Genomic DNA, 72089 nt, shown 5'->3' with positions numbered 1-72089 from the left:
ATTGTACCTCTCTCAGTTGGACGGTGATGTGGCTGGGGCGGGGGATGTTGCAGAGGTGTGCGGATGCACCCTGGATGTGGATAAGTCCTCCTGCATGTTTGCTGTTGTCCTGTGTAGAGGCCGGTGCTGTATTTGAGCCGGCTGGTGTCCTGGACCAGGGGGTCGGTCTGTCTTGCCTTGGAGTGGATCTATCTGGGGGTCATCAGCAGCATGTGGCGGGTGTTGCAGCATGAGGTACAGATGTTGGGGAGTTGCATGTTAATTGTGAGCGATGGGTCCATGATGAACACCAGCTTGCCTGCGTGGCCACTGGGTGCTGGTGGTGCGGTGCACAGACCAGTGGGACGCAAGGAGTTGACCCAGCCATAAGGGGACAATCCTCAGATGATGACCTCTGTCCTGTCCAAGTCCTGCCTCAGATGGCTGATGTTCAGCCATTCATCAACGGATCTCAAGCCTTCTTGAAGTTTGGATCTGGCAATGGCTGGCTCTTTGGTGAGTTAGTGGAGCAGCTGGGTGTCAATGGCATACCAGATGATGATGAGGTTGTGTGCGCATGTGATGGGGGAGAGGGGGGTCATGGAGACATTGAAGATCGTCACGCTGAGAGAAGTGCCCTGGGGCATGGGCCAGATGACCCCAGTGTACTACATCTTGCAGGGTGGAGGCAGACTCCCTGGGCCTTGCTGGTGAGCTACTTCCTGATGGAGTCCTGGGCCCTCCTCTGGATACCAGTGTTGGAGATGTGTGAGCTTACAGTGTGGTAGCACATGGTGTAGAATGCCGTTGAGAGGTCAAGGGTGGTGGCCTCAACATTGTTGAGCAGGGCTAAGTAGTTGTTGGTGGTGGCAATGATGATGGTTGCAGTGGTGGGATTACTGTGTAAAACGGTCTGGTGCCGGTTGGCTGGAGCTGGTTGCATGTAGGAAATTGGTCAGTTGCTTGTTGAGTGTCTTCCTGGTGACATTTTCTGGGTAGGGAAGTAGGGTGATGTACCAGGAGATCCTGCGGTACTGCCGTCCGTTGTTTAAGAAGGACCTGGGGCTCTGCATGCCTCCTGCAGCCATGAAATGTGGCTAACTCAAAGGAGACATTCATGACGCGCAGGACGTGGGCTTCAAGGATGGCGAATGATGTGGTTGAGATGTTGTGTGAGAAGGGGCCTGATGGACAGCCACAGTGGATGGTGCACATGATCCCGGTTGTGTACTTGCTGCTGACGGGAGTCCATGACCTGAGGGGGGTTTGTCCAGCGGATAATAGTGCTGTCTGCCTCTGTGTGCCAAGGCTGTTGTGTATGGCCATGAGCTTGCAGTGGTACAAAGTTGCAAGGGATGGGATCTGCCTTGCAAGGGTGGGGTGTCTTGAATGGAGATCTGCTGTCAGTTCACTCACAATGCTGATGAGCTCCTTGATGTCGTGTGTTTGGAAGTATCTCCACTTGTCCCTGCTGATGATATGGTGATGGCTGTGTGTGGTGTTTTTGCAGGGCTGTAAGGAAAATGATGTCTCTTTGTGTTGCAAGGTTTGCACAAGAGTCCTTCTAGGTCTGTAGGAGTCCAGTAGGTCTGCCTTGCCCCAGGGGCCTTAACTGTTGTTGTGCTTCACAGGAAAGTCTGTCAATGTGGCAAGATTGTTGGATCAGTTGCTGATCCAGTGTGTGAGTTTGCAGGGTGTGACGGTGGTGTTGTTTTTAGTGTCCCACACAGCTTGTCTGTGGCGACTTACATCAAGCATCTTTGAGGGATCTGTAGCGGGGTGTGTGGCACTCTGTTGCTTGTTGGAGACGTGGATTCAAATGTTGATGGACCAATGATGGATGGTGGTGTGTGTCCCCTCCAGTAAGAAGTTACTGGCCCCCAGCCACATGTAGCCTGTGGAGGTGAGGGCCTGCATGCAGATGTACGTGTTGATGGCTTAGCAGAATTGTGGATGTAGGCCTGCAGATCTGTAGATGAGTGTTACTCCAAGGGTTGCTAGGGATTTGCTGCGAACCCAGACTTGTGACTCTGAGGGTGTACTTGTGAATAATTAGCAATTCAGCCCCCGGGATTGGTGTTGGCGTCCCTGCGGGGGATCTTGGCTCCATCTGAGACGGCAATGAAGACTTCATGTGCTGAGGATGCTTTTGTCCAGGTTGCTGTCATGAAGGTGATGTGTGGGGCTGTAGTGTTGAGGAGGTAACAGAGTGGTGGATGGAGCGGGTGTGGAGTAGGAGGCACATAACCAGGTTGCACTGACAGGGTCTGGTAGGCTGGGCAGCGCTGTGTAGGCAGTTGGAGTAGCACACTCAGCATGCGAAGGTGTCGTGTGTGTGCTTAGGGGTTGCCTGATGGCAGGAGGATGATTGTCACGAGGACATTGCTTGGAAAGTGGCTGCAGCATGAGCCTGTTGTGTGATGTGGGTCATGCAAAGACTAGAGGGTCGTGCACTGTGCATGTTGCAGGGGCAGACGGTCCGGCCTTTGGCACGGCGCTGGGGCTACACTGGCACAGAAAAGCTGCTGGCTGCATTTCAAATGGGTGGAGGGGGAAGGGCTGAGCATTTTTGAGGCGTGGGGGTTGCAGAATCAGGGCACTCGGAGTGGCGGGGCCGCAGGTGAGGCAGCAGCAGGCGGAAGGGATTAGAAATCATGCAAAAATCAACACACAAAGACAAGGAGGTCTGCAAGGCACAGTGCAACAGGTGTATGTCAAGGAAGGAGTGTCAGCTCACTCATGGGTCACTCCCAGAAAGTGTATGATCAATCACCATAAATTACAGCCACTGTATCAGGCAACAAAATGCGGAGATGCGCAAAGGAGACACACCATCAGCAGGCATTCACGTCCCGTTGTGGGCAGCAACCTGCACAAATACATACACAATCAGGTACTTCATGCACAATAGAGATAATTAGCCATGAAGCACTGCATGCATGTTGCCAAAGTACACATACACTCGTATGCTCAATCTTTGTCAATTATGCCATAGATGACGCATGCAAACTGGTAAAAGATCTGCAGTGACCGAGAAGAGGCACTTTGGATTGTGCTGAACACCTTTATTCCACATACACACACAAAGGGATATGCCTCCATATTAACAGACTCACAGGTCAGTTGACAGAACATGTGGGACATACCCTGGACCCCCCCTTCACAACACGGATGATGTCAATCCCAATGAACTGGCACACAAGGTAAGGGGATGAGCAAAAGACATCCTGCTGCACACGGAGAGGATGCAATTCCCCATAGAGCATGTTGTTGTGATGTCCCCCACTATGTCCACCCGTAGCATCTGCAATGTTTCAGTGCCAAGGTACACACACATTGATGCCTTCATCAGACGCCATATTCCAGTACAGATGACTGTCAAGAAGGCTGACTATCATGTCATGGGAGTGATGCTACATGTCATATGCTCCATGGTGAGAAGACTTCTATGCATGGTACCACAACATGCACAGAAGCAGTCACCACACATTCCCAACCTGTACCACCACCAAAAAGGCTTGCTGCAATCCTTACCCAAACTGACATTTCCACATGTCCGTGCATGGAACGCTGATTCAGTACACGTTGCAATCCACAGGAGGAATAGCAGGAGGACAAAGATGACACGACCAGATGCAAAATACCTGAGAATGACAGACACACGAGAAGTCACCTAAAAAAATTCTCAACGCACACATGGAAGTGTACAAAACATGAACAATGTTGGACACATTTAAATTGCCAATCAAGTCTCTCCGCAAAACTGTGTTGCATGACATCATCACTCGAGTGACACATCAGAACACGCATCCAAGTCACTTTGCATTCAGTCAGCTGGACACACACATTGCAACATATGACAATCAATGCTACAAGCTTGCACACTCATAGCCAGTGACTCACCATTATAAGAAGAAGTTGCGTATGAGCTGACTCCGGATATCATCCCCCTCCTCCTCATCATCACTAGCCTCATGACCAAGCCCTTGATCCTCCACGGGTGGATGCTCCTGCTCATCTGGATCCAGGATGGGTGGCACTGCCTTCTCAACTGCCATGTTGTGCAGCATGCAGCACACAATGAAGATTTTGCAGACCTTCTCCGGGGCATAAGGGAGGGACTCGCCTGTCTTGTCCAGGCACCGGAATCGGCTCTTCAGGAGTCCAAACGTCCTCTCAATCACTCGCCTGGTCTGGCCGTCTGCATCGTTGTACCGGTGATCTACAGCTGTTCTTGGGTTGCGGAGAGATGTCAGCAGCCATGACATGTTGGGATAGCCAAAGTCCCCTACATGGAAACATCATGTAAATAAGTGGGTCACAAGATGCCGTAAGAGACAAAGATACCGCAACACATAGGACAAAAAGACTATACCCACCAACAAGACATGCTCGTTCGTTGTGCAGCCGCAGCATCATTTGTGGCACCCTGCTACGCCTCATGATGTAGGCATCGTGTGCTCATCCTGGAAAACGTGCACAGACATGGGAAATCAGCATGTTAGCAAGACACACCACAAGGGCATTTATCGAGTGGTAATGTTTGCGGTTGCGATAGGCTTGTACCTGTGCCTGTGGTGGTACAAAAGCAACATGTGTACCATCAATGGACCCAATTACATGGGGCATCTCACCCAGGGCATAGAAATCCCCCTTGACATCCCTCAACCCCTATGTGTAGGCACTGGTGGTACACGTACGTGTACTACCAGTGCCTACACATACGTGTACAAGTGCGTGTAGGCACTGGTAGTACACGTACGTGTACTACCAGTGCCTACACGTACATGTACAACTAGTGCGTAGACGTACTTATACACGTACGTGTACAACTAGTGCATACACGTACTTGTACACGTACGTGTACTACCAGTGCCTACACGTACGTGTACAAGTACGTGTACGCTCTAGTTGTACACGTTCATGTACGCACTGGTAGTACATGTACGTGTACTACCAGTGTCTACACGTACGTGTACAACTAGTGCATACACGTACTTGTACACGTACGTGTACACACTGGTAGTACACGTACGTGTACTACCAGTGCGTACACGTGTCAAACGCACTGTGCAACTGGTGCCGCAGGGGTACGTGTCAAACGCACCGTACCTGTGTGTGGCTTTCAAAATTACATAGGGGACACATAAGGGACAAGTATTAGGCCCTAAATGCATGCTGGTTGTCATGGATACCGAGTTTTCTCTTCAAATGTTTCCATCAGGTGTCCTGGAAAAGTCAGTTGGCCACAAAATATAATGTTGCAAAGTGGTTGTTGACTTGACATGATGCTCTAAATTTGAACGATGCAAATGCTGTCACTGGTGTATGTTTAAAGGGATTGGAGTAAACGTAAGATGCAAATGATTCTGACCAATCACTATGTACTCCTCAAAATGAATGCCCCTCAGCAAGACAGATATAAGGCAGCCAGAAGCCATGAGAGGGCACTTGCCTGCATAACTTTCCTGTCAACAACATTGCTGCTGTGTCTGCTTCCCTGGGCCATGTCTCGTGCTGTGGAGAGGGCCCAGCCATTCACCCTGGAGGAGAATCAGGCCCTGCTGGATGTCCTCCTCCCACAGTACACCAGCCTGTATGGGAGACCAGGGGAGCAGGTGAGTGCTGAGTCCACTACCTTTGCCTATGCACCTGTTGTGTGACTGTCAATATTGTGTCCAGGTGGGACTGACATGCAATGTTGTTCAGAGTGTGTAGCGGGGGGTGCATGCTTATGTCTCTCATGCAGTGCATCATGTAGTTCCTGTGTGCACTCCTCACTTGCATGGTGCTTACAGTGACTTTCACTGCATAGTGCATGAGACATTCAGCCTGGCTAATCCTTGGGGGCTTTTATTCCTGTTGTCCTGAGGTGATTCAGTGGTCCCCCCGGTGTGACAGGTGACTGTACCCACAGATGTGTATGAGTTGGGTGGACCTGTGGTGAGAGTGTCCAAATGACGTGTACGACCTCATGGACATTGATGTGTGTGAATGTACCTTGTCATGTGGGTGAGTGTCTATGTGAAGTGTTGCACCACAGCTGCATGTTGGAGGCTACTGATCTAACCATCTGATGTGAAAAGTGAGCCGTGCTTTGTGTCTGACTTGCAGAGCTAGCACGACACCTGTGACTCCCCCCTGGCAAATGGCACATGTGCAGAGTGAGCGTTGTATCCGCTGTTGTCAATGACAGGCCAGTGATCTGTGGCTGGGTGTGTCTGTCTAGTCTGCTGAGGGTGCGTCAGTGGAGTGGGACATGTGACTACATGGCACGTGCTGCCCATCAGCCTGCTGTTGCATGTGCTGCACAGTGTGTGGCATGTTCATTGAGTGTTTTGCACCCCTCATGCCACCTGTAGACTTTCAATGCCATGTACTGCATTGGCGCTTGCACACAGGCCAATTTCATGTTGTGAATGAGGCTATTCATGTCAGCATCCTATGCCCTGTTCAACATTTCAAAGATGTTCTAATGTGTGTCTCTGGGACATAGAGCAGGTGTATTGATGTTGTGTCACTTTGTCATCCTGACAGGTAACTGCCTACGAGAAGGGGTGATCTGGACCAACGTCGTCAGGGCTGTGAGGACTGCGGGGGGGCGTGATCGGCAGCTGGCCCAGGTTCGCAAGAGGTGGCAGGACATCCGGTGCTGGACCCGGCAGATTGCCCGGGTCCAGCTCAAGCTCTCTCCACCTCGCCCCCACGGCGGCCGCCGACACCTGACCCACCACATGAAACGTGTCCTGGCGGTGGTCTTCCCTGACCTCGATAGGCAGTTAGAGGAGGGGGTAGGTACATGGCTTTTTGTTGTGTTATGTGTCGCCAGCTTTAGGAAGTGCTATTTTGCATGAATACACTCCCAGAGTTCATATGTGCAGTGCATTTTCTGTTCCCAAATGTCACCTGGGGATCTTTTTCATCCCTTCCTCTCCTTGACATGTGTCCCCTGGTGTGTGTGTAATCACATTTGCACATGGTCATCTAGGGTGCCAGTACATCTAAGTGCACATTGCTTTCTGCATCATGTGGGAGGGTGGTCTGTGACTTGTGTTGGTACATTGCCTGTGCCATGACCTGTTCACTATGTAGGGGGTCCATAGTTGTTGTCACTGATGCTGATTCTCAACATAGGAGTGTGAGCTTTCAACTGGACACCCTTGCAGCATGCATGAGCAATGTTGTGGCCTCAGACATGATGTGCATGAGTGTGAGATATGCATAGTGCCATGACGGTTGAACATGGTAGAGTCAGCTCATTCCAGGACCATGGAGCAGTGTGCCCACTACAGTCTCCTGAGACACCCTGGCCTCCTAATCATGTGTGTCATCCAACACTGTGCACATTCTCTGTGCGTGCTGCATAGGTCTGCCTCTGTGGCATTGTTCCCTGGCCTAGTTTGGATTTTGTTAATGTGTGCCACATGTGTCCACTGGACAGGGATACACCATTTTGCTGGTGCATACTCACACTGGGCAGTGCTTGTGTGGCTATTCACGACAATCTGTTGATGGTTGTTTGTCACAAATATGTGTTGTCAGCCCCACGAGGTGATGTGGTGTCAATGAAGCAATTTTTCTAGCACAGTTGTTCTAACCCTGAATAAGAGGTGTCACTTCTTGATCTGTATAAATCACATTGACTCAGGTATTGGTGGGGGGGGGGGGGTGCGGGAGAGGCATAAATGTGCAACCCTGATTTTTCATTGTCCGGTCTGACTTGTGTGTGAGAATTGCCTGGACTAAAATACACTGGGCAGTGCCCTTGTGATGCTGGCCAGTGCTTAATGTACGTGCTTTGCAGCCTGTGTCATTTTTTTACCAACAAGAATCCTGCTCATACATTTTTGGCACGTGTGTGGTTCAGATGCAATGCAGTTTGGACTTTGTGTGCTGACATCTGTGTGTACATTCTGGCTTGAATGAGGGTGTCCCCACAGTACAGCTGGTCTTTTTTACCACCCAATTGCAGGCCCATTAGCTTCTGCATTGTCCTGGGTGTGGACATGTGTGCCACTCCAGATGACAGGCAGTAGGTCATATGTGTAGCCAACTGTGTAATCAGGTGACGGATGGCCTGGTGACAACTGACATGATTCAAGTTGTTACTCTTCATGAATTGTACCTTGGCACTCACAGCACTTGTCAACAGTTGTTCATGTTTAACATGTGGAAATTAGATGATTTGTGTTAAGAACACTAATATGCCTGCATGCAATATGTCACGCAAGGCAGTGCACCCAAAAGTACATTGACACTGTCATTGAATAAGCTGGCACCTTTTCAAAGAAGCCACTGTTATAAATAAATGGTGTTGCAGATTCTCCATATACATGTTCCCACGGTGGTTTTGATTTTGTAAGACTCATTAGTTGTCGGTGATACAAACTAACAAGTGTCAAGACGTCAAGACCTCCGTGGGCCCATGTATATGTACTTTCTGCAACAACATCTATTTCTTTTTTTTGATTTCAAAAGAATTTATTATTTTAAAGGAGCAGATGAAAACAAAAAATACAAGCAAAAGTGATACAATTGATATCAGCTAGAACACACAATATGGTAGAATGAGAATAAAAAATATCACCTTAAAATTCAATAAGCTGTAAATATCAGAGAAATAAGTTAATTGGAGAAAAAGCAATTGATAACCGGGAGAAGTGAATATCAAAAGTATCACAATCAGATATTAATTTAGGGATGAAAGGAAAGAAAGGAAGAAAGCAAAGACGGAAAAAGTAGGGTAAAGCTGAAGAAAGACAAGACGAAGTGAAAGAAGAGAAAAGGATTTCCAAAGGATTCACCCAACACCCAAGACAACATTAACCAGACAAATCAAAAGGATATTGTTCCACCAACCCCTCTGAGGCCATTTCCATGTACGTATCTAGAGCCTTCCACACACCATTAGATATAGAAGGAGAGAGATGAGCGTGATCAACTGAAGTATGAGCACTTCGTAAAAAGGAAACCCATGCCCACCAAGTATGGTAAGAAACTGAAGAAAAAGATTTCCACTCCATAAGAATTACTTTGACTGCAATAGTTAGTAAAAGATCCAACAGTTGTAATTCCATGGAATCTAAAGGCAAAGGGACCGAGGCCGCCAACGGGCCTAAAAGAATTAATGAGAAAGAGAGTTGAAACTTGATATTAAAGATAATCATGAGGTGTTTGTGAATTAAACCCCAAAAGGGTTGGAGAAGAGAGCAATCAAAAAACATATGCTGAAAATCGCCTGGTGCAAGACCACAGCTCCAACATCGATTGTCTTCTTTGAGATTTAACGAATATAAACGAGTGGGAGTCCAGTGAAGAAGATTAATAGAGAAAAACTTAGATTGCATTAATGAGGGGGCGATTTTATTACGAAGAGAAAGCTTACCAATATCTTGCCAAGTGTCTGAAGAAATATGATCGGTAACACCATGATCAAAATGATGCAGCCATTTTTGCTGTGCAACAGTCTGGGAAGGAAGTGTAGAAGACGACAAAAATTTATAAATCCTAGAGGCTACATGACCAGACCTAATCCATAGTTGAAAAAGCGTAATCATAGAGGAAGAAGGATGAAGGTGTACTTTAGCAAGTGCTACCTTTATCTTAAGAAAGGTATAAAAGTCTAAATTAGATAAAGAAAATTGTTGAGCCAAGGTAGAGAAAGGGAGAGGATCATTGTTGGAATCATAAAAATGTTTGACAAGTGAGATACCTTTCCCAGCCCAGTAAGACATCAACTCTGGATCAATATTAATTTTAATTTTGGAATTCCGCCAAATAGATGACCATCTATTTTTATGCAGTGGAATCGCCACTCTCTTATCAACCTTGCGAACCGCAGCAATAGTGTCTAAAATAATAGATCTAGAGAATGGAATAGAAAGGGTATTCGTGGTTAAAAAAGAGGCAGTCGGAAGAGGGGAGGCCAATTCCTGTTCTATTAGCAACCAAGCTGGAACATGAATAGAGGGAGAGGAAAACCAGAGCACACTCTGAGAAGCCAGAAAAGCAGATTGATATTTCCCCCAATCAGGAAGATTACAATCACCCACATCATAGGATTTCCGCAAGAATTTATAGGCAATTCTAGCCCTTTTGTCATTCCATAAAAATTTGGAAGTAAGTAAATCAAGTTCGTGAAAAAAGGCATCAGAGAGCTTTACCGGAAGCATAGAAGAAACAAAATTAATAATAGGTGTTATCATCATTTTAAGAGTTTGGAGTCGGCCCCACCAGGAAATATGCTTCGGAGACCAATTTTCTAAAAGACTTCGCACCTTAAGAATAGTTTGAGATTCGTTATAAGTAACCGTAGCATAAAGGGTGGAACAAAAATAAATACCCAGATATTTTAGTTGCTTAGATTGCCACTTAAAGCCCGCCGAACCCATATGAGAGGAGAAACAGTAAGCATTTAAGGGGAACATCTCTGTCTTATCTTTGTTCAGGGTATATCCTGAAACCTTTGAGAAAATAGAAATCGTATCAGAAATAGCAGGAATGGCCAGTGCAATATCGTCCGAGAAAATGAGAACATCATCAGCATAAGCTGCTGTTTTTATCTGATAAGATCCAAAAGAGAACCCCTTAATGTCTGGATGTACGTCAATCATTCTGAGAAGAGGATCAATGGACAATAAAAATAAAAGAGGAGACAAAGGACACCCTTGTCTAGTACCCTGGCGAAGGTTAAAAAAGGACGACGTAGCTCCATTCACTCTTATGTTAGCTCTGGGTCGGGAGTAAAGAGACATAACCATACGGATAAAGGAATCACCAAGGTTATGTGCACATAAAACATCTCGTAAAAAAGGCCAAGAGACCTTATCAAAGGCCTTTTCAGCATCAAGGGCCAAGGCCGCCGCCGGAAGATTAGATCGCTTGGCGGAACCGAGAATGTGACAAAAAGTACGAATATTATCACGTGCAAGACGCCCCTTCACAAAACCTGTTTGGGAAGGATGAACCAATTGCGGAATAAAGGACTCTAAGCGTTTAGCTAAGATTTTAGCAAAAATCTTAGCTTCCATGTTAAGAAGGGAAATAGGACGAACATTTTTGGGGTCTGAATGATCTTTCCCTTCTTTGGGGATTACTACAATAGTAGCATCAGCAGCGGAACCAGACACAGAACCATCTTTAATAAAAGCATCAAAGACGGATTGAAGTTTCGGAACAATCACGGAAATAAAGGTTTTATAAAATAGAATAGGATATCCATCAGGACCAGGAGCCTTACCGGAGCGAGTAGCTTTAATCGCAGAAATGATTTCGTCAGAGGTAATCGGACCATTCAATGAGTTATTATCCTCCTCCGATACAGCTTTCAAAGGAACTGTCTTCAAGAACTCCTGGTATTGTTCAAAAGAAGCTTGAGTGGAGGGGGTATATAAATTATTATAGAAATCGCGAAAGACCTCAAGAATTTCTTCAGTCTGAAATTTTTTCTTACCAAGCTGGTCAGTAATAGAAGAGATTTGGGAAGATTTACAAGAAGATTCCTGGAACTTTAATGTAGCTGCAAGAATCTTGCCCGCACGATTTTTTAACAGCAACTTCTTAGATTTCTGAGCCTGAAGACCAATATGAGCTCTCTTAGTGACTATAGTATTGTACGTATATTTTAAATTCTTAATAGATTGTAGGCATGACTTATCCTTAGAATGTCGAAAAAGAGATTCCTGACGTTTAATCTCATCTGCTAAGTCCGTGAGCTCCTTTTTAATGGCCGCGTTTCTCCTTGACATACATTTAATGACCTGACCACGGAAAGTGCATTTAAAAGAGTCCCAGAGAACAACAGGGGAGCTGACTGAACCAACATTCTCAAGAAAAAACGTCTCCATATCATTGGAAAACTCTCGAACCTGGGAATCATCATGTAAAATTTCTGTGCTTAGTCTCCACGATCGAGATCTTGCCCTAGGGGCAAAAGACATAAGTGTGAAAGTCACCGCGGCATGGTCTGAAATTAAAATAGGGTGAATAAGCGGCGAAGAGGAAGATTGAACAAGAGAGGAGTGAACCAAAAGATAGTCAATGCGTGAAAAGGACGAATGAGGGGAAGAAAAAAAGGAGAAGTCACTGCCAGTGGGATTATGAAGACGCCAGACATCCTGAAGATGAATCAGAGAACACATGTTAATCATTTGTGTATGTGATTGAGGGGGACGAAAGTTAAAGGCAGAATTTCTATCCAAGATAGGATCCATTGGTAAATTAAAGTCTCCACCTACAATAAGATTGCCAGAATGAGGTGTGTTATTTAGCTTTTTAGTGATTGCTTTCCAAAAAGATGGGTCATCCTTGTTAGGGGCATAAATATTCATGACAAAGAGATCAGCATTACCATCGGACACCTTAGATAGTAACCACCGTCCCTCTGTATCTTGTTCAGAGGAAACGATAGACAATCCAGAGTGTTTAGAAACTAAAGTAATTACCCCATTTCTTTTACCACAAGCATCTGAACAAGCAACATCAGAAACCCATTCTTTCTTCAGAAATAACGCCTCCTTGGCAGAAACCTTTGTCTCTTGAAAAAGGACTAGATCCGAAGAAAGAGATTTGCAGTAGTATAAAATCTTTGACCTTTTAACTGGGTGATTTAACCCTTTAACATTAAGGGAAAGTATATTCAATCCGGACATAGAGCCATTAACAGGAGAAAAAGATATTTCATATATGATATATGGACTACAACATCCAGGAAAACCCGCCACCAGACACTAGAAACCAACACGAAACAGGGAGAATCCAAGGAGGAAATCCGAAGAGAAAAGGAGAAAGAAGAGGAAGAAGAAAGCAAGAACATAAACAGAAAAAGAGAGAGAAGGGCCAATAAGGAAGGTCTGAAAAAGACCAAATTCATACAAGGGGGAACATGGAAAAATGAGCAAGGGGACCAACAAGAGGAATAAAAACCATCAGCATAAATAGCCCCAAAACAGTACATAGCTGATTATGCGTATTTAAAAAGAAGAACTATCTAAAAGATATGAACTAGAATTAATTATAGTATTCTGGAAACAGAACAACATCTAAGTCTATAAAGGCGACACGTTTTAACCAAGTTGATAAATAGGTAACACCTATAAAAGATCATAAAAATTGGGAAAAGCAGAAAAGAGAGAAAAAACAAATGCAATCAATAAGAGCTGATGAAAAATGAGCTAAAAGCTATCATCACTATTAGGTAGAGCGAAACCAAAGCAGACATCATGAAGAGCAAAATAAAGAATAAAGAGAAAGAAATACATTCCAAAGCATACTATGTAGTACATTATGAGGAAAAAAAGTGAAACATAGCAGAGAACGGCATGTAGTAACAGCTCAATATAACAATCAATGAAGCCCTATGGCAGATAAATAAGAGAAATGAGACTATATATAAATATGTAAAATCTATAGATAAGCTTATAGATAACTGTCCACAAATAGATAAAACCCGATACACTCAAGTTAACTAAAAGAGGCGAGAATATCTTAAACATATGAACATGTAAGTAAAGAAACATAAGCCTATCAATTACAATACAGCTATAGAATTCCGACCTAGTCGAAAAAGACAATTAATAATACTTAAATAAACAAACCAATCAATGATATAGCAGTGAAATAGATATAACCACTAACTATACAGAAAAAACATATTAACTCTAATTATAGCAATAAATAAGCATCTAATAAGCATCTATGAATCAAATATGTAACCAATCTATACATCAATACATTAATAAACAATGGCATACTCCATAAATACGAGACAACAAAAGACGACCATCAGGCAGAAAGACCAAAAAACAAAGAGAGAGAAAACCAAGTCTCACACCAAAACTTGACGAAAATAAAGAAGTCATACAACGGGATAAGAAACGGACCAAGACCTAATATGTCGAAAGACAAACTGGGAAGGAAAAGAGTAATAAGGACGACAAACAAGCAGGAGTGAAGTCAAACCATCAAGAAACACTACCACGAAATATTGGAGGATTCATGCAGTAGAACTAACGACAATAAAGACCACTACACCATAACGATAGGAAGGGAGCACCAAAAGACGAAAAAAAGCACACCAAGAACAATGGACACTAGGACCACCGCGCAGATCTAAAAGCGACTAAACTTAATAGATCTGACAAAGAAGAAAACTCATTGCAGTATGTATAACCGCATCAGGTGCCAGATGAACCAGGAACATGCGAGGCCTCCATTTGAAGTTCCATCTGTAGCTCCATCTGATTATCCAAAAACGAGGCCAATTCAGCAGGTTCATCAAAGATTCTGGAGCGACCTTTGAAAGTAATGCGGAATTTTGAAGGGCCAGCAAAAGAGAAGGGGATATTCATCTCAGATAGACGCTTCCGGAGATTAAGAAAGCCCTTCCTCCTTATTACCGTGTCTCTGGCAAAGTCTTGAGAAATTGAAATGCGATGGCCATTCCAAGAGACAACTCTAACCTTCCGCATATGAGCCAGAATTTGTTCTGTGTGCTGATGGCGCAGTGGCTTAAAAATTATCGCTCTAGGTTAAGTAGCAGACTTAGGGCGAAAGGTGGGGACACGGTGTGCACGTTCCAGCTTAAAATCTCTTTGGAAAGAAATTTGCAGCGTAGAGGGAATCCATTGATAAAGGAAATCAATCATAGAAGATGCATCTTTCTCAACATCCTCCGGAAGACCAAAAATGCGCAGATTAGATCTGCGGTTACGATCTTCTTGCTCAGTGAGGTCTTTCCGCAATGCCGCCATTGAGCGCTCTAAATGGCAGAGAGATCTAGATTGCTTTTGCATGGAATCCTCTGCGCCAGTAATACGTGCTTCTGTGTCTGAAACACGAAGGGAAAGGGCCTTGAAATCATTCCTGATGGCTAACACCTCCACTTGCAGTAAATCTGTGTTAGTCTTGGTAGACTGCGCAATTTCATGGACCTCATTAAGGCGCGTCAGGATAGTCTCAAGAGTGGAGTTGGGGTCCTTTTGAGCAGACTCAGGTGTAGGGGATACCTGTTTGGACCTCTTAAGAGACGCTTTAGATTCCTTTGCGTCTTTAGCATTTGGTGACGGGCCCATATTCGCAGCCATAGAGCACACCACCTCAGCAGGAGCAAAATACACCCCTTCAGATAGATTAAGGAAAGGAAATGCCAGAGGATGTAGAAAAACTCAATGTGTAATAAGGAAAAGAACAAAAATGGAGAGCGCACTCTCAGCAAAAAGAACAGGACGATAATAATTGCGGGCTTACAAGGTCAGGGAAAGGAACCTCCTCACAAAAATATCATGCCCTGCAGGTACCAAGAGGACGCCTACCGACATCAAGAAAACAGCTAAGAAGCAGGGAAATATAAAGCAAAGAAGCCCCATATAAAGGCATTGGCGGTGCTCTGACGAGAAAAAAACCAAAAATATGCTCACAATAGGCAGCAATGCAGCAGGAGGGAAGAAAAAATCAAATTAGCCTTATAAAATGTGAAAAGCGTCACCAGCTCTTGTTTGTCCTCATTCCTGGCAAGTCCATAGCAGTAGCGTCGTCGTGCTGAGGAGAAAAAACATCTCCGCCAGTGAGGAATCAAAATGGCGGCCGCTCGTGAAAACACCGAGCGCCACCAAAAGACGTCTGAAATGTGGTCACCGGCAGCTCCAAAGTACAGGAAACCACTTCAAAACACACTCGGCAGCATCGTAAACATGAGGCCAACTTCTGGAATGTAAGGGGCAGTCCGCAGCGGCAGCTAAACCTCCGTCGGCCCTCGCTCGGCACAGAGCTCAAGCGCAGTCCGCCATCTCGCAGCGGCGCGCAAGCCACGCCCCCCAACACCATCTATTTCTAACAGTGGCTCCTCCGAAAAGGTGCCAGCTTCTTCAATGACAGTGTCAATGTACTTTTGTGTGCACTGCCTTGTGCAACATCTTGCATGCAGGCACGTCAGTGTTCTTTTCACAAAATGGCCAATTGGCACATCCCAAACATGTAGATTGGTTACAGTATTGTGAGTCCCAAGGTACCAACATTTGTTCGTTTTGTGTTCCAAGGGACTTACAGGTCTCTGAGTGTGGTGACACCTTGAGTATTGAGGTGTGTTAGTTTACCTTGAGTGCACCACTCCTGTTTATTTCAGGGTAAACAAGAGGTGTCATGACTTGTATTGCTGTGCTCACCGGTTCACAGACACTAGCTTCTCAGTGTATTGCTCATTCAAGTTGTGGCCTTTTGTGTATTGAGTTTCCTGGTGTCAAAGTGGCATGGTGGGTCTACCAACTGGGCAGTACAGGGCTTACATATGTGCGTAGTAATACAGCTGTTACTCATGATGCATTGCCTGATATGCACTGTGACCAATTGTTCTTGTGCTCATGTGTCAGATGTATACAGGTGACTGATGCTTTCTGGTTTCTTCTCCTTGCCCACAGCATCATCATCCACAAGCGAGGGAGACACCTGCATGGACCTTGAGGAAGGACCCAGCAACAGTGCCACCAGTGCTGTGGAGTCAGCAGGAGACAGTGGCACGGAGGGCGAGGGGAGTCAGTCGGAGGACCTGTCTGGAGGCGAGAGCATATACGACACCGACAGGTCCCAGGCTGACATCCTTGAGGAGGCGGAGGATGCAACAACATCTGGCAGCATCCCACCATCTGTACCCGCCTCCTCAATTGCCATCTCCGCCCTCCCAGTTGCTCCCGTCCCTTCTGTCCATGCAGGGTCCCACCGTGTCTCCTTCGGACCAGGCACCGCAGCCCCGGCCCCTGTCACCCCTGCTGCCCTCGGTGAAGAGTCTGTGGACACACTGCGGCAGTTGCAGGTTGGTCAGGCATCAATGCTGCATGTCCTCCATGAACACACTAGATTGCTCACACAGTTGGTGTCATTCGTGGAGGGCATGTCATCAACGATGAATGAGCAACACAGGTTTCTGAGGTCCATGGACTCTTCACTGACGGAGGCAGTGTCTCTCCTGCGGTGCTCCGTCCCCCCCTACCCCGGACCCATCCACACTGCCCTCTCCCATGCCTGTCCAAAGCACACACAGACAGTCACAGGCACACACCACAACAGACACATCCAGCACACCCCCAACTAAGGCACAGCGCACACCTCCTGGCACGCACACTCAGGGGGATGTAGTCACACCCACAGGGTCTGGGGGCAAACAGCAGACACGCAGCCACAGTCAGAGTCTGCAGTCCTCACGACCCACTTCCTCCAAATCCACTCCCCTTAGCTCCCCAGCCAAAATGTCACTCAAAGAGACCTACATGGCTAGTCTGTCCCTAAGCCCCACTGTGATACCACCCCGCAAGCATTTGTGGAAGTCTCCGGCCAGGGGAGTTGAGTCCCCCCCCTGTCCACCACCTCCCCCAAGAGCACTTCTTGGTTCGTTAGCCTTAGGGAGTGTGCAGCGGGCGAGATTTGGCACATAACACTGAGGCCCACATTGATGCCAGCATAATTGCAGTGAGACTTTTTGTTATGCTATATCTGAGTCACAATCCCTCCCACACACCTTGGGTAAGCCCTGTCTGCTTGCTATCACTACCTTGGGAGAATCAAGTGTAAAATGGAAGTAACTGATTACTAACTTGTTGGTCCATATGACCGCCAAACCCGCGGTGGCACGACAGCTACTGCCACACCAGTGGTCCGACTGCCCTATTCTGAATTTTGCGGTTGAACCTATGTAACTGTCAGGGAACCACTGTTACCCGGTGGTGTTTCAGCGGTGTGAGACAGTAATATGCTGGCAGTGCCGCTGTTGTACTGCCAGGCATATTAAGAGTTTCCTCTTTGCCAGCCTTTTCATGGCGGTGAGCCCACCATGAAAAGGCTGGTAATAAGGGAACTAAGAGAGTCTTACAGGGCCGCCTGGTGCCTCAGGCCATGGAGATGTATGCAGGGGGGCACATGTTGTGACCCCCTGTGTGCATGCACCCCCTTTCCAGCATGGCATGGACTGCGGAGTGCATGCCATGCAGGACGGGTTTTGATGTTCCTATTGCGGTGCCTTTTTCAAAGGCACCACTGTGGGAATGCCAAAGGAGCACCCACCAGACAACGAGGTAACTCGTAATCCGGCAGAGAGCTTTGTCAGTGTGGGAGTGGGGCAGTGCCGTGCCGCCTCGCTCCCACCAGCCGCGGCCCGTGGAGGGAGCTCCGTGGGGCAGAAAGGCGAGGCGGGGGAGGGGCAGGGTGGGGGGTACTAAAAACCGGAATATGGATAATTGGAGGTAAGTAAACAATTAAATAAATAAAATGAATTTCGTTGCGCGACCTGCATCGCAAAATGCGATGCAGCGCCCCACGGAACTCCCTCCACGGGCCGCGGCTGGCTCCCACATAGCCAAACTCAGAATCAGGCCCTTTATTATTGAATTGGAGTGAAATAGAATTGTACAATGTGAAACCATAAAACCTGGGATTAATCATGGCTTCCCCACTTGACTAAATTGTGTGACCCTAAGCAATTGTCTAATTTCCATTTGCCTCCTTTTTCTTCATTTTGACATATAGAGCACCTTGAAATAAATGGGGGCAAGATATATGCTGTATAAAACTTTTTCTTGTGTTTGATTTATTAAACTATAATTTTGTCCATCTGTAATAACAACCCAGACCACGCAGATGGTTCCACGTGATAACTGACTGGTCTCTTAGTTCAGTACTGGCACTGTTGACAGGTTGGGAGGAGGCATGGCTGCTTCAAGATTCATTTTGAGAAATGTCCTTTTTTTTAAATACATCTCAAAGCACTGATATCATCTGATGTACTAAGGTGAAACGCATGTTAATGAAATACACTTATTTTTTATTTTGAAAATACTTTATTTTAACACTTTTGTTGAAAAATGCATTAAAAATGAATGGGTTCTCAAATTTAAATGGTACAGGACACCTTATTTGCATTTTTCTTTTATTTCAGTGAGTGTAAATATACACTTGCCTGTTTAATTAACATCTTTATGAATGTTAGTGGTCTTATTCAGCTGGGGGCCACATGCAGACCCCAGGCTATACTTCAAGTATCACTGAACTATGTTGTCTGATAGAGAACTGGTTTACTACCATCTCCCAAACTTTCATAGACCTACTGCTCCCACAAGTTCTCCTGCTATTGACATAGACTAACAAGAGATTATTAGTGACGTGGTGAATGTCTTTCACAGCGAGAGTGTATCTTGTTGAATCGTGCCTGACTATATCCCTTCATAATTCCCATGCCTGCTTGCTAAAATGCTTATCACTACATCCAAACTCATCAGTGATTGTGGCCTTATCACCATAAAGGGAAAGAAATACAGATATGTAAATGAATGAAAGCATCACATGTCAATTTAACTACTGACCCCTTCCGAAAGCATTTTTTTAAGATACTTCCACATTCACTGAGAGGTTAATTTGAATGCTGCTTGTTAGACCTAACACCTTTAGGGTGTTCTTTCCCCCAACCTTTTGCCTCCCTCCTCCACATTTTCTGACCTCGTTTATGCTGGACTGAGGACTCTTAGCACTTTACCACTGCCAACCAGTGCGAAAGTGCTTGTGCTCTCTCCCCTAACCATGGTAATATTTGTTCATCCCCAATTGGCATATTTAATTTACTTATAGGTCCCTAGTCAAGTGGCACTACAAGTATCCAGGGCCTGTAGTTTAAATGCTACTAGTGGGCCTGCAGCACTGGTTGTGCCACCCACTTAGGTGCCCTCTAACCATGGCTCACGTCTGCCATTGCAGAGCCTGGGTGTGCAGTTTACACTGCCATGTTGACCTGGTAAAATAAACCTTTTGCCAGGCCCAAACCTTCCCTTTTTCTACATATAAGTCACCCCCAAGGTAGGCCCCGGACAACCCAGAGCACAGGGTGCCATGTATTTGAAAGGCAGGATGTGTATTTTCAGGTTTTACATGTCCTGGTAGTTAAAAACTCCCAAATTAATTTTTCACTACTGCAAGGCCTGTCTCTCCCATAGGATAACATTGGTATTACCTTATGACATTTTATAAGTGTAATTTACAATTAGGAAGAGATTAACTTTTCACGTTTGGTCTCTCTGAGATCCCAATTTAAAATCCAAACTTGTGGGAAAGTCGAATTTTAAATTGCAATTCTGAAAAATGACACTTTTAGAAAGTTGCCATTTTCTTACTTTAGCCATTTGGTGCCTACTGCCTGTCTCTGATCACGTCTGGGGTGGTTGACAGCTGGGTTTTGTGTATGCCCCCTAGAAAGCCACATACAATCAGACCCCCCCAGGATATTTCAGCATGGATCTGCAAATTTTGCGGCACCAAAAGTGGAAATTTTACAGTATACATTTGTAGTTTTTGCTGCATATTTGCGGTGCTTTGTCGACCCACATCTGGTTGTCCTGCACCCAGAAACACAGGGGATCCAGTAAATCTACTTAACTTTTTTAATCCAGCTAGTCCAATTTAGAAGTGTAGCAGGAAGCACAGATGTAGACTTGAAAGCAGCCTCAGAGCTGTACACAAGAGGCCAGTGAGAAAGTAGTTTGGTGGAGACATTAGAAGATTAGCCATCCCCTTTTAGATTGGAAGAAGAGGCGCAGCACTCATTAGTGCAGCATGTGTAGTGTCGGTAGAGATACAATGCATCATAATTATTGTTGATTTTTTAATAGCCATCCAGTGGCCAGTGCTCTGTTTTTTTTGCTTGTATGACTGTCGATATGGATCTTTTTACTCTACTGACTGAACACAACTTGTAAAGGTTGACCAAAACACTAGCATCACTCAATCTTCCGTTGTCCGTGTTATTGATAGTTCCACTCGCCCTCCTTTCTTCCATTGTCCCTGTTGCTTGCCATCCTCTGCTGTCCATGGTGCCCCTCCCACCTTCTATCCCTCCCTCCAATGTCCTTGTTGCCCCTGCCATCTATCTGCACTCTGTTCCTCCATTGTCCATGTTGCCCCTCACCTGGTATAACAAAAAAAATCTCTATGATGCGGACACCCTCAATTGTACGTGCAATAAAAAAATGCTGTGATGCGCACTGCACTGACAGCATCATAGCACTTTTTCCCCCACACACTATATTGTCCTTGTTGCCCCTCAAATACGTCCTCCCTCACTCCAAGTTGTCTCCTCCACTGCCACCGCTCCCACCAGCAATAAAAAAAGAAACACACACTAGCGTGGCCAGCAGTGGCAGCATCATTGAGCTTTTTTGTTTTTTTTTTACTTTCAGCTATGCCGCACGGCAGCTGCACTGCTATATAACATGGCTTAAAAACAATTGACCAAACCAATAGCTCTAGTCTCATAGGTGAGGCTTATTGGCTTTGCCAATGTTTGTTAAAATCGGTTATTGGGTAGGGATTGGTTTATTTTAGTAATGTTACAATCATACACATTTTCAAGACTGGCATTTTGTTAATTTATAATTAGCTTTGCTTCACTATCAAAGGTTCACCTAAACCCAATTTACCAGCCCCTCCAACCATTCATCTCATGTTTTGCTAATAAAAGAAACTGAGCCACTACTAACCAAAAATACACTCTCATTTATATAGAAATGTGGAAACAATTTTGTATGGGAACATTTGGACAGGATCTTACTTTTAGAAATGATTTAATTGTGAGAGATTTAAAAAAAAAATATAGATACAAAATCGCAACTTTTATCAGCGCAGCACATCCCTGTGTGTCAACAAAGCATGCTGCACAGATAAAAAGAAGCAAGGAAATGAAAAGGTCAGAGCAGGCTTCCACACTCTCTCTCATCAAGGCAATTCCTATACTGTGGACAAGGCGTAGGGCAAGCAATGTCTCTTACTAGGAGCATATCTCTGATGTTTATCACTGCCCATCCATGATTCCCTGGGCAGGATGTGGCAAAATGTTGCAGCTAAAAGTGAAATACTGCTCTCGTGCCTGCACCGATGGCAACAGATGCATGTAATGACATGCAGCTTATCAAGGTTAATGGCACGGCATCATTTTTTACACCATCGAAGCAAGAGAAACAAAAAACAAACACGCCAGGGAGAAAATGCGGTCCATTTAAATTTTTCACTGCAAGTTAGTTTAATTACACAGCCATCATTTGCCTTTTCAAATATTGCGGGAAATTTGTGAATTGTGAAATCGTGATATGCTGGAGGGTCTGCACAACGGGAGCCTAGTTCTGACTTGATGGACCATCCTGCAGGATGGGAGGGAGGACCTGCACCCTGCCTCACTTACACCTGAATTGACTGTGTCCTGTACCCACACAAAAGGCTGCATCCCCCCCTGTAGTGAGTTCGGAGCCAGGGCAGGAAGGGAGGACCCCTGTGCCCTTCACAGGCCTGTCTTTGAAGTCTCCCCCACTTTAAAGGCACCTCTGGGTATAAGTACTGGACCTCAACACCACCGCTGCAGGACACTTCTGGGTCTGTGGCGACTCTGTCAGGAAGAAGGACTGCTGTGCTGCTGAAAGGACTGCCACTCTGCTGGACTGCTGTTTTGCTCAACTCCTGCCTTGCTGTGCTGACCTGCTGTCCTCTTGCCTGGGGGAGGGGACTGGACCTGAATCACGTGAACCCAAAGTGACTCCAAGGCCAACCTGGCTGGCCTCCTGATCTGAAGTCTCAGGGACATAAAAGACTTCCAACCAACCTGCTTCTGCACCTAGACCCAACTGTGAGTTGCCAGGTCCAGTTGTGCCACCCAGTCCAGGGCCTTTAGAAGTGGGCCTAAGGTGTAAATCCACCAGAACTGATGCATCCTCCTCTGAACGATGCATCACAAAGCAGAACCGACACATCTCTTTGGCTGAGCAGCGCATCTTCGAGCAAAGCCGATGCATCGCAGCGGTTGCGTGGATTGGACCTGTCGCAAAACACTTGCATCGCTGTATCCTCCCTCATCTGGGACCAACCCAACACCTTTTGAACTGCTGCTGCATAATGCTTTACCTGGCGCAAGTGCCTTGCATCCCTCATCGACAGCAGCCTCGACAACTACACCCAGATCTCTGCATTGCAGCTTCACTGCTCATCGGAACCCATGCATCGCCTGTGCTGCGGTTTGCACTCTCAACACCAGACTTCACAGTGCAATCCCCGTCAACAGAATCCTCAACCTTGACAGATCAGGACCCCACAAAGCAGCCTTGTCACATCTCAGAACTGACACATAGCTTTAGTAGAGCCACGCATCTTCTACTTGGATCCACGCAGTGCTCCACAATCAGGATTAAGTTACTTTGGTACAGCAGCCTTAACTGGGTCCCTGTAGCCGGCCCTTTCTGCATCGGCCGGAACTTTTGACTTTGTCTCGGTCTGGTGCAACCAGATATCCCAAATAGCACCTTTTGCCTCTTGGTGCTATTTTACCTAAAACCTTTGAAATTCAGTGTCTCAACTTCTACTTATTGGGTTTTTGTCATTTGGTCTTGTTTTATTAATTAAGTGAAGCTCTATTACTCCGCATCCGAATAGCGACCACCGGCGGCAGATCGTTCTCCCACCTCGCCGCCAACACCTGGAACACCCTCCCTAGCCTCCTATGGCAGACCCACGACCTACTAACCTTCAGGAGGATTGCTCTAACCTGGTGTGGAATATTTTTGGGCTAGTGTTTTCACTGTTTTACTGTTTGAAACGTTGCATAAATACTTTACTCATTGCCTCAAAAGTTAAGCGTAACTGCTCTGTGACTAGCTACCAGAGGGTGAGCCCTGCTTCTTACCCTGACTAGGATTGTGGTTGCTGCTTGACTAGGGCTCATACCCAGGACAACTACCAACCCAATTTCTAACACTGCTTTCTGAAACAGATTTCTTCATGTTACCAAGTGGCCTCTTCATGTTCAGTCATAAACCTAAACCCAATAAGAGCTCCATCCTAGACCAGAACAACTCCAGATTTGGGACGCCGTACGCTTGAGTAATCTCTATCGTTGATTGGTAGAACCATCTAAAGATAACTTTCTCCACAGTTGTGCCTCATTCTTTCCAATAATGCAAACTCAAAAATGTGGTGACCTGTGGTACAAACTCCAAAAACAATGATACAACCTCAACTCAATAGTATCTGCAAAATTCCCTCACAGAAGACGAATTACTTCCTTGGTCTCAATGTACAACTCTTCTTTGACAGGCATTCAGGATTTTCTTACTCCAGTATGTTGTACTTGCAAAAAAGAATAAGTGATTGCCAAGGGGTTCTTAGCTTAATGAACCTTTAAGAGAATATCTCTGCAAGCCATCAAACATGAGTGGAGGAAATCCCCAATGTCACCCCTAATACTTTCTCTGAGATCAAATAGAAAAGTCTATAAAAATTTACATGCGCAAGGCCATAGCAGCCTTTTAAAATCTCAAACCATATTGAAACTGCTGGAAACGTATCCAAGGAAATTAGTAGAAATGAATCTCTTCAGACTTCAAACAATATATACTCCAAACCAAACAATATGTTGCAAAGGATAGCCATTTAAAATTATGCACACTTTCACCCAATAGCATAGCTGAAACTTCTATGCAAAATAAAACAATTTTAGCGACTTCATGCCTGGAAGTCTTCATGCTTCTGCAAGCGTAATCAAACCCTCTATGTATTCATCTTATGCCCTTTCATTACACATGACCAAATCCTCCAGCAACACTTTCAATGAACACTGTCTAAAGGCCATAAATACCTAATTTTGTCAAATTCAAACTCTTACAATTGTCACGTAAAATCACCATAATTAAATCTAGTGAGGATCTTGATATTTCAAAAAATTACAACTTTATTATTGGCCATCACTCTTGATGAAGCTTCTTGAAAGTTGTATGGCTACACCTCTAAAGGACTACTTTCATATAAATGACTTTCTGGGTGAACACCACTTTCGTTTTTTGGCCCGGTCATAGAACAGAAACCAATATTTTGAAGGAAGTAGATGATGCTCTACAGAGACTCCTCCTCCTGATTCTTCTTCACCTGTCTCTGGTATTTGTCACTGTAGATTACAACATTCCCTTAAACACCATCTCTGTCCTGGTCTGGTTCACATTTGACCAAAGAGGATTCAACAAGTTAAGATCTGGGAGTCTCTCGCTTTACTCTGAGATGTGCCCACTTTGGAGACTTTGAGGGCTTATTTCTCACCCCAATTTCTTCAGCCTACATGTGGAACCTCTGGGTGATCTACTTAGCAATATTTCAACCTTTTTGTATTTATGCTGTTCATACCTAAATTGTTTGCTGTGGGTGTATCAAAGAAAAAGTCAATTATATTCAGGAAAATGGAATTCCTTCATTATTCCCATGCATTGTCAGATGAATGATCCAAAATTGTCACTCGCATTTATTTACGTCATTGCACCATTGAATCAAAACTGAACTTTAGACTGCTGACTTTGCCAAAGCTTTCCATAGCATTTACCAGCATGCCATGCCTCTCTGACCAAAACTTCAAAATTGAGTTGCAGTCCCTCGTCATCTTTAGCCCAGATCATAACTGTGTCTCTCTTTCAGAGTTTGATACCTGAAAGAATATTGGAACAACAAGTATCGAAATACACAAATATCAAATCAAAACTATAGATGACAAACATATCGTCTACCTATACTTATAATGATAAGAACAAAAATATCAGAACACAAATATGATTTACGTTAATATCATTAAAAATAATACAAAAATATCAATTTATTTAATAACATTCATATAATTTAAAATAAATAATGTAAAATAATTCAAAATATATGAATACATACTTATATATACGCACACACACATATATATAAATATATATTTGTACATGTTATTTACAAATTTATAATGTAACGTTATTAGTAAAAATATATTTTTATTACTTTTTTTAAGTACTGGTTTTTAATTTACTACTTTTACAAGTATAAATACATATATATGTGCGTGTGTATATATACATATATTCACTGAAAAAACCATAGGTTTCAGGCCTGATATAGTTAGGAATTAGCATTTAAAAAACCTTGGAAATTCAATGAAAAAACAATAGGTTTTAGGGGTGTTATAGTTAGCTGGACATTTCACTCGAACAAAACCATTGAAATTCCTCCAATATAGTTAGTTGTAATAACTACATCTCGCGTGCCCGCAATCCACTGCTGATGATGTCATATATTACATCATTCAACTAGCCCACCAGGTACCTCCAGTATGCATCAGGGAGCTGCGTTGCAGAGAGGTGTTCAGAGGCCATGCCCCTTTTTACAACACTCTGCAATGCAGCTCCATGGCGCTTCCTGGAGGTACCTGGTGGGCTAGTTGGCCCCTAGGGGACCTCTGGATTGAAGAGGAATTAATTCCCCAACTTAAAACGTGCCACAGGGTGTGTTTGCACACATATCACCTCAGGCCCCGCCCCCTACCTTCACCACTGTGCAAACACGCCCTGTGGCGTGTTTTAAGTTGGGGGATTAAGTCCCCTTGAATCCTGAGGTCCCCTGGTGGCCAACTTGCCCACCAGGTACCAAAAGTATGCGCCAGGGAGCAGCATTGCAGAGAGGTGTTCAGAGGCCACGCCCCTTTTTACAACACTCTGCAACGCAGCTCCGTGGCGCTTACTGGAGGTACCTGGTGGGCTAGTTGGCCCCTAGGGGACCTCTCAATTGAAGAGGAATGAATTCCCCAACCTAAAACGCGCCACAGGGCGTGTTTGCACAGTATCACCTCAGGCCCCGCCCCTATCTTCACCACTGTGCAAACGCGCCCATGGCTCGTTTTAAATTGGGGTATTAAGTCACCTTGAATCCTGAGGTCCCCTAGCGGCCCTCCAGTAAGCGCCATGGAGCTGCATTGCAGAGAGGTGTAAAAAGGGGCGTGGCCTCATTACACCTCTCTGCAATGCAGCCCCCTGGCGCATACTGGAGGTTCCTGGTGTGCTAGTTGGCCCCCAGGGACCACAGTATTCAAGGGGAATTAGTTCCCCCTCTGCAAACCCGCCAGGGGGCGTGTTTGCAGAGTGGTGTAAGGAGGGGGCCAGGGCCTGACCCCAATTTTTATATTTGACAAAAAAAATCGGGAAGGGGGCCGCGTGGCCATAATTTGCCCCGGGGGAACCCATCCCTCGGGGCATGGGCCTTTTTAAAATAAAAATTTATGGAGGAGGGTTGCGTAGCCCCCCTCCTCTGGCCACTTTAAGGCCCCAGGGACCCCATCCCCCGGGGCCGGCCATTGTTGGGACCCCAATCTCCCCACGGTCCCAGCCGGCGAGGCTCCCGCCCTGCCATTGCAAACAGCAGTGTCTCATGGGTGGGCACCCTGGGACACTGCAGGAGCCGGCCCTGGGGGGTGGCGGTCCTCAGGGCCAATACAAGGCTCCAGGAGGGGGGCCGCATGGCACCCCTCCAACATGTACAAGTTGCCCCGGGGGGTGGCAGTCCCCTGGGCTGGTGGGGCCTGAGAGCCCCCCACATCAAATCGTTTTAAGCCCTGGGGGGTGGTGGTCCCCGGAGCTGGGGGCTGCTAGCCACCCCACCTATGATAATGAAGCCCCAAGGGGTGGCGGTCCCCGGGGCTGCGGGGGGGCCGTGAGCCCCCCCCACATATACAATCTTGGAACCCCAGGGGGTGGCGGTCCCCGGGGCAGTGTGGAGGGGATTGGGACCCCCCCACACTTCTTTTTTTAATTATGCCCCCGGTATTTGGCCTCCGGGGTCAAATTAGAATATTCAGCGTGGGAGCCCGCGCTGAATTTTTTTTTTTGTTTGGCCAAAATTCGCGCTTGGTGCGCGAATCTCACCAATTTGTTTTTTAAAAAAAATCTTTTTTTGTCCCTGGGGGTCCTTATGGGACCCCCTGAGCAGGCATAGGGGGTCAGGGTGTTTCTACCCTGCCCCCTTGTCGCGTTTTTCGCGTTTGGTTTTTAGGTTTCTTGTGCCTCGGTTCTACTGAGGCACAAGATGGCTGCTAACACTTCCTGATCTGGAGTGTTGACAGCCAATTAGAATACAGCTCGTGCACTGCAGGGTGCACGCTGGGTGCGGGGAGGGTGCGTGGATCCTCTGAGGCCATAGATATATCTATCTTTTTAACTCTAATTTTCTCAGGAACTACTGAACGTATTTACACCATTTAAGCAAAAGGCACGAGTCTGATCTGAGGACTACCTCTTTGCCAAATTTGGTGTAATTCCGTTCAGTAGTTCGGGCTGTAGCTGCGTCAACAGGTCCTATGGCAAAATGCACAGGATAAAGCGTTTTAGGAGCCCCCTTTTTTCTCGGACCCCGCTTGACGAATCACCGTGAAATTTTCAGGATAGGAGCGGACCGGAGCTGGCCAAAAGTTTGGACAGTTTCGCGAAGATTCGTCAATCGGTGCCAAAGTTATTCCAAATAGAATGTTGCGGATTTCCTATAGAAAATAGGTCCTAACTATATCTACCTACTGTTATATGTTATATATAACATAAAAAATATTAAAACACAACTACAAAACATTTAACTAAATTACCAAATTAATTAAATATAAAAAAACTATATAATAAAAAATATTTACTAAACATATTACAATAATTGAAATAAGTATCTAAATTAGTATCTATATATAAAGTTATTAAAAGAACAGAAGTCACTAATAAAAGCACTACTGAATAGTATGAATATATGAACGTGCAGAGAAGCTGTAATCACCTGGCTCGTCTGTGCCTTAATACCCCTAGTATGCAGGGGGATGAAACTTTTAAATGTGTATTTAAAGGAAATTGGTTGAAACTCTGTGGAGATCGAAATAGACTTTTTAAAATATTATTGGACATCCAGAAAAATTTCGAAAAACAAAATGCCGTATTATAAATAGGCTGTCACAAAGACATGAACTTCCCAAATCTCCATTTTTAAATGAAATTTTAAATAATTGTTGCACAGAAGTATTTTATAGATCAACCGTGTAAAAATTCTACTAATGATTTTATGTGTTTATACAAGTATGTAGTAGTACTATTTAAAAATGTCATTGGTGTAATGGTTTTTGTATTTAAAAGACCGATCACTTAAATAAATAAATCTGAAATCAATATATAAAATATATATATATACAATTCATCAAACAAACAAATAAAACTAATACATATTTCAATAATTTTAAAAATAAGTACATAAATCATAAAATAAAATAAACATTATTCCCACTCCAGTCTGTGCAACAGTAGGGAAAGAGTTGGACTTCAGAGGGGTAACATTTTCTTTTCCCATTCCAATCTGTGCACCAGTAGAGAAAACTTTGGGCATCGGAGGAGTTACATTTACTGTTCCCAATCCAGTCTGTGTAACAGCAGAGAAGGCGTTGGACTTCAGAGGGGTAAAATGTACTATTTCCACTCCAGTCTGTGCAACAGTAAGGAAAGCGTTGGACTTAGGAGAGGTAACACTTACTATTCCAACTCCAGTCTGTGCAACAGTAAGGAAAGTGTTGGACTTCGGAGGGGTTACATTTACTATTCCCATTCCAGTCTGTGCAACAGTAGGGAAAACGTTGGACTTAGAGGGGTAAAATGTACTATTCCAAACTCCAGTCTGTACAACAGTAGGGAGAGCGATGGACTTCAGACGGGTAAAATGTACTATTCCTACTCCAGGCTGTGCAACAGTAAGGAAAATGTTTGACTCCAGAGGGGCAATATTTACCATTTCTACTCCAGTCTGTGCAGCTGTAGAGAAAGTGCTTCACTTCAAACACATAACATATTTTAATAATTCTATTAGCTGACAAGAAATATAAAACTCTTAAATAGAAATTATATTTATAAAATGAAAAAATATAAAAATAATAATTTACATAATTATTAAAATGTTAATAATTAATTATGAATGTATGTTTTTTTATGAATGTATTATTTAATTCAGTTCTCCCACTATAGTCCCACAAAATTAGCAGCCCACTCTTAAAACGTAACTAAAATAACACAATTAACATATTTCATAATCAGTTAAACAAATAATAATAAATTAATAAGTAATTGGTAATTAATTTTTACTTAATTAGCTTTCCACTCAATATCCCTACAAACCCAACAACTCGCACCTAAAATGTAACTTAAAAAATATAATTACACAATTTACATAATTAACAATCAATTAAATATTTAATAATAAATTAATTATTAATCAATTAATACTTCATTAACTTTTCACCCTATACCCTACAAACCCAACCATCTGCACTTAAAATATTATTTAGAAATATAATAAATACACCCTTTACATAATTTATTAAATAATTAATAATAAACTACAAATGAATTGTTAATTATACTTATTAAATTCCCACCCTGTACCACAACGGACCTCACAACACAGTATGATACTATAAATTACTATTATCAAATACATTAAAAATTATAAATCACTTAAAATTACAAACTATATTTAAAAATATTGTCAACAATTATGCAAACAATATTTAACCCATAAAATTAATATATTAACTAAAACACATAAAGATTATTAAAAACGATATCTTTTATGACTATATTATTGAAAACAATATTAACAACACAGATATTCTTGTCAACAATATTTCTGCATCACAATATTTTTGTATTAGGTTATTTAAAACTCGATAGTTCTGTATCTCGATATTTCAAACTCAATATGTTGTCCAAACACCTTCATAATTATTTGCTTAGGGCATTAATTCATTCAACTTCCCACTTCACCTCCAATAATAGGCAATTTCATCACATCTCATCCTATATTCGCCTCCCCCAAATAGCTCCCCTTGGAATCCCACTGCAAGACTGTCTTTCTCCATTCCAAAGCTGTCTGGCAAAGAACACCTAGATATCTAGCCCCTCACTCTGTGCGTTCCTGAAGACCTTTTGAAGCCAGCTTCCTATACAAGCAAGTGGGCTTTGTCACTTGAGAAATGAAACTGAAACTCTCACCTATTTTGTATATGTCTTCATAAATAAATTATAATGTAATAAGTAAATGCATGATTTGTCATTGTTTCGTGATTTTGTTGATGGCTATTTTGTTCTTTTGCCTTCAGATGTTATAATCTATAAGGCACTCTAAGGTCCTTAGGGTCTGGTCATTGTTGTTAATAACTTATAAATACATAATAAGGAAAATAAAAGCTTGCAATTTATAGCACCAACCACTTTGAAACAGTATTATTTATGTTCTCTCTCCATTTGCTTGTACTTTCATTTATTTCGTTGCTCTTTTAATGCATTTTTGCTGTAGACTGATCTTGGTGTTACTCTACACTGTGTAATTTTACTTAATTTTTTTAAGATGATACTTTCCTCTAATGATCTGTGAATACCAAACAATTAGACCTAAACCAAACTTTGAAAAAGATGCCCTAGGTACGATTTATAATCTATGAAACATGCACATTTTTAAGATCATACTGTAGGATCTCCAGTTTACCTTTACATCAGTTTCATCACTGTTGTATTTTACATCTCTGTCTAAAATAGGCAGTTAGTATAACAAACTGTTTGTTTATAAATAAGGCTCCCAGTTTTCAATTTTTACTGATTTTTACAGATAAATACAGACACAAAACAATATGTTTCCTGATTGTATTTTTTTTTAAGTGGGAAAATACGGAAAATATGTTCTCCTTGTGGGTGACTCTCCATGCTGTCTTTTGGGATTTCCAGGACAACAGCTGAGCAGATAGACAGCATGGGAAGTTAAAAAGCAGGAATGAATTTCCCTAAATACCTGATATGTTAAAATATATTTGTATTATAATGGTGATATTTACCAGTGGGTGTAATCTTTCGCTATATTTGGCTGCTCAATTTGCTAAAACACGACAGGCATATAAGTATGGTTGCATGTTTTTCAGTTAAATAAAGGTGGAAATAGATCGTTTTATGACTCCATTTATTCTCAAAACACAAAATAAATATGGATAAATAACAAAAAGCTGGCCAAAAAATAAAGATGGATAAATAAGAACGGAAAGATTAAAAATTAAACACCATAAAACTGGCAACCCTATTTATAAAACTAACGGGCCTAATTAGATGTTGGGCGGAATTGCTTCTGTCTGAGACCAACTTGGTCCTGGGACCGACCGACACCTGGTCGGTGGTCTCAACTGCCTAATATGGATGCTACCGACCACTGTTCCCTACATTTCCCTATGAGAGCATGCATTACAGCCGTAAACTGGCCGTAATACAGGCTCCCATAGGGAAATGGGAGGTGTGGTTCATCCCTGCACCTCATGGCAGGCACCTCACTGTGCCTGCAGCGGGGTGTAGGGATAAACAGGGAAGCACCATAGGTGTCCCCACGGCACCCAACAGGAGGCTGAACACACAAGGGGGCCCTGCTGGGAGCCCCAAAAACACTTTCTGACATGATCTCCATGTCAGACAGGCCAACATGGAAACCCTGCCGGAAACTGTGCATCGTAATCCCTAGGGCGGAAAGGCCTGCCCTTTGAGATTACGAGCCAGTTCCGACAGACAGTGGCTCCTTGAGCCCGTCGGAAGCCAGCCGGAATGACCGGCTGCATCTTTATCAGCCGGTCGGAATTGAAACCGACGATGGTGGTCAGAAAGCCTCTGACTGAAGGGCCGAGACTTTCCAACCGCCACCGTAATAGGCCCTTAAATGGTCAGGTCAAGGAAATCCTGGATCACGCCAAAGAATACCTGAATTGCTTTATTTTTAGGTTCGGCATAGCCAAGATCTTTTGATTTTACTAAAATTATATTATATACTTACGTAGAGGGGCTTTCAGTCAGCCCGCTTCATCTTTTGTTGTGACATTCACATTTTTCTTTCACCCACATCATACAGTTTCAAGTACTTGGTCAGCCCACTTCAGTCTTTGGCTAATTTCCCTGTGACAGAATCCCGCTCTTTCGCAAGGATCACACCCACACATAAAGTGGTTCCCTTCAGGGCCAAGCGCTACTGGCGAATTTGGGCTTTTTAAGATAAAAAAAGAGTTTTTCTTGTAAGCAATGTGTAGTGATCTGCTTTTAATGTAGTGCATTTCCCTTGCCCTGCTGTTCTCCCCAGCTATGTGATGTCATGTAGAATGTTGGGAATGTTGGGACTTGTAGAGTGGCAGTTGTGGAAGATGGGCTGAGTGGCCAGGAGCCTGCTCCTGGTGGGGCTTACTTAAAGACTTACTAAAGAACCTGTAAGGATACAACTAAGAAATAAACTACAACTACGAGACCCTGTCTATGAGACTTCTTTCATTTCTACATTGGCGACGATTTGGAGAAGAATTTACGCGTGAAAAGGTGAAAAAAAAAGTTTGGAACCACAACTAAGGTACTATTTTGAACTATTAAAATTATCTGGCACCAGCCCCACCAGTGACTACAAGATCGGTCGCCCTAGAAACTAAGGTTGCCAGATTCATTTAATTATCATAAGGGTGAAGAGAAGTTATGGCGTTTACTGATTTAAATATGAACTGAGACAAGAGCCAGTGTTAATTAAATAATGCAGGAAAGAAAGTTCCAACCCTGACAACTGGCAAGCTAACTGATTAAACTGATTGTACAACGAGTGTAAAACTACAGTGCTTTGAGGAGAAAGTTAACCTGTTGCTACCTTCAGTTTCTTCCCTGATGAACAGAGTGGTTCGTGATGTCCGATTTCAAAGCTGTTTTAAGACGTTTTAAAGCACGAGCGTGCCGAGAACCACCCGGCATACGTCTCCTGTGCGTGGCGCCATCTTAAGGTCCGTTTTCTTTCCTGCTTCAGACCACGACGTATACACTGGTTTTCTTCTGTGTTTTGCCAACCACGACTTTTTGTTCTGCCAACCACGATCCTGTCTGAACTAATAAGTTTATAACCTTGAAGCTTACACAATCGGTGTATAGAAACTTTGAATTTCATTTCTGGAGTCTGCTAAGGGAGAAATGTTCGCTTGAAGGTATTATCTATTTATGGCAAAGCGCAATAAACTCACTTCATGACTGTAGCGCCTCTATGGGAGATGAACTGCAGCCCCTAACGCTTCTGGGGATATGCCTGGATTCATGTTTATTTTTCATAACGAGCCAAGAGACTGATTTACTTTTAACTTATATTTATCAGTTAATTTCAAATGTATGTACTGTAAATGCCACCATTTTATGTGTTGCTGATTGATGGTTTCCCTGTCACCTCATCAATGGGACTCTTGTGCCTTTTGCTTGATTGGTAATTGCTCCGCGCTACGAAGTAAAGTGCGCAAACTGGATTGAATTCTATAGTGTAATTCAACTTTCATTAAGTGAGATAGTTACTTGTTGAGGTTCTCCATCTTGATATTTTTAGGGTACTAGGCTTTGATTGGTTTTGTGTGGGTGTTTCTGTGTTGCGGCTGGTCTCCACACGTTCCATCTTATTCTACAGTGTGGGTAGTGCACACCCTTTACACTGATTCTACCCTACACAGTTTTCATTTGTGCCTAGCATTAGTGTTTCAATCTGGTTACCCTTTTATATTGTTATTTAGCTGTGTGTTTGATGGTTACCTCTAGTTGTTACATAAGGTTGAAGTGCGCAATGAACAACATTCTTATTTTATTTAGTTATGCGCAATAGTCACTATAGGGAGGAGGATTCCCCCTGTCCAGTTGGTGAAGTGTGTATGCAGTAGAGGGCATGTAATACTCCCTGGTTCTGCCATTTGTTTAGGGAGGAGGATTTCCCCTTTACATTGTGTTAAAAAATGGTTGATATGTGTAGGGAGGTGGATTCCCCCTGTTCAGTTGATGAAGTGTGTATGCAGTAGAGGGCATGTAATACTCCCTGGTCCTGCCATTAGTTTAGGGAGGAGGATTCCCCCTTTACATTGTGTTAAAAAATGGTCGATTTGTTTAGGGAGGAGGATTTCCCCTTTACATTGTGTTAAAAAATGGTCGATATGTGTAGGGAGGTGGATTCCCCCTGTTCAGTTGGTGAAGTGTGTATGCAGTAGAGGGCATGTAATACTCCCTGGTCCTGCCATTAGTTTAGGGAGGAGGATTCCCCCTTTACATTGTGTTAAAAAATGGTCGATATGTGTAGGGAGGAGGATTTCCCCTGTCCAGTTGGTGAAGAGTGTATGCAGTAGAGGGCATGTAATATTCCCTGGTCCTGCCATTTGTTTAGGGAGGAAGATTTCCCCTTTACATAGAATTCTATATTTCTTGTTATTTGATTATTCTTACTTATTATTATATTTACAGTATATTTCTTGCTAGATGTTTATCTTCTTTTACTACGCTTATAGAATTATATGCTATTTCATTTTATTAATATTTAAAGGGGGGAGATATGTAGTGATCTGCTTTTAATGTAGTGCATTTCCCTTGCCCTGCTGTTCTCCCCAGCTATGTGATGTCATGTAGAATGTTGGGAATGTTTCAGCTCCTGGTGGGGCTTACTTAAAGACTTACTAAAGAACCTGTAAGGATACAACTAAGAAATAAACTACAACTACGAGACCCTGTCTATGAGACTTCTTTCATTTCTACACAATGCTTTCTATATTTGCAAGGGCCCTGCATCTTCTCCTGCAGAAAAAAGTATTTCAAAAGCCATGAAAAAATCAAACAAGCATTGCCAAATTCAAAAGACTTGCAGGTGATACCACACCCATAGACTTGGCGAGGGCTTGTCAAAACCTGACCCTAGCTCCTTGAGTTAACACATTCATATGAGAAGGCTTATAAGTAGCTTTGCTTGTAATTTGCATACTTTCTCAGCTCAAATTTTCCAAATCTTCACTAGAATGACACGGAATTATGTGAAATGTCTTGATGTGCATGAACAATTTTTGGATGGTACCTCGTGACTTTTCTGTGCCAGGGCAGAACCTGAGTTGAAAAATTACTCGAAAAACCGACAGGAGACTAGTTTGAGGAGAAATATCTCTCGGCCAATCACTGTCTCCTCCAACCCAGTCTCTGGTTGGCCGGCTGTAATCATGCAAGTCCTGCATTATGTCAAATATAAAAAAGTAATGTAATCTATCGCCGAAGGCAAAAGTCAGAAATCACACGAGGTCAGGTCTGCATTCTAAACAGTTACCGATGAGCCTACGTCGTTCATCACAGTTGAATGCTTCCATATTTAATGCAGTTTTAGTGACTGCCACATCAAAAGATGGCATGTCAAAGAGATTATTTACGTGGGAATACTGCAGTATTCTACAGTATGCCTAGAGAGGGCAACCTATACCAGTGGGTCAAAGAGTAAGACCATACAGAGTAACACAATATCATGATATTTTTAAGTTTTCAACGCAAAAGATGGAAATATATTTTTAATATATGCTTGAATTTGTTACAGATGTTTTTAAAAATATTTTACTTTTGTTGTTCATATTTTATATGTGCCTATTGCATTCTATTTTGTTGGAAAGTATTCGGTACGTGTAAAAGTACAGTAAAAAAAATGAATCTAAAATAGACTTTTCTGTGCCATGCTTGATTCATCAATGGATATCTGAAACTGATGTTTGGGTCCAATAATCATTCTTCAGAAAACAAATATGTTTTCCCTGATCTGGGAACAGTTGGTTAGTTTTATACATATACATTATGGAAGTCATCGAGAGTTCTATTCTAAAAATGCAGAGAACATGGTGAAGAAGTCACAGCTGGACACAATGAGGATTCAAGTTACTCTACCTGGCAGTTTATGTATCTGAGAAACAAGAACACTTTATCTAACATGGACTCTAACTTTTTCTTCCCGTTTAAGACTTGATATTAGATTAAAAAGAGCGTATTCGGCGGGAGGGGAGCTTAAGACGAGAATTTTGCTTACAGACTTCTGGGTCGTACGTTCAGAAATTAATAACGAATTTCATTCTCAGGGTTTACGGCCACCCAGAGATTTGCCTATTGTTAATTATCGACCGATGGTCTGTTTCTATGGCGAGTGAAGTGGGTCAAAAGGGGGTGATTATATTCCTTAGCAACAGCGGCCCCGACAGGACTCGTTGCAAAGGCCGTGAAGTACTAGCATTATTTCTGCAAGGCGGGCTTCTTAGCTTCAATTCGGAATATAGATTGCACCGATAAAAGTGGGGTTTTTAAATATTGAACACTTTTTGTTTTCCTGGGCCATATTTTCCAAGCCCTGAAAACCAACACCACTCCTTCCTGTTTGGGGAGGTTTAGCCCTCGAGGATTTTAGGTGAGGAGGGGGTTGGGATAAAATTCTATTGAAATGGAACATACGCTGCGGCCTTGTGTTGAGCCCCGTTGAATGGGAAGGTTACGGGAGGCTGCTCGCTGTCCCCTGCTCTCCCTTTTGTCTCCTTTCTCCTGTCTCTGCCAGCCCCTATTGTGCTCTCTGCTGCCTGCCCCTTCCAGTCCCATCAGCCCCTTCGCGTTTTCCTGCTCTTTTGATTTCAAGCAGAGTGTGGGAATTGACAGTTGAAACCCTTCAAGGAAATCAAACGTACACAAAAATAGAACAGTGCGCGCTGCGTATAACGCAATAAGCGGCAATGAATGTCTGTCCCATGACTCACGAAGCAATTAAAACTCGGAGTGAATGGAGGTCTCATAATAGAAGCCAGGCTGGCATTACCATGGGCAGGAAACGGGATTCATCCAGATGGGAGCTTTTTCTGAACATCTCTAAAAATATGAGTACTTGTGTGTGAGGACAGGGTGGTGAGGAGAGAGGCGTGTCAAGAGGATAAAAGTGGCCGCCACGCCCCTTCTTCAGGCCTCGCTTGCGCTTTGCTTCCTTTAGGTGGTCAGCCATTTAAAAAAAATGACACACAAAAACTCTTCATGGCTAAAGCAACAGGCTTTTGTAAAGGGGCTTGCTCGCTGCTTTCATATGGTAATTGGTAGTTTCCATGGCAACCAATGAAACAAAAAAGGCCTCCAAACTACGCAGCACCAGGCGAGTGGATGAGTGGATGTCTACAGAGCGACACGCAGGGACGACTGCGTGTCGGGGAGCCCTTCGGAAAGGTATCCGATGGCAGGCGGGAGTTTTGTTTCCCATCACGCAATCACTACGCAGTCAGAGCTTGGAGTCGGAATCCATATTTTTCGCCAGAGGCCACACAAGGGGTTGGGCCATAACGAGGCTGGCAGTTGGCATAGGTTTTGGACACCCAGCGGTGATTACACGGCGCAGTAAAGAGTGCATCGCAGGCGTTCTCCATCTTAACCTTTAATTAAGAGTTTTATAATGCTATAAAGAGTCCTCCATTGTTTTTCAGCTGCAAATCTAAGCAGAGTTTTAGAGCAGTTTGATTAATGTTAGAAAATACAGTGGCCTTTATGCAGTCATCACTCTGAAGAACAGTGGCTTTTCTTTTATTAGATCACATAAGTCATTGCAGTTCACTTGGTGCCAAAATCTGCATATATGGTAACCACAAAGCGTTGAATAATTTGATCTTGCTGAATAATAAAGTGCTTGGGTATTCTGATTTTGAGCAGCATATGGGTTTTCTCTGCAACTATAAAACGTTGCAGAGCAGGCATTTTCTTCCACTGGGAACGTTCTAGGGGGCATATCAACAACAACCGGCGATAATTATCGCTCAGCGCTCTTAGCGTGAGGATAATTATCGCCGGCTAGCGTGAATTTTTATCGCTGAGATAGCGTGCTATTAGCAACGCTTATCTCAATAGCGATAAAAATCTACACGCTAACAGGCTAACGTGAGATAATCGCTGGAAACCCAGCGATAATCACACGTTACCTTGTTGATAGGGACAGGCAAACTTAGCCATGATATCCTCCTTCCATAGGATATCATGGCTAAGTCTGAAAATTAGCAGACGTAAAAAAGCAGCGTTAACCGCGGTTAGCGCTGCTTTTTTTGTCTCTAACAGGGTTAGCGACATTCTTGATAATAGGAGAAATGTCGCTTAGCGACATTTCTCCTATTATTTTACTCTGGAACGCCCCCTTTGCATCTCATTAGAGATGCAAGGGGAAGCGTAGAGTAAAAGGGTGCTAACATGCAAATTTGCGTGTTAGCACCCTGTTGTTGATAGGGCGCTAGTTTTATCTCTGCTTTTTTGGCTTTTAAAGCCAAAAAAGCAGAGATAAAGCCCTTGTTGATATGCCCCTAGGTTGTTTAGCTTGTCTCCTTGGACTGTAGACATAGTTTCCTGTCAAGATGGTTCTAAGTGATGTTGCACCCAAAAGTGAAATGTGTAGACTCTAGGATTTCTGTCCTAAACGTCCATAAAAATAAAGGTGAAAACAAATAAGTGTTTTGAAAGTCTGTAACCGAGTGAGATAGAAAAGGGTATCTTACGGATACCAGATCACGTGTTTTTGAGCGATCAGAGCATATGTAGGAACTATTGCCTTTTACTTGAGCTTCCCAATGCCAACTTTAGGCAGCCATTGAGAATAAATATTTCAAGGATTTGACAGTAAATCAGCAGCTTACAGAGCAAACAGACAGTGGCGGGGAAGGGAGTCCAGCTACTGTGTCTAACTCAAAACCAGTGACTAATTGGGACCCACCGAGTATGGTACGTTCTTGGGAGGGCCACAGGGCAAGCAGCAGCTACTGGGCCCAACCATGGAGGTTGAGACCTGTTACTCCTGATGCCCCTTTGCCCAGCCTACTATGGCTCCCGAGCAACTGGGCCATGTGCCCCTTCAACACGTGACTTTCAGTGGTAGTGTGGGTTGTGCAGTCCAAGGTTCCCAAGTATTAGCAGAGCAGTTGCTTTATATGGAACACTCTACAACACTACTGATACTCCAAATCTGCTCACCTCAAACATCTATTTTCTAGCAAAGTAAAGATTAGCACGGTGTCATCCATGCTGAGCTGAAAAGTGACAAAAGCCTTTACCATTCCAGGCAAAGTATTATAGTTTTGGATTGGTAAAATACCATCCAAGCCAACTTGGAATGAATAAAAGCAACCCCTGCAACGCGTGTGTCACTCCCATTAGTGCTCTTTCGGTTTCTGTTGTGGGCTGCCATTTATTGTTGTACATAGGTCTGTTCTTTAATTTTCCCTTTTTTGCATGAGTCAAGTTGATGTTTTATTTTGTCCCCCTGATGAGAGACTGGAAAGGTGCTCACTTGAAGGTTTTTTTTCTGACTTTATAAATAAATAGAATTGTGGTTTGACTGAATGTTTTGTTCTGCTTCACAATTTCCCGACCCTAATGTGTCACTCATATCTGTTTCTTCCCCTCTTGGATGCAGGCAGTACTCACTGAGGTGTTGATATAGAAAAAGGATAACACTTTTCATCACAGCTGCTGGGGCTTCAGTTCATATGCCGGGCACTCTACTGAAGATAATAATGTTGCTGGTGACAGTCATAAATGCAAAAGTGGCTGCCTCACTTCGCAAAATCTATGCGAATGGTGTGGTCAACTCACTGAGGCCACTGGCGAAGGTTCCACAGAGGAGTGCTGCCTTGGTGCATGCACTGGTGCATGGGTGCTGGCCATGTAAATATAGGCATTAGGTTCATTTGAAGTTGGGCTTATTTTAGAGTCGAGAAATCTGGAGGCTTCAATGGCCAGGTCATGTTCAGCCATTTGAATACTGAAATGCACTTCACTCCACATTACAGGAGTTCGTTTCGATGCTGTTCCTTTTCTATTCTTTCAGTATTAGTTATTTTGCTCCTTTTGAGTTTCCCCCATCCTTGTAAACTGCACTATAATGTTTCCATTCTCTTTTGCTTCTTATGTCACCCCTTTTCTCTTTTGTCTTTTTATTTTATTTTTTACTTACCTCCATTTCTCTTCCTTTTTGCTTACACCTCTTGGTGCAGTGTCATGTTTATTATGTTACTTTATTCATCTGTTATATTATGCTAACCTTTGTTTAAGGCACACATGCTGCAATAGCTTTTGAGGATTGCATGGCAGATCAGAGCATGGTGTTATTTGAGATTTGTATTTTTAAGTCTGCAGGATCAGTTTGTTGGCTGTGGCCAACTGACTTGCAACAATGGGGTTATTTGGCCAGAGTGCAGCCTAGTAATGTTAAACTTAGTAATTAACTTGAGATAAGGGCAATGCTGGCAAGCTCAGATTTCCAGCCTATTTAGACTGTGTTGGGTGAGTGCGATGTGTTCTGTTTAAATATATTCTGCTGGGGCAGAGTGATGTTGTGTGTAGTGCTATGGTGGCATTCGGAAATGCACCTAAGTTGTGTATGAGATGCAATGTCAGCTATGTGTGTGATGGTTTGTTTAATATATTGTGTGCTGTCTCTGTGTGTTTTTATTTAGTGGTAAGTGCATAACCTGCCATTTTTTATCAAATAAAAAATGTTTTATGGCAATGCATCTGTGTTTTATTTTTTTATGAGAAGATTCTGGTGAAAATTGATTGCAACTGTTACAACTTTAATTCTGATTAAAACAGTTTTCAGTGAATTGTGTTTCTGATTGATATGTTTTGCTGCCCCTTGAAACAATGAGTTTGTTGCTTCACTTTTCAAACTAACTTTAAGTTATATTTATTTTGTTCCCTTTACATTTTTTTCACATTGGATTTGAGCGAACTCAAGTGCATCAATTGTATCTATTCTGCACTTTTTTGAGAAGGGGTAATTATTTAGGTCCTGATTTCGAGTTTGGCGTTCTGTGGACCACCAAACCCACGGTGGTGCACCAGTGTCGGTCCGGCCACTGCTGCACCGGTGGTCTGTCCGCTGGATTACCACTTGTGTGGTTGGACCGCCACAAGTGGTGGTGCAGCGGTCTTGAGGCAGTAATATGCTTGGTGGTGCCCTATGGCACAACCAAGCATATTACTTAGTGGTGCCCTGTGGCACCACCGAGCATATTTCGGCTTTTCTGACCACCAGCTGTCTCACGGAGGTTCCTACTCCATGAAACTGCTTGCAGTGAGGAAAGAAATGGGTCCCTACAGGGCCCCCTCTTGGCCCTGTACATAGGAGTGCATGCACGGGGCCACGTGTTGTGCCCCCCTGTGTGCATGCACCCCATTCCTGCACGGCATGGACTTAACAGTCCATGCCGTGCAGGAACGTGAACTGTTGGTCCCACGGTGGTGCCGTTTAAGGCTCACATACGAACCTTTAACCTGCACCGAAGCTGGACCGCCTTGCCATCTGCCTGCCAAACCACAAAAATATTTGTAATCTGGCAGGTGGGTGGTGGTGCAGTTTGGCAGTCCTGGAGTGGGGCGGTGGCGTGGTGGCCAACTCCAGGACTGCCAAACTCGGAATCAGGCCTTTAGTGACCGCTCACTCCTTTCCTGAGCGCTGCCATGTTTTTGAAGCTGACTTTTTTACTGATCCCATTTGGAAGCATTTTGACATTACCATAAATAACTTTTTTCTCTCCTCTCTCTCTGTGGTGATTTTTTTTAGAGCCATCTCCTACTTTATTTTAAGATGCTTACATAACAAATCATGGCTCTTTAACTTAAATATTAATGAATAATTAAAATTCATAAGCAATGTAATGAAAAGATTGCAATGTAAATCCATGGTGGAAATTTCCACACACATTTTTATCAATTTTGTAGGTGTTGCTTTTTGTGCTGGTAGTGTTTTTCCATTTCTGACTTGATTTCTATTTGATTCCCTAGCAGTAACTTATCTGTGAGTGCCCATATGAGGTGTGTGACCTACACCAATGCTTGGCTGGATAAGATTTGGGCTATAGTGCTGCTCGCATACATGTGGATGTAACTTTGGTGAATTGCAACCAACTTAGGGCCCGATTTAGATCTTGGCGGACAGGTTACTCTGTCACAACGGTGACGGATATCCCGTCCGCAAAAATATAAGTCCCATAAGATATAATGGGAATTATATTTCGGTGGACGGGATATCAATCACAGTTGTGACGGAGTAACCCGCTTGCCAAGATGTAATTCAGGCCCTTAGTTTCTAGAGGTGTTTTTGAACCTATATATCCCTCCTTTTGCCTCTCCTTATTTTTTCTGTTGTTACTTCCCTTTAATAGTAAATATTCCCCAATTTCCGGCCAATATCCCTTGTCACTGTAACTTACACCAAAAAAGTAGACCTATGTGTGCATAGTTCTCCGCACTTATAACAGAGAGATCTGCACAAGAGATCTAAGACTGGCGTAGTTGGAGAGCTCTGCTCATACCTTTGTGAGTTGCATGTACAAGTCTGTAAAGTAGTACTACAGGAGTAACGATTTACATACTCATTCACGTCTTTTGTGAACAGTCCCCACTATCTACTCAAAGAACTTATGGCATCACCTTGATTTCAACATTTTATCATTTATGGAACTTAAACTGGAAATGTGGATGGTTTCAGCAAAATCACAATTTCCTTTATCACACTGTAAAGAGTCATCCGCTCTACCAAATTCTCACATTTATTTATTTATTCATGCCCTCAGCTTTTCTGCTTATTACAATGTTTTCTTTGTTTCAATGAACACTGGCATGTTCATGAGCAAGGGATGCCTTTGGAATGTCTTGTGTCACGCACACAACAACTCTGAACGAGCTCAGCTTGGTGCATGCCAAACAGATTAGTAATCATTCATTGGTAGCACGCCAGAGAATGATTTATACCCGCCGGGCACAGTAATTCATTGTACTCAGCAGATATTTGTTTCAATTATTTTATGATCCACTCTGAGTATTTTATCATGGTGACTAAACAGATTTTATGTGCACATTCATATTATCACTATACTTTGGTTAAACTCTGAGGAAACCCAGGCTTTACTTGAACAAAACGTTTTATAATGTACATAAAATTTATATTAGCTGTGTAGTGCCTTCTGAAAAAAGTTGATCAGTGGATTTGGTAAAACCACTCTATCAACTACTAGTCACGGGGATTCAGAATAGCATTGTTTTCTAAGATTTAGGGCTAGTGCAGTGTTGGAATGGAGAAAGACGTGTACCCCTGCCCTGGGTGCCCAACTGTACTTTTGTCTGGATCCCTAATGCTGATTTATGTTGTCATAGGAAAACACGGATCATGCATGTGTGCCATGACATAGGTCTGTCTCATTGATTGCGGTCTTATTGGACCGGGAAGGGCACCCAAAGCGCTATGCTCATAGTGGTGGAAGGCTACCGCCTTCACCAAGAGTTAAGCAGTGCAAGTGCTGTAGTGGCAGCATACCATGTAGTGATCAGTAGGAGTGAACAGTCCTAGTAACCTGTGTTACTAGAGTGAGGCCTACAGGCTCACTCACCTTTTTAAAGTTCGTCTGCTGTGTGCTTAACTCAACCTTGGCCTGGATCAGTTAGATGTAGAGTGCTATGCAGTGCTGGAGTGATGAATCTGTGCTGGATGTATGTGTGCCTGGGAAGGGTAGGGTATAGGGATAGAGCAGTACTGTGCAGTACATGTATGGTTAGTAAATATGTACTGAGTTTATATATGGATGCAAGGAATGCATTACATGAGAGATGTTGTGCTGTGCAGTGTGTGTGCAGTGAAAGTATGTGCTAGGTGTATGTGTTTTTGCACGAAGTACAATGCATGAAGGGTGTAGTGTTGTGCAATGCGTGCATGGTGAATGTGTGTGCCTGCAAGAGACACAATACTGAGAGGCTACAGTACTGAGTAGTGCGCACAGAGTGAATGTGTGTGCTGAAAGTATTTGTTTCCGTGATGGCCCAATACATGGAGGTAACAGTGCTGGACTGTGTGTGAGCTGTGTGCATACACTGACTGTAAGTTTGCCTGCAATAGTACATTACATGGAGGACGCTGGTTTCCATTTTGGGAAGCCTAGGCTTGCCTGGTGAAGATATGAGGAGTGGTGGAATCCCCCAGACAGATTTGTGTATTGCAGCATTCCTGTGAACTGGGTGGGACACACTGGAGGATGTTATAGATAGAGAGACTCCCCCTGTACCTAAAGGGTGGTCTTAGATTCAGTGATAGATCTCTAGGAAGGGGCCTGCACTAATCTCAGGCAGGAGATGGTGCTGATAATGGAATCTTAAATAGTGGGGCTGGAAGCCCAGGATTAATCTTTTGATGCACATATCACTATGGCTGATATCCAGGTGTGAACCGTAGTCACTCCCATGGCCTGTGATGTGGGACCATCAGTTTCGGAGTCTCTTCTGCTGTGACAGACAGTCTTTCAAGAGGAAAGAAGAGAACAATAGGTGTACACTTCAAAAGAATCAGTACTTCAATATAAAACTTCAAAGACTCAGACCTTAAATCACATTTGGTGTCAGAAAATGGATTATAAGAAGGGGAGGATAAGACCCCACAAGTGATCATCTGCCAAGCAGTCAGCCAATTGTGATAGAAGAGGATACTCTTCAAGACTACTGCCTGAAATTGGGCCACAGCCTGCTAGTCTCACTGATGCTTGACCTGCATGCAAAGACCAGTGTGCCCTGTGAGAAAGAGGAGAACATTGGAGGGAGGGAGTTTCAACGGGGAGCCTTACCGGGAAGGCTCCATGTGCAAGGTGTGAGGAGATGGCTGCGAACCAATTGGGTTATTGTCTGTGTGTAGGCATGATTTGTTGATCCCTGTATGTCAGGAAAGAGCTGCCATGGACTGATCCACGCATCAAGTACCGTGCGGGGAAGGTCAAGCCCGTGCTGCCTCATTATGGTAACCATATATTCCAAAGTGGGCCATTGTTGATATGACTGTGCGGACAAAAGCACCAAGACTCGTGTATGCCTTAGCAGTGACCCTGTATGCTAGGAGGGTCTGCCGTGGTATGGGTGATTGCACTGGAGAAGTTTACGCTTTACCAGCAAGTACTGTGGCAACCCCTTATGCCAGTAAGAGCTGCTGGTACTGAGTTTTGCCAAAGTTTGGGCTGTTGCCAGGGAAAATAGAAGCTGTGATCTGCGGGGCAAGCCTGTGCATCGAGATCTTCCCCCTGACTTACCCAAAGGACCTAAGACGAAGCTGATTAGAACATCTCACTGGGATCCAGTTGGGAGCTTGAAGATCAACCCATTTCCCCAGTGCTGAGAAAACTGAACTTACTACGTCTACAGATTCAGGAAGCACCTTTGATCGATGTGGAGGCCTGCAGTGCTGGACTCAGAAAAGAGTCTGCACCTGCCAGGTGCTCCCACATGTGCCGCTAGCAGCCCAACTTCTCCTAACAGGACTAGAGCTGCAAGGGCTCATGTTTGGGGCATCCTCTGAAAAGTTGTATGCTTCCATGTTGCAGGAGTGGGTAAGACTTGAATTATGCCAGCCGGACCTTGGGGCACTCGCTGCAAAAGTGCTGCAGCACCAAAGAGACCTTTTGACTAATTCCTAAGAAGTCAAAGGGGGACTCTTGAGTAAGGCCTACTAGTGAGCATTCCCTGGATGCAGCCACCAGTGAATGTAAAATAACGCTGACCAAATTGAAAAGGAAGAGAGTGGGGCAGATATTCTCCAGACAAACACGAAAGCCTCGACCTCAAGGGAATTGTGTTGTTGCTTATAAATGTGGTTATTTCTTTGGATGCCTAGAGTTAGAAATTAAATACTTTTTTCCCTATAGAAATAAGTATTTTACTGGACATTAATTTACTGACATTGCTGAGTACACTTTGACTTATGAGTTGTGTTTACTAACCTGCACCTACACTTTCCCCCCAAGAGAGCCTTTGACTGTTCATCCACAGCTGCCACTGAGAATTAAGTGCAGGAGCAGTACTTGACCAAGCTGCTCAGGATTCATAGTAGGTCAGGCCTTGGGATATCAGGAGTCAAAGGCCTCAATCACCACAATTAGGCTCAGTAGCACCTGCCTACAGTGTGGCCCTCTAAAAGGGGTTCTGGCAGGCAGCAATAAAATATATATTAAATAATATTAAAGGTCCAGCAAAGACCATCCCCTATCTGCCAGAGTGATGTGAGCAAAAGGAGGTTTTTCAGAAGCTCACGTAAAAGGCGTGATTAATCTGTTCAGTTTTCAGAAGAATAATTCTTCAAAGAAACAAAAGAGAAATTGAAAAGGAGGATGCAAACACATTGGGCCTAGTTATGAGTTTGGGGGTCTGAGGGCCACCAAGCTCAGGGTGGTGCAGCGTTGGTAGTCTGGCCTTCTCTCCACCGGTAGTCCGACCGCCAGATTACAACTTGTGCAGTCGGACCACCATGGCACCATAACAACTGCCAGGGATCAGAGATCCCAGGCAGTGGCACGGCAGTCTGAGGGTGACAATATGCTTGGTGGTGCCCTTTCCTCTCCGCCAGCAGTCATATGGATGTTCTTACTCCATGAAACTGCTGGCGGTGAGGAAAGAAAAGGCCCCCTCTTGGCCCTGTGCACACGGCTGCATGCAGGGGGACACATGTCGTGCCCCCCCGTGTGGATGCACCCCATTCCTGCATGGCATGGAATGTACAGTCCATGCTGTGTAGGAATGTGCCCTGGCAGTCCGGCGGCATTGCAGTTTAAGGCTCACATATAAGCCTTTGAACTGCACTGCCACAGGACCGCCACGTCGCCCACCAGACCACGATAACACTCGTAAGCTGGCAGGAGGGAGACGGCCCTATTTGGCGGTGTGGGAGCGGGACAGTGGCGTGGCGGCTCGCTCCCACACCATCAAACTCGTAATCGGGCTCCTAGGGAGTGTAAAACTTTTTGCTAAATGTATCCATCCAATAACGGAAAGCAGTATGTCCTAACACTTCGGGAAAATCTTTGTTTTTTTTTACCAGTAAAATCCCATAATTTTGTTTGTTAATGGCGGAAACCTATCCTTTCACCAGAATCTATAAATGTCTTGTTAATCGTTTGACATATATATCAGCCTGGGATTGCTTGTACGCTGACCCAAGTATCAACACACAGAAAGAAGTAAGGCTACTGAAATCGCAATTTTTATCGAGTGATAATCAAAGGTAAAAGTGTAGCAAAGTGCAATACTTTGTAAAAACTGCCCCTACCAACAACAAATTGTGGCATGCTTCATCATAGGGGTGCTGCGCTGCCTCAATGCAGACCAACGCTTGAGGTGGAGCAATAGGGTGGGGAAGACAATACAAACACACAGAAAAGGAAAAGGATCCAAGAAAACATGAGTGCAGATTATAAGTCTAAAACTAACTAAGGTATTTCCTCATAATAGTTTTATTCCTGGATTCCCTTGTTAGGATTAAAAGGTAACTCCCTACCAAATGATGGTGGTGAAGTGAGTGTATTATGCACCCAACACCCCTTTGTTCTGCATAAAGGTTGACATGTTTCTGCCAGAATACGTGTCTCTACTGGCATTCATCAGGACTGTCGGATCCCTATGCTAAATCCCTTTCTGTCAATAAACCTATAGTATATCAGATTACTCCACCTGAAAATTGTGGAAATCTGGTTGGTACAGTAATCACACTCCTAATAGGATCTGTAAATAGAAAGAATAAGAAATACAAGTGAAGAGAAAGGGGACCCATGAGTACCTCCACGTGTCCGATTCAGAGGCCCCGGGTGAAAAGGGGCCAGCTAAGGCCGCTTCCGGAAGCCTTTTTGATCCAGGCAAACCAAAAGGGCTGTCCGAATCGTTCATTGTACTTGCTCGCTTGGAAAACCTAGTCCATAGAGCTGTATGATTCAGCTCTGGAGGGCTCTGTCTCTCCGAATGCCTTCTGGAACCGATTCAGTCAGTTCTAAGGCTTTCCAGGCATCGTACTTGGTAGTTCAGAACTGTGAATGATTTGTTCGGAAACAAGGGCTTCGGATCGGTTTAGGCAATTCCGAATCTAATTCGGAGCCCTTCCGACCAAGATCAGAATAAACCCCATTGTGACGATATAAGCTATCATATACTTTAATGCACTGTGTATTTGTGCAGTGACTGTTGATATGGGAAAAGCCAAGCTGCTCCTGACTGACGAACCCCAATCAGGGCAAAACCGGTCTTCGGTTACTTGTGTTCTAGTTCAGGGAGGACCTGGCCTAGCAGTTTGGGCTGGACTGTTCCTATTGGTGCAGGCTCAAGACTAATTTGAACATGGCAGAGCCCAAACTGAGGTGACATGGTGGTCAAAAGAACAATGTTTGTAATGCTTCCCCAAGCGAATGCCAGTGGTTATACTTATTGCAAGCATTCTTCAATCAATCAGGGAATTATACGCGCACTACTCACCCGTGAGGGTCTCAAGGCGCTGGGGGGGGGGGGGGGAGGGGGCTCGGCATCTTTCAACCGAAGAGCCAGGTCTTGAGAGTCTTCCTGAAGGTGTTCAGGGAGGGGGCTCGTCTAATGTCTGCTGGTAACTCGTTCCAGGTCTTGGCTGTGATGTGAGCGAATGATCTTCCGCCTGCTCTGGCTCTGTGGATGCGTAGGGTTTCAGCCAGTGCGAGGTTGGACGAGCGCAGGTTTCTTTTGGGTACGTGGAAGTTTATTCTGTCGTTGAGGTACTTGGGTCCGTTGTTGTGTAGGCATTTGTAGGCGTGCATGATGATTTTGTAGGTGACTCTCTTCTCCACTGGGAGCCAGTGGAGTCTCCGCAGGTGTTGGGTGATGTTAGTGCCGGGGGATGCCAAGGACGAGTCTGGCCGCGGTGTTCTGTATTGTTTGGAGTTTGAGCAGTAGGGATTTGTTGATGCCGGCGTAGAATGCGTTGCCATAGTCCAGTCTGCTGGTGATGAGTGCGTGGGTGACTGTCTTTCGTGGCTCGGGGGATCCATTTGAAGGTCTTGCAGAGGATGCGGAGGGTGTTGAAGTAGCTGGAGGTGGCGACGTTGATCTGTCGTTTCATGGTGAGTGATGAATCGAGTATGATGCCGATGTTTTCGGCATGGTCTGAGGGGGTAGGGGGACTTCCGAGGGCTGTGGGGCAGCAGGTGTTGTCCCATGCTGAATGGGTGGTTCCAAGGATGAGGACTTCTGTCTTCTCGGCGTTGAGGTTTAGGCAGCTGTTGGCCATCCAGACCACGACTTCTTGCATTCCTCTCTGGAAGTTGAGTTTTGCGGTGGCGGGGTACTTGGTTAGGGAGAGGATGAGCTGGGTGTTGTCAGCGTAGGATAAAATGTTAAGGCTCTGTTGTCGGACGATGGCTGCGAGGGGGCCATGTAGATGTTGAAGAGGGTTGGGCTCAGAGATGACCCCTGAGGGACTCCACAGGTGATTTCCGTGGGGGCGAAGAGGAAGGGTGGTAGTCTGATCCTTTGGCTTCTTCCGGTGAGGAACGAGTAGATCCAGTCCAGGGCTGTTCCTTGTATGCCGGTGTCATGTAGTCTGGCTATTAATGTATGTGAGAGACAGTGGTAAAGGCCACAGACAGGTCAAGGAGGATGAGGGCTGCGGAGTTGCCTTGGTCCAGGAGGGTGCGGATGTCGTCTGTGGCGGCGAGTTGGGCAGTCTCGGTGCTGTGGTTGCTTCGGAATCTGGATTGGGACGGGTCGAGGGCGGCGTGCTCTTCGATAAATCGTGTCAGTTCCCTGTTGACTGTTTTCTCTGCCACTTTGCCTGCAAATGGGAGAAGCGAGATGGGTCGGTAGTTTTTGAGGTCGGTGGGGTCGGCCGTGGGCTTCTTGAGCAGGAGCCGGACTTCAGTGCGCTTCCAGACATCTGGGAAAGTGCCTGTTTTGAAGGTGGTGTTGATGGTGCTTTGCAGTTCAGGTGCGATGGTGTCTGCAGCTCTGTGGTAGATGTGCGGTGGGCAGGGGTCAGTGGGGGCCCCGAGCGGATGGCTTTCATGGTCGTGGCGGTGTCCTCGGTCATGATTGGTGTCCAGTTGGAGATTGCAGGCTGGCTGGTGTCTTGGGGATGCGGGGGGCTGGCTGTGGCGTCTTGTGGGTGGTGGATGAAGTTGTCATAGAGTGTTCTGATCTTGAGGTGGAAGTAGGTTCCAAGTTTGTCACAGAGGTCTTGGGATGGGGTGATGTCTGTGACTTTGCTGCGTGGGTTGGTGAATTCCTGAATGACATTGAAGAGTTCCTTGGAGTTGGTGGAGTTGGTGAGGATTTTGCTGTGGATGAAGTTCCTTTTGGTTGTTCTGATTTGGTTGTGGTAGTCCGTCGTCATGTCCTTGTAGGTGGAGTAATTATCAGTTGTCTTGGTGTTCCGCCAGTTCTTTTCCAGGCATTTGCAGGTGCGCCTCGCTTCTTGGAGGTCGGTGGTGAACCAGGCGGATTTTCTTGGGCGTTGTTTGCCGTGGTTGCATTGCGGGGCGAGCTCGTCTGTGCAGTTGGAGATCCAGGTGTGGAGTCCTCTGGCTGCGGTGTTTGTGTCCGATGCCCAGGTGTGGTTGTCTCTGGTGAGGGTGGAGTTCAGTTGCTCGTCGGGGACCTTGCTCCAGTTCCTTCGTGGTGGGCGGTGGGTTGGTTTGGGTGCCTTGGGTTTATTGACGGTGAAGTGAACACAGTGGTAGTCGGTCCATGGTGGTTGCGTTGTGTGTCTGAAGTGAACGCTGTTACCTGCAGCGAAGATGGGGCCGAGGGTGTGTCCTGCTCTGTGTGTCGGTGTGGTGATGGGTTGTTTGAGCCCGATGCTGGTGAGGTTGTCACGTAGGATGGTGGAGTTGGGGTGGCTGGGGTTGTCGAGGTGGAAGTTAAGGTCTCCAACGAGTATGTATTTCATTGACGCAATGGCGTGGGGTGCAATGAAGTCAGTGATGGTGGTTGCGAAGGGTGTCTGGGGGTCTGTAGATGAGTGTTCCACAGAGTGTGGTCTTAGGGCTGGTCTGAATCTGGAAATGCAGGTGTTCTGTGAAGGGGAAGGTTTCATTGGAGATGGTGAGGTGGAGTGTGCTTTTGTGGGGGAGGTGAGGCCTCCCCCCTGGTGGCTGGCGCGGTCCCTCCTCTGGATCTTGTATCCGTCTGGGATGGTGGTGTTGATGTCAGGGGCGGAAGCGGTGTTGGTTCAGGTCTCTGTGAAGAAGGCGATGTCAGGCGAGAGAGAGTCAAGTGGTACCAGGTTTCCATGGAGTGTTTGTGTACGAAGCGCACGTTGAGGAGGATGCATCTGAGGGTGCTGTTAGTGGCGTTGGGGGCGGGGGTGGTGGTGAATATCCGGCGGCAGTGGAGGCAGGAGAACTGGCTGTGGGTTGTGTTCGGTGAGGCCATTTGTCAGTCTCTGGGTCTTCCGGGGTTGAGTGTGAGGAGGGCGGCTGATTCGTATCGACGGGAGGTTGTAGATCATGGGGTCCTGGCGCTGGTTGCGGTTGGGACGCGGACGGGCGCAGCGGCCGCCATTAAGTAGGGGAGGGGAGAGGGATGAGCAACTGGGAGGTGGGTGGCGGGATCGGTTGTGGACAGGGGGCAGGGCCACAGGGGCAGCAGGGGCAGCAGCGGCAGCAGTGGCAGGAAATGGAAGCGGGGAAAACTGTGAGAATGGGCACAACAGACAGATACTGGTACTAAGGTGTATGGAAATAAAAATCACAAGACAATACCAAGAATGAAAAACACGACAATACCAGAAATTACAAGCCCCAAGGGGTGGAGTCAGGCAGAGGCAACAGGCAGAGGCACACAGAGGAAACTGGCAGGCAGGGGTCTGGAACACCTCCCAGGAGGAGGTTGGAGGCTCAATGGCGGTGCAGTAGGAGCGGAGCTGCTGGGAAGAGAGTTTGCCTTCGACTAAGGGTCAGAGGTCTTACTCGCGCTCCCCCGCAGCGGCCGCCATTAAGTAGGGGAGGGGGGAGGGACGAGCAGCTTGGAGGCGGGATCAGTTGTGGACAGGGGGGTTGGGCGGCAGGGGCAGCAGCAGCGGGAAATAGAAGTGGAGAGAATGGGCACAACAGACAGATGCTGGCATTAAGGTGTAGGGAAAGAAAAATCACAAGACAATTCCAGAAATAAAAAACACGACAATATCAGGAATTACAAGCCCCAAGGAGCGGAATCAGGCAGAGGCAACAGGCAGACGCACACGGAGGAAACTTGCAGGCAGGGGTCTGGAACACCTCCCAGGAGGTGGTTGGAGGCTCAACGGCAGTGCAGTAGGAGCGGAGCTGCTGGGGACAGAGTATGCCTTCAACCAAGGGACAGAGGTGTTACCTTTTGTTTATTTTATTGACCACCCTTAGTGGCAAGCATATGCCCAGACATTGGTCCAATGTTCATTGTGCCTCTGGAACCAAGCTACATCCAATTGATGAGACCGAATTAGGAAGAAATTGGTTTTTGGTTGCTTGTGTTCCTGTTCAGGGAGGACCTGGCCTGGCAGTTCCGGCTGGACTGTTCCCATTGGAGCGTGGCCAAGACTAGTTTGCATATGGTTGGGTCCAAACTGGGATGGAATGCTACCCAAGTGATTCATAATGGTTAGACTTATTGCAAGCATTCCTCCCATCAACATTTGTGTGTTTGGCATGGGAAAAACCCTATGAGTATGAGACCAATGCTTAGTAATTCAGACCTGGCAGACCAACATCCAGCTCTGACTCAGTCAACATCATCATTCAGCTCTGACTCTGTCAGTCATCTCCTAATGCCATTGTACATCAGATCAATATTTGATCAACAACAGTGAGCTGGTGCTTACCCAATTCTAGAATGATGTGTGACACTGAAGGATGGATTTTCTGTCCCCAAATTCTTCTATTTCCTAAAAATGCACCCTGGTATGTCACAAAGTCATTCTTTAGTAAGATTGAGCTTGAACTTTGTTGTGGGGTGATAAGGTGTCTCGCATAGCTCTGTAGAGGTCTGCATTTGAATGGATATTCTTTCTTCCTAATATTCACAACTATTATTGAGCTATCTAACTGGTTGTGATTATGGACTCAGATTTTTGTCCTGCTGGATCATCCTTCAATCAAGACAAATGTGGAAAATTGCCACTTCAGTGACAATCTGGAAAGGGCAGATTGCCTATGGAAACAAACCTCTTTGTGGACAGGGATGGCTATGGCCAATATGCAGAATGAAACACTCCACAAATCTTCTCATATGATTTATTGATTTATACCCTGAAATTGTGTCAGTGAGGAAACAAAAAGGTAATTGGTAATCTGAGCCACTCATAATTACTTGGGATCACATTCCAGTGCCGTTTTTCACTTTATTAATTCAAGACCACTTTTATTACTGAATTAAATTGTAGGGAAGGAACGAGAGAGTTTATTTTTTTTAGTATATGGCACTTTAAATAATATGTTTTATGTCACCAGTGTGGAATTGTTTTTAAAAAATATAAAAAATTTGCAAATGTGTGTGAAAATTATTTATCATAATTGATGTATTCTATAATGCATAGATTCGTAACTGATGAATTAATGATGTAGCAACTAAAACTAATTTCCTAAGTCATTTAGGAAGGTAGATAATGAGACAAATAGTTATGCCACATTTTTGTGAAACACAATTATTTTCCAATATGGATTTAGTGTCTGATGTTCTGTTCAAGTTGCTCCTGCTCGTTCCCTCTCCCATCAGTGTTCCACTGCAAATAAATCTGTCCCCTTGTCTGTTCAGAATACCAAGTGAATGACACAAAGGTAAGAGTGATGTGCAATATTACAGGAAAGGCAGCAGAGTGAATGAAACTTTCACCAAATACCCAAAGTATCATTTTCAAGTATGTGTTGATGTGGATGTGTAAAATCAATGCCATTGTTAGAGGGATGTTTCATTTTGCATTTATCATCTCCAGAGGGTGTTTGCTGAGGGAGAAGTTGGAAGATTTCTCCTACCTTAGAAAGTGGGTTTGTGTTGAGGGGCGTGGCTTGGACGGCAGGGGTAATGGCTGCCTGAGTACGTCACTCCATCAGATCGGGGGAAGAAGAATACCGATCCCAAGAGATCTACGAGTGGGAAAGGCGCGCTTAATGTAATTTTGTGCATCAGAACCATAGCTGCTACTGCTGACGCCAGGACAAGGACACCCGAGGTGAGAGAAAAGAGGAAAATCATGATGAGCCCGGTGTAAGAAGCCAGAGTGCACAAGGAAAATGGCGATCCGTGCAACTCAAAACAAAACCGAAAACTGAAATGCGGAGGGAAAGCATCTTTAACCAGGGCCAGTAAGCCAAGACCTGAAGCAAGGGGAAAGGGAGACGAGCGGATACTTGCAAGTGCACGACACCGCCTCCAGCCGGCCTAACAAGGGGAGGTCACAAGGTAACATAGGTGCAGCGAGGAGCTAAGGGGCTCCCTACACCCCAATCGGTAAAAATTACTGAGAGCATGAGCGTAGGCTCTAACAAGGGCGGTGATTAAGGCGAGGAAAGGAGAGAGGAGTGTGCGCCCACGTAACGACGGCACCGGTAACAGAGCGGCCGGTTCTGGCGGACCCTCTCAAAAGAAGCAAAAACTAAACCTTCACACACTGCTGCGCTCAGCACCATGCCAGAAGTCACGCACCGGTACAAGTGAGGGATAGCTCCAGAGCCACAGCCTAATCACCAATAACCAGCACGGCGCAATACCACCAAGACAGCAAGACAGCGATAGTTGTCGGCACTACGAGCGGAGGTTAAGGCAGCGAAAGGGAAGAGCGACGGGTGGACCCCTGGCGGGTCATGCAGAGAAACAAAAGTGAAACCTCCATCCTCGGCTGAGCTTTGTAGCGAGAGATCCTCCAAAAGTGGCGACACAGAGATCAGAGCGCCAGAAATCAGGCACCAGCACCTACGGGGCCACATCGGCAATATCAGGCTAACACTAGCTCCAGTGCAATCGTAGCAGACAATTGCGGGAGCGGATAGCGTGAAAAAAAGAAGAAGAGCCAGCCCGAAAGCGAAACTGCCGTGTCTGTCAAAATGGCGCTTGGCACACAAAAGTAGGAGAAGAACCCAGACCCTTAGTGGACTAGATCACCCAAAATCCAAAAGAACGGTGCCCAAAATCAGCGGTGTGGCACCCACAACCAACACAATGACGACGTAAGTAAATGTACGGAGTAGCCCAGCTCTGGAGAACTAAAGAGGTCTGCTCAGTGTGCTTCTATAAAAAGAAACCCTGCAAAAAGAGTGTACACCCTATAATGAGAAGAGAGCCCACCTGACTGTCCGGAAGCGGAGTAGCACCATTAGTGGCCCAATAGAGACCCAACAGGGAGCACCAATAGAATACAAATAGAATACCAACAGATACAGTGTACCAACAAGGAGGGAGGTGCCGGTTGGCAGAGTGGGCGAGTGGGCATTTGGGGGAGTCACCATACAGACCTCCATACAGGCCACCCTGATCCAACACAGCCCCAGTGCCAACACAAGAGTCCCAAAAAAAGGGAAGCAGCAGGGCTACGTCACACTGGCGAACGGGCACTGGAAGGCACCATACCAAGCGCATACGACGGAGGAGAGCGGCCCAACCTGTGGATAGGATAGGATAGAAAAGAGACTGCAGTCTGACACCAGGGTAGAAGCTACAGAAGATAGTAAGCGAAAGCGGACCACAGGCCATTGAGTATGGGGGCAACAACTACACCAAGAATTAGTGTAATACCTGCGTAATACCAGGAGAACCCACGGGTTACAAACATGGCAGAGAGAGAATCAAGGCTGCAACAACAGCTTAAAAAGAACAAGGGAGAACCGGCGATATCTGACTCCCCGCTCAAACAGAAACCAGACATCAACAGCACCCTAGATATGATCCTAAAGAAATTAGCAGATGTCCACAACTTGGCTAAAACCACAAAGCAAACCACAGATGCAGTCCAGCTCGAGATCGCAGCGGTCAGGGCCGACCTGAATACAGTTAATAACAGACTCGCCGCAGCAGAACAAAGAATCAGTGATGTAGAGGATAATACCCACAGCTCAAGTCAGGAGGTGAAGGCATTAACAAAAATTACCTCGTCACTCCAGAAACAGACAGCGGAGCTTGAAGATCGTAATCGGCGGGGGAACATTTGAGTACTGGGGTTCCCGGAGGGCGCAGGAGACTCAGCAGGCTCATGCTTAGCCTTTCTCGAGGACCTGATCCCCAAACTCACAAATGTTACATTTGACCACAAATTTGAGCTAGACAAGGCACACAGAGTCCCCACCTTCAAATCTACAACAAGGCAAGCAGCCCGGCCTATCATTTGCAAGCCTCTGAGATCACAGCACACGGAGTCCATCTTTAACTATGCGTGTAAAAACCACCAGATCACCTGGAAAGGACATAAGATCATTTTTACGCAGGACTATTCTAAGCCCACGGTCGATACTAGGAAGGGGTTCCTTGCCCTACGTGATAAACTCAGCAGAAAAAACATACAGTTCTCATTTGTTGGCCCCCTCCAAATTTAGGATAATTGACAGCGGCAGATCCTACCATTTCAATGACCCTAAGGAGCTGGCTGCATACCTGGACGGACTAATTTCTCAAGAAATGGAGACGTCACAAGCCGGGTCCAGCAAAAGGAGAGCCTCACCGGAGCCAGCCACTGTTTGAACACAACTCACTTACAGGGCCAGGGTTCTGCCTCTGCCTTCCTGGTGGTTTTGGATAGAGCCAATAAGCCAACAAGCACACCTACCTCACCAGCTAACCCAGTTTGCTCTATAGAGCAAGATGGGAATTGCAACCATTATCTACCTCATCAAGCTACACAGTCCTACCTCAATGGTTTACTCAGGCTTCGTCCGCAGACCAACAGACACTCGACGACGTCGGCGCTACGACATGAGATGCCTATGCACAACCCAAGAAACAAACCTCATATCCTTTATAGATGCAAATTTGACTTATGCACTCTTGTTGAAACGGTGGCTTTGGGATATATCAAGGGGCGGCCCACAACCACAGAGATGATACATAGCAAATAGGATCTCTTTGAGAATACAGCGATATAACCTACAAGGCAGTTATTCCCCGGAAGACGGGACGACAACCCTGTCGTCGCACATCTGACACACAAGGTTTTGCAGTAGGGGGAAGGGGCGGGGGTGGTGGACGAGGGGAGGGGGCTTGCTCAGTGCTTTGCTTTCTATATTCTCTATCTTCCTTTACATTTTCACCTCTTTTTTCTCTACAAACTGTATCTGGCATGCCCTGTTACCCAACGTAACTGGGAGACCTGGCAAATATGCATAACCGGAGACGACACTTACATAACATGCAGAACACCTGGGAGCTAAAGACGCACTGTACTGGGGGAGAAGGGAGGTAGAACAAATAGTGCCACCTACCAGCTCTAGATTCCAAGATAATGAATTTGAGAATTTGGTATAACGAATGGAAATAGCCGCCACGCCGCACCCTAGGTGATGACCCACAGTAACACACTCAACCTGGCAACGGACCTCAACATAGTGTCCCTCAATGTCAAAGGACTTAACCACCCTATTAAACGCAGGAAGATCTTAGACTACCTAGCTAAAACTAAAGGCGATATAATCCTACTACAAGAGACCAAACTATCCATGGAGGATGCCAAACTAGTGAGAGGTAAATGGATCTCACATATGGCTTGCTCACCCGCCGAAAAAAAGAAACAAGGGGTTATGACACTGATATCCAAAAGATCTAACATAACACTATACTCAGAGTCCCACGATAGTGAGGGCAGACTTTTGGTGACACATTTGAGAAGAGGAGTGGAGCTAATCCACGTGGCAAACATATACGCCCCAACGCGGATGACCCAGCCTTCTGGGATGAGGTTTCACACACGCTAGATAGCTTCCCCCAAAACGACCTCATGGTGGTGGCGGGGGATTTTAATATCCCACTGGATCATATAATGGATAGACAATCAACCTGCCAATATCACCCCACGAGCTTGCATGCTACACTCCAAAATATCTGCTAAAAGTGTAACCTTAAGAACGCATGGCACCTCCAGCACCCGGACACTAGGGACTACACATTCTACTCTAACCCACACAATTCCTACATAGGATAGACTAATACTAATCTCTGGGCCTCACACACATCTAATAGAACACTCAGATATAGCCCCAAGACTAGTATCAGATCACTCATGTATCAGCCTAAAACTGAGCGGGTGTCACAACGAAGCCATCCCCCGGAGATGGCGTTTTAACAGCACCACACTATCAGACCCCGCAAGCATAAAAAAGATTGAGACCATAACACCATACCTCAAATACAATGACTCCCCGGGGACTAGCACCAACACACTCTGGGATGCCCTGAAGGCGACTGTCAGAGGCACAGTAATTGAAATTAAATAAAAAATTAACGAAAATACAAACCTGAGAGTAACACAGCTTGAGCAGGATATTAAAAGCTTAGAGACGGCCCATGCAAGATAGCAAGCACCTAGCAAAACGAACACCAAAAAAGTACGAATACAACAAAATCCTGAGTGAGAGAGCTGGACTGTGGTTTAATAAATACAAGGCCCTTAACCTATGCGAAGCCAATAAAGCAGGGAAATTGCTTGCCTCCTAAAACACAAATGCAATCAGTTTGTGGTCTCATCCATCACAGACTCAAACAACAAAACCCACACAAGACTCAAAGACATCCTCAATACCTTTCAGGAGTTCTATCAAGAACTCTACAAAAACAATCAGACCCCTGACTTACAGGAATGCACAAAATACCTCAACAGACTCGGATTACCACAGCTAAGCACCGAAGATACACTTAGGTTAGGTCAAGAAATGAACAATACCGAAATTGAAATGGCAGTCAAATCACTGAAAGGAAACAAAGCCCCCGGGCTAGACGGGTTCACAGCCGCTTTCTACAAGACCTTCTTAAAACAGCTGAAACCTATCATGAAACAGGTCTTTAACCACTCTGCATCTAGAGGGACTGTGTCGCAATCCATGTCAGAAGCTAACATAATAGTGATTACAAAGGAGGGTAAAGACCACCTATCACCGAAAAACTACAGACCCATATCCCTTATTAACGTGAACTGCAAAATATACGCTAAGAGTTTGGCAGTCAGACTCAATTCTGCTCTCCCCAAACTAATAAGCAACTCCCAGGTGGGATTTCTATGCATTCGCATGTCTAACGACAATACCCGAGTTCTCTGCCACTTATTGGAGCATACGGCCACTAAATCAGAACAGGCAGTAGCTATTACCCTAGATGCCGAGAAGGTCTTCGATAGGGTCTCCTGGGCCTTCCGGGAGCGCTGCATGCAATCGTTCAACTTAGGGTAGGGATATATACGGATGGTGATGACCTGTATGGGGAGCCAACAACCCGTATTGTCGTTAATGGGTCGCTCTCTGAACCCTTTACACTGCAACAAGGTACAAGACAGGATTGCCCACTGTCCCCCTCTCTATTCTTACTGGCACTGGAACCCCTTATCCGGGACATCAAGCTAAACACAGACATAAAAGGGGTCGATATTAATGGAGTTGAAATCAAACTAGCCGCCTATGCAGATGACATACTAATAGTAACGGAAGAGTCAAAGGCTTCAATCACGGCCCTGATGCATACGATAGCAGAATACTCCGGGTTCTCAGGGTATAAGCTAAACAAGGACAAATCGCAATGCAAACCACTAAATATTCACTGCACGAGAGATATCCTGGGGGGGTCGGGCCTAGCATGGCAAGCAGGGTTTATCAAATATCTAGGAATACACTTCGGGAGCGACCTAATTGACACACTACATCACAATGAGAAACTACTACTAGAAAAGATTAAGAAACTTCTGGACTCCTGGTCTCCAAAATTCATAAAGTGGTGGGGCAGAATTGAAACTATCAAAATGATGATCACCCCAATGATTAACTACCTGATCACTATGCTCCGCTCCTCCTCTCAGATGATTTCCACCGCAAAGTGGATATCCCGATCTCTAAATTCCTCTGGCAAGGGAAGAAAGCACCAACAAATTAAGACTAGATAAAAAAACAAGGAGGGGGAAACCTAGAAGACTTCAGAATATTCCAGTTAGATTTTCTGGCAAAACAATGCTCATACTGGATATCACCCCCTACCGACTACACATCGGCTTGGCTTCAGGTAGAGAGGGCCATCCTGAACAATCTGAGCCTACTGGCTCTACTAACAGCAAATAGATACCACCACACCTCCAAGTCTATCTTTAAAAGACAAAAATTGTGCTACTAAAGGTAGATAAGAAGCTGGAGAATAGCATCAAAGGCTCTAAAATGGAATCACTCTGGGCCAATAGTAAGATTCTGTACAAGGGGAAAAGCCTACCCTTCGATACATGGATGGAGAAAGGTATCTACTACCCATACCAACTAGAAAACGAAACATATCCCATTACATTCACAGACCTCAAGTCAAGGCATAACCTAACTGACATCGAGTTCTATAACTTTTTTAAAATCAGAACGGCCTTGACTAAAACCAAATTATCAGCTGCACAACCATCAATCTCCCGATACGTGTCAAACATTAATAAATTAGGGAACCAGGTCTCGCACCTCTACAAACTCCTCCGCCCAAAATCGTCTAAACTTAATGACAAGACAACTGCCTATTGGGATAATCAAACTAAAACCACACATAAGAACATGAATGGGCCACACTATGGTACTCGGCCTCACACAATAAGATCTCCCCAGTGCTCTCACAAACAAAATGTTGGCTGCTCCACAAGGCTTTTTGGACCCCTGCACGTTTATTCTCATTAGGTCTCAGGGAGGACGCATTATGCTGGAACTGTAACAAGGAAAAGGGGGATATAGCACATCTTATCTTTCAATGCCCAACACTCAAAGCATTCTGGAAGAAAATCTTCGGTTTTATAAATGGACTGTTGGGCTGTACGCTAACAAAAGAATTTTCCACCCTCATCACTGCATTTATGAGCACAGAATTGAGATCAGATCACGATAAGTACCTACTAGATCTGCTGCTGACTGCAGCAGTGAAAATGGTACTAACCAATTGGAAAGACACAAGTAAGACTTCTTACAAAGGCTGGTTGAACTGGATCACGCATCTCAGAGGAGCGGACAACATTGCACTACAGAACTTACCCTGGAGACCGGCCTCCAGAGGGATGTGGAAATCACTCGACACGTACCTAGACTCTTATGAACCTCCATGAAAACAAGTTATGTCGGCGAAGCACATCCTCGTTCAACCCTATGTACAGACAAGCAATTCTAACTGGGCGCAACCACTATAGCCCCCGAGGGCCTGCATGTGTGCCAACATGGGTTCCAATTTCTCCACAGTATGTCAGATGTATGTCAGATTAACAAGTGATTAATAAGATATGTAACTCTCAGAGCCTGTCTCCTATCTCTTTTTTCACCCCTTTCTTTCCTGCCTTTTTCTGTCTGCCTTTCTCTCATTTTCAGTAAATAACGTCATGTGGGGTTAGCTAAACAAAACGTCTCATAATGTCTCAGGACACTGTTGTATAAACTGCGACTGGCTAACCTTGTAACAGAATTGCTATTGTGTTCTTGTATAAAAATAAATAAAACACTGTGAAATAAAAATAAAAAAATAAAAATAAAGTGGGTTTGTGTTAATGTCTTATTAGCTACGTAACTGTTCCTGATTTGCCAATGAGACCCTAACCATGATCATGCCATGCTGAATTTGCAGGATCTGTTAATAGCTTGTGTGATGTTTTTTATAAAACGTTTGGGTTACTGTCTTTTGTGGGATATTTTTCTCATTATTTTCCTTGGTTCAAATTATTCCTATCCTTCCCGAGATTCTGTCTATTTGTTTTTAGATTTTCTATTGGGATGTTGTCAGTACTTCTACTGAGTTTGACTCAGGTTTTTGCCTGGACTTGCACAATTAGGGATTTTTATTAAGATATTGACTCAGTTCTTCTGTGTTTCTGTATGTGACCTTTCATGGCGATTTCATGCATACTTTCTCTGTACCGCATTTAACTTAACTTTTTCTATAATAATAATTCACTTCTGGCCTTATTTTTAGCCTAGAACTCAGATCCTTATGCCTCCAATATTTATTTATGTCTAAGCTTTGCTAAATTGTATTATTCCAATGACTAGTGTAAGCTTTCTTTTTTTTAATTAAACTTTATTTATAATTTCTCAACAATTACAGACAGCGAAGCCAATTACTGTAATCACAGTAAGGAAAAAGGTTACCCAAAGAAGGAGAAAAATAAAACAGCCGAAGTAAAGAGACACGGGCAGATTGAGATACATAAAATATCAGAGCTCATCATATAATAGGGGAGAATAAAAGCATATTAGCATTCATACAATGATGTAGAGGGATGCCAGATACAACAGATGGCAGATGATTTACATTAATCCGTGGATACATCATCTTCAGAGTCAACCATGGACAACAAATAGCACTGCAATGGTTTCCAAATATCTTTAGGCCTTGATGTAATTGGCTGCAGAGAAGCGTATAATTCGGAAGTAGTGTCACAGTATGAAAAGTCTTTCAGCCAAGCTGCTACTGTGGAGGGGGAGGGAGGGGTGTGAGCTCCCCAATGTAGTGAAATTTGTCGCTTGGCTAAAAGTAAGGCTATAGCAGTAAAATGGCGAAGCCCCAGTGGTAATGTTTTAGCACACCCCAATAAAGCCAAAAGAGTGTCAGCTGGAAGTGGTCGCTCGATCATAAGAGATACAGCGGAAAAGATATCCTTTCAGAAGGCTGCTATCGTCTCACAAGTCCATGTCAAATGGGAAAAGTCTGCGTAATCTGTCCGATTTAGCAGGGACGAACTTTGCCAGTGCAGTGGGGGTAGTGTAGGCTCTGTGTACATACCTATAATGCAATGTCTTATGCCTGTGATTTCCTGACACAAGTTTAGTCTGCATACAGCAGAAATACCAAACCCTATCTGAGAGTAAAGTGCCCAGGTCACGTTCACATGCTGCCTGGGCTCTATCCAGCCTGGTAGGCTTTAATTGAATGGAAATATGATATCATTTAGAGACCAGATGGCTTTTATACGGTGGCGCGATCAGTAATGTAAGTGGTGTATAATCTTTGGGCTCAGAATGGTAGGTAGGCAACACTGCCCATAATGTACTGTGCAAACGATGGAATGTAAATCTATCCATGATCAACAATTGATCTGTTTTAGCCATCTGGAGCTGGGCTTGAGCACACGTTCCAGGAACAGGTCGCTCGCGATCCGCAGCTCATGCCTGTTAATCGTATGCATCACTCGATGTTCAAGAGTGAGCGGGAGCCAAGAGTGTTTTTTGAGTGGGACATGAGGGTAATAAAGAGACTACTCATCAAGATACCCAGGCACAGGTAAAAGCGGTGGGGTAAGGCCAGGTGTGGGGGAAGTCAACAGATGATGGGATAGGTAAAACTAACTAAATAAATAAATAAACCACTTACCTTGAGCTTGCTGCTTTGCCGGTGCTGTGAGCACACGGTAAGTTGTTTTATTCATTTAATTTTACCTATCCTCCATCTGTCAATTTCCCCCCTACCCTGCCCTGCTCCCGTAACGCTTCACCTCCCCTCCACTCTTACCTGTGCCGGCCACACCTGGAGATACCACAGAAGTTTAACCAATGCCCAACTAGAAGTGGCTAGAGTTTGAATTGTACTGGGATCACACGGTAGTCCTTGGGGTAGTATGGTGTTAAGGGGAAGATGTGGTAGCTGTGCACGCTCAGGTTTGGAAAACGGGCATCTGGATGATAGCAGTATTTAGCATAATGCGCTTGGGCTACAATAAATAGAGCTAGAGGTCGGGGACTCCAAAGCCGCCACGCTCATAAGGGAGTGTGAGGGCCTCCCAGCAAAAACGAGGCATCGAACCGGCCCATATTAATCGAATGAACATCTCACGTATTGAGGCAAAGAAACTACTGGTGAGAACAATGGGAATGTTTAAAGAAAGCGGGGTAGCACTGTTATTTTAATCACTGCTATACGCCTGGCCATGCCCAGCGGAAGCTTAATCCAGCTTTGTATTGAGTTTTTTCAAAGCAGGCCCATAATTGCGGCTGACCACGTACGAGTGGTCCCTGTGAATATGAATGCCCAGATATTTGGCAGACTCTGTGCACCATTGCAGAGGAAAGTCAAGATCACACTGGACCATTGAGCTGTGATTGGAAACAACTCAGACTTACTTCAGCTAATGTCCAATCAGGAGAACACGCCAAACTGCTGCACTTCACGCAATACATGAGGTGAATTGGCTACGTCGTCGCAAACAAACAACAAGGTAAGGCAATAGTGTCCCATGGGAAATTTAAGGCCTCTATGAAGATGTCTTTCCTGGAGGTGGCGTAAAAGAGGGACCATGGCGATTATAATTAAAAGAGGGGAAAGCAGGCAACCCTGTTGGGTGATGCACATTAAAGGGAAAGAGTCTGTAAGTGTTCCATTTAGACTCAATCTGGCCACTGGGTCCTGATTTAGCAGATGAATCAGCTTACGAAAGCCGCTAGGCATTCCCAATTTTGCTAGTGTGGTATGCCAAAAGGCCTACTCAAGGGAGTTGAATGCCTTTTCTGCATCTAATAATGCAACCACTGAGGGAACAGTAGGGGAAATTTGGTTGATGACTGCCAAGAGGTTACAAAGGTTAATTGAGATGGAGCGGTGTGGTACAAAACCGGATTGCATGGGACAGATAATGCAATCCATTACCAAAGAAAGGCAGGTAGCTAAGACTTTGGCCAATACTTTAGTTTTGAAATTGAGAAGAGATAAAGGCCGATATGAGGAACAGTTGTAAGATGGCTTATTGGGTTTTAGCAATATTGAAAAGACTGCTTTGCGCTGCGTGGGGTGTAAATGGCCACGCACATGAGATTCGGCATACATTTGCAATAAATGCGGTTCCAGAAACTGTTTATAGGCCTTGTAAAAGTCACTGGTGAACCCATGTAAGCCAGGCGCCGTGGATCCACTTAAGTCGTCCATGGCCTGCGAGAACTCCTCGCATGTGATTGGAGAGGCAAGAAATTGCTGTTGGCCGGTTTCAAGCCACACCATGCCAATTTCTTATCTTATCTTATCTTAATAGTGACTTATAGAGCACTCGTACACCGGTTGGTTTCATGGCGCTGAGAAACTAGGGGGTTACCAGTCCGGAGCAGATTATTCGTAAGCCTGTGTGAATAACCAGGTTTTTAGAGATTTTCTGAATTTAAGCAGATTGGTGCTAAGTCTGATTTCCAGGGGGAAGGAGTTCCAAAGGCGTGGGGCTAGGGTCGCAAACCTGCAGCCCCCTTGGTGTTTCAATTTGAAGGTGGGTATTGTCAGAAGGTGGAGTTGGGCTGCACGGAGATTCTGAGTGGGGGTGTAGCATGAGATGATTTTGTCAATGAATTTGGGGCTGCGACCGTATAGGGATTTGAACACCAGGCAGCCGACTTTGATGGTGCATCGCTGAGGAATAGGGAGCCAGTGCAGCTTCCTGAGGAGGGGGGAAGCGTGTTGCCATATGGGCTGTTTGTGTATTAGTCGGGCCACCTGGTTCTGTACCAGCTGAAGTCACTTGGTGAGGCCAAGAGGAAGTCCCAGGTAGGTGGCATTTGCGTAGTCCAGACAGGACAGGGCCAGAGCTATCACCACCTGGACCAGTGCAGTGTGGGACAGTAGTCTGCTTATTTTTCTGATTTTTTCGTAGCTGCAAGCGGAGACCACCGTGCCTACGTGCGTTTTTAGGGACAAGTCGTTGCCTATGGTGACCCCTATGCTTTTTACTGAAGTGGAGGGAGCGGGGGGTCCCAGGTTGCTAGGCCAGTTTTGTGGGCCCCACGGATTGCGACCTCCCCCTGTCAGAATTAATTCTGTTTTTAATTCTGTTTTGCTGGGGTTGAGTTTTAAGTGGTTGAGGTTCATCCATTGCTGGATGAAAGTCATGGTAGATTGGAAGTCAGTTATAGATTCGGGGGAGTTGTCGATTGAGAACATGAGTTGGAGGTCATCTGCATAGTTGACGGTGGTCACCTTCCTGTCTTTCAAAGATCTTATCAGTGGAAGTAGATAGAGGTTGAAGAGATGTGGTGAGAGCGAAGAGCCCTGTGGGACCCCACAGGTTGTTTTTAATTTGGGGGCAGTAAATTGGCCGCTGCGGACTGCCTGGGTGTGGTTTTCTAAAAAGGAGTTAATCCAGCTAAGGGCTGGGCCCTGAAAACCTGCCACTCTGACATGGTCCACGAGTATGTTATGGTCGACCGTGTCAAATGCGGCAGAGAGGTCAAGCAGTATCAGGGCATGGTGATTGCCACTGTCCGCGTTTTCTCGTAGGGAGTCCAGTATTGCTACGTCACTGTTTCAGTGGAGTGAGCAGGCCGAAAGCCGGCCTGGCTAGGGTCAAAGAATCCCGTCTGTTCCAAGAAGTTGGACAGGCATTTTGCCACATGGGCTTCTAGTAGCTTATCCATGTAGGGGAGCAAGGAGATGGGGCAGTAGTTTGCTAGTGTCTGGGGGTCAGCGCTGGGTTTCTTTAGGAGGGGGACTACTATAGCCTCCTTGAAAGCCTTAGGGACGCAGCCCTGGGACAGGGGGTGATTAAGAGGGAAAGGGCTGGGTCTGGGAAGGCCAAAAAGGACGATTTCAAGACGTGAGGGGGCAGTGGTCAAGGGGAGAGCCCGATTTGACTTTAGCAGGTAGGTTATTCAAGGTCTCTGTGTCAATGGGTGGGAAAGAGTCCAGAGAGTGGGGGTTCCTGGGTGTGGACGGGGTAATATCTTGTGGGGGCCTGTGCGGAATGCTGGCTTTGATGTCAGTGATCTTATCGATAAAAAAATGATTCAAGGAGTCACACAGGGCATGTGACGGCTTGGGATTACTTAGAACTCTCTCAGGGTTTGACAGTTTGTCAACATTTGTGAATAATTCTTTGGCTTGGTTGTTGGAGTTGAGAATTTGTGATGAAAAATAGGCTGCCTTGGCTGCAGAGATGGCCTTCTTGTAATCCTTCAGGGCCCGGCCATAGGTAGTTTTTCCTTTTTAAGAGTAGTCCTGCCTCCACTTTCTTTCCATTTGACGGAGGGAGCATTTTTGGGAGTTTAGGTCGGGGGTGAACCATCTCTGAGCCTCATGCCAGCGGGTGAGGCTGATTCGTTTAAGTGGGGCATGTGAGTTACTGGCCGCTAATAGCCAAGACGAGAAGGATTTTTCATGCAGGTTGACATCGGATGTGGGACGGGGGGCTGTGTTAATTAGAGTGGCGGTGAAGTCGTTGTTGTCGATGGAGAGCCATTTTCTCGCCATCAATTCCTCCTAAGGTGGGCAATTTCCCTATGGGCTTGTGCTTTAAGGAGAATTTTACCAAGTGAAGATCAGACCATACACAGGGCATTATAGATGGAGCTGATATCACTAATTTGGTAGTCCAGAGTTGATCTAGAGTATGGCCTTTCGAGTGGGTGGTTGAGAAGATCTGTTGAGTAAAGTTCATGTTTTTTAATAGTTCTGTTAGCTTGGTGGATTGTGGTCCTTCTTGAGGGCCATTAGCCCAATAGTTGAAATCCCCAATTAGGAGGATTTTGGTATGGTTAGTGACTAGGGGTGCGATTTGTTCAGCTAACAGGTGTGGGAATGGGGGCATGTACTGAGGTGGCCTGTAGAGTAACATGCATATGAGCTGGGCCGAGTTGGATATAAATGTTATCACTGCGTTGTCAGTAGCGAAGAGATTGAGTGGGGCGAGGGCAGAAAAACTATGGTTTTTGTGGATAATGGCCGCTACTCCGCCACCTGTCTTGCCAGGCGAACGGTTAGTTTGTAGGGTATAGTATTCGCAGGGTAGGGCAGCTAAGATGTCTGGTGAGGATTCTGAGGTGAGCCAAGTTTCTGTGATTAAAAGAATGTCAGGTTGTTCAGAGTTAAGGAGGCTGAAGATTTCCAGCTGATGTTTGACTAGTGAACGAGTGTTGAGATATACATGCATAACATGGTATGGAGGGTGAAGCAAATGCACTAATGTATGGCCTTGTCGCACCTTCACCGTACCGATGCGCTCAAGCATACTTTCCCAGATAGTGACAGCACGTTGAGCTAGGTCATGAAATTCACGCAATCATTTTGACCTATCGTGAAGCTGATGGTCATGGGTTGCTTCTCTGTTATCAGAGTCCAGGAGACGAAGCCTGTCTTCCAGTTTAGCGAGGTCAGCACGAATGCTACGAAGCACCCCTGCATGTTTTGAAATGCACACCCCTCGCACATAGTCCTTAAAGACCTCCCACAGTGTAGAGAGGCTCTCAACAGAGCCAGTATTTATGGAAAAAACTCGACAATAGCCTCCTGCACTATAGAACCGAAAACCATGCTGTAGAGCACTGTAGATGAAAAGCGCCACTGTCAAAACATAGGGATGCTATGTGTAATGTGATCACAACAGAGGTGTGGGAGATGAGCGATAGTGTAAAACCACAAGAGCGTGCTTGGAAACATGTACCAATGGTCAATGCGCATTCACATGTTATGTGGGCCAGAGTAAAAGGCATATTTCCTCTGCTTCAGAAATGTATGCAGCCTTGCATCCGACAGGTGGAATGTGTTAAGGAGGTCTGTGAGTGTCTGTAAACAATGTGGTTTGGAAATAGCAACAGGACCAGTGGAATCAAGCTCCGGCTGTCGGGTGAGATTCAGGTCGCCACCCATTAAAATACAATCAGCCTGGCATTGGCTGATCTCTGACGATAAACCAGTGAAGAAATCGGGCGAGTCGGTGTTTGGTGCATAAACATTGATGTGCAAGACTGTACGGCCTGCCAACTCGCCCATCACGAACAGGTGTCGACCGGCAGGGTCCACGGCAGTCCAAATCAGTCGGAAGGGGACATTGTTATGTATGAGGATGCACACCCCATGCGAATAGGAAATTTTGTGAGAAACACTTTGATGTGTACCTCTTTTAGCTGCGTATCTACAGTCTTGACTAGGTGCCAAATTTGTTTCCTGAAGAAAGGCCAACTTTACGGGGATTATTCAAACCTCTTCCTCCTGCAGCTACTATGCCTCCTGAGATACTCACCTATGAGCGACTGGTACTCTATGAAATTAGGGACATACACCAACATTCTGAATTTGTCCCATACAATCTCCCAATGAGCGAGAAAATTGCCCTCAATAATCTGCACGACAACCCACACATAATTATAAAACCAGCAGACAAGGGCGGTGGCATTGTTATCATGCAGTTTGGCAAATATGATGCCGAAATCATGAGACAACTTGCCAAGGAAACACACTACCCAACTCTCCCGTCCGATCCATTACCCAACATCCGTAGACAAATACAAGAAGTCACCAATCAGGCTTTACTCTCAGACATTATTTTAACAAAGGAATGCACTTTTATCAACAATCTGCGCTCCCAGACCCCAGTCATCTATGTCCTGCCAAAAATCCATAAAAATAACACCGATCCTCCCGGCCGCCCAATAGTCTCCGGTTGCAGCTCCATTTTGGAACCCCATGGCAAATACATTGATACCATCCTTAAGGAATTTATTGCCCTCATGGATACGTTTATCTGCGAGATCACAGACCTAATTAATATCACTGAGGGCAGACCTTTTAATGTCCCCCACAATGAAGGTTTAGCAGTTATTGAGAACCTCCTATGTACCAGTCCCCGGCCCCCTCTATTCCCTTCTGAATTCATACTGGACCTACTCCGCATTGCCCTAAGTAACAACTACTTCCTGTACAAGGACACATTTTACTTACAGGTCAAGGGAGACTCGATGGGAGAATGCTTCGCTCCCAACTTTGCTATCCTCTACGTCCATAATCTAGATACCACACATATTCTATCCACCACAAATCCCTTTCTCAACCAAATAGGAATATGGCGGAGACACATAGATGACATCCTTCTACTTTAGCATGACACTACAGACAATTTGTTGGCCTTCATCACTTGGCTTAATAATTGTCAGCCTCACCTCAAATTCACATCAGACTCTAGGTCCAACGATCTTCTTTTCTTGGACCTCACCCTCCATGCTGAAGATTGCTCCATTGGAACATCATTATACCGCAAACCCACTGAACGAAACACACTCCTACTTTACTCTAGTTACCATCACCATGGCCTTCGGGGTGGTCTACCATGTGGCCAGTTTGTTCGTATCTGAAGGAACGGCAAATGGTGAAAAGGTTATTTCCGTGAAGCTGTAATCCTTTCTGAGAAACTGATCAACCATGGATACCCCAACCGCTTGATTTCCCGTGTGTGCAAACGCGCATGGTATTGCCACAGGGATCTCCTTCTCTCACCAAATCCCAAACGTGTCAACTCACGCATCTCCTTTGTCTCCACCTATAGCCCATCCTGTAACAAATTCAATAAGATAATCAAAAAGAATTGGAACATACTCCGTACACAAACTACATCGGAGGAACCCTGAATATTTTTCTTAAAAAGGGGCAACAATTTATCAGACCAACTAGTACATGCTATCACATTGCCTGACATAACAAGCACACAACATCAATCACGTCCCTATGGGGCTTACCACCTATTTTTGGCCACTATAAATGCCAAACCTGCTCTGTCTATGCCCTTACTATCAAGACGAAAGAATTAGTTGCCAAGGGCCGCACCTACCAACTCAACAACTTTCCAGTTGCCGGCCCTCCAATGTTATCTACGCCATTCGGTGCCCTTGCAACCTGCTATACGTTGGGCAAACAACCCAAATGATCAAGCAACATATCACACAACACAAGACTCACATTAAATGTAAAATGGAGACAGCTCCCTTAGTCTCACATTACATGGAGAAAAAACACTCAGAGTCTGATCTGGTCTGGCAAGTAATTGACCAACCTGTCCTGCCCCGTTGCCATCTTAAATTTTCAGGATCCTACGCTCATCACTATCGAGTCTCACATTATGGCGATCCAGGTTCTCAGACATAGCGTCAAAGCATTGCGCCAGGATGTCAAATCTGGAATCAATGTAGTTAAAGCCGGCATGCAGCTCGGCCATGAAAGCAGCTGTGCTATCTGACGGGGGTCCACTGTTGAATAATCCAAGAAACTAGTAGATTCTGAGGGCAAATGTTGGTCGTGCAGGATCCTGGCAGGCTCAAAGGTAAGCTGTTTTTGCTTAGGGACCCCACATCCCATTATGTTATATGCGCCGTTCCTGTCAAAAGGGTGGTGCCAGAATTTACTGTGGCAATGGAGGCGCAGCAAGGGATAGTCAGGCGGAACCCAGATAGCAAAACTAACCAGGCATCAGATGTGGAGGCAATAGCGGAAACAGCAGCCTGTTACAGCACTGGCAAAAATTGGACACGGCAGATGGTAGACCTCTGGAGACAATAAAGGATATGTTTCAAATGTCACAATGAGTGTCAATCTCCAAAAGGTTGTTTAGGAGGGCTAAAATTGCACCGGTCGAGATAACACCTCCGTGGGTGAGAGAATGTACATCACAGAAAGTAATAAGGCCAAGCACTTCAGCTTCAGTCCGCAGCACCTGACCCCATTGCTCACACATGGGTAAATCACCAGCCAGTGAGGTATGGAAGAAAACAAGAGAGA

The sequence above is a fragment of the Triturus cristatus genome, chromosome 6, assembly GCF_964204655.1.
Source record: "Triturus cristatus chromosome 6, aTriCri1.1, whole genome shotgun sequence".
Classification (NCBI taxonomy): Eukaryota; Metazoa; Chordata; class Amphibia; order Caudata; family Salamandridae; genus Triturus; species Triturus cristatus.
The sequence above is the reverse complement of the archived record's forward strand: the minus strand, read 5'-3'. Positions refer to the sequence as shown.